Genomic DNA, 72,089 nt, shown 5'->3' on the forward strand with positions numbered 1-72,089 from the left:
AATGTCGACACAGGAAAAAAAGTTGACAAAAGGTCAACACTATAAATATGTCAGCATGAAAATGATCGATGCAAAAAAAGGTTGACTTTTTTTGTGTCTATGTCAACATGGACCATTCAATGCAGTCCACGTGGACGTTAAGTATGGAAAAAGTCACCTGGGTACAAAAAATCGGGAAGAACTTTTGGCAATGTCGACAAAGGGCATGTCGACCTTTTAACCATGCCGACCTTTTGTCTGTCGACCAATAGTGGTCTACTTATTGACTGCTGACCTAAGATACATGGCACATGATGAAACAAGCAGACTGGTACTGACTGAGGATGCATGAGGCGGTATGCCTATAAGTGCGCTGTGTGCCAGCAGCTGGGTGGGGGGTCCTAGGTGGGAGGATGATGAATGCCCACCACCACCATGTCTCCTCCCCCCTCCTCCCTGTGATTCCCAGCCCTCTGACATGTACAATGTGACTGGGGCTGTCTTCTTCCCTCCCCTCCCCTCTCCTGGAGCTGCAGCTGCTGCAGTCATGGCTGCTGATGGGATGGACGAACGCTCCCCTCTCATCTCTCCTCATTCCGGCAATGTCACCCCCACCGCGCCCCCCTACATCCAGGAGAGCAACCTGCGAGGTAAGCCCGGGCTGCGGGCCGGGAGCCGGACCTCCCGTGTCCTTCTCCATGGAGGGGGGTGGTGGCTGTGTCACTGCAGAGCTGCTGCCTGGGATTGCAGCTCCTGCGCTTTGTGTAACTGCGATATAGAAGTATATGATGCCCTGTGACTGGGTCCTGGTGCCCTGGGGTCTGCCAGTTGCTGCATGATGCCCAGTGCATGGTACAGGGGCTGCAGCACAGGGCAGCACGTCTCCTGGTCAGTGCAGTTATTTGTTACACTGCTGCACGTGTCTATTATCCGCTACCTGCCCCCAAACCTGCCTGTCCAGGATTACACCTCCTAACAGGCTTTACCAGGCTTCCCATAAGCACTCACTCACTTATACAATGGTCAGCTTCAACATAATAATTGTTTGCAAAAAAATTAAATCTATCTATCTATCTATCTAGTTATAGTTAATCTTTTGTGGTTAAGGGGTTTTGATGACCAAGTACAACATAAAAGTTACTGTTCTGGTTATATAGGATATTGTACTTTTCTTGACTACATTAATTTCCAAATACTTTTCTTTATTCACCGCTTACGTTTGAAAGCTGCTGTTTGGCGATTATGTATTGGATTATCCACTCATGTCTCCAATGATCTGGATATCAGAAGTTACTGTAATGATCTGTATCCCTATAACAGTTACATGTGCCAGTTGCACCAAGCTTCAAAAAGTGATAAAGAGGAGCGTAAGAACCAACCAGCCAATTGCCCCCTAACTGCCATTTCTTACACATGGTATGCAATGTGGCAGTTGGGAGCTGATCATTTATCACTCTCCACTTTATCACTTTTTGAAGCTGAATGCATCTGAAGCTGTTAGGTCTCTTTCTGAAGTGTCTTTTAATATTGGGAATACTTTTGGAATGGGGCGTGTACTTGTACTTTACGGTTATCCTAATAAACACTGGAATGGAGACCTCTCAACCGGCTTCTTACTGTAATTACTTATAGAAGTTTGGTCTATAGGGCTACAGGCTAGGCTGGTGTTACCATTAGCCAAAACTAGCCTGTTGTCTATGGGGAAACCATTACTCATGATGTCACTCATTCAGTGGTTTTTAATGCCCCCTCAGTGCCCTCGCACAGAGAAATGGCCTGCAGCTTCACACATGAGAGGTGGTTTGCTGGGGGTGTGATGTTCTGCTACCCAGTCATGCAAAACAACAAACACGCATCCACACTCTGAGATAGGCATGGCTATTGGTGGGTTAAGGATCAATGGTTTGTACCCTTTGTTGGTCATGCTTGCAGTGGTGAAGGACCGGCAGCAGGCCAGGGAAGAGGGACTGTTCCCTATAACCTGGTATGGGGTAAGTTGCTGCTATGAAGTCATCGATGGTACAATCAGCTCTCTTCCATTGATGGCAAATCAATGATTGATGGAATCATCGATGGTTGGTGGCCATCCCTATTCTAGAAACAGAAGATGACTTTACTACCACTTTCTATATTAAGGGGTGGGGGTGCAACGCTCAAAGCAATGGCGACCGTTACCACCTACCTGCCTCTGGTACCTGCACTGGCTATTAAGTAATTAATGTGAATCTTTAGAACAGGGATGTGGAACCTTCGGCCCTCCAGCTGTTGTGGAACTACACATCCCAGCATGCCCTGCTACAGTTATAACATGGCCAAATAGCAAAACTGTAACAAGGCATGCTGGGATGGGTATTTCCACAACAGCTGGCATGCTGAATTTTCCCCATCTCTGCTCTAGAATAAGCAGACATAACACTCTTGAAAGAAAGCCATATAGGCAAGTGCACTGGAAACGATTAACCTACAGTATACTTTCTCTGGTTTAAAAGCAGTAATTGCACTGTGACGGATCTACAGCTTAGCCCGTCTGACTGTATTATGCTTTTTCCCGAAGCGGACATCTGTAACACTTAGTGCTTAGTTTCCACTTCCGGAAACAGGTTAAAGAAATAAGATCTAAAGAAGCTTAATTATGTGAAACATGCCTGATTGGATATATATCTCCCCAAAGTGACAGTGGATAAGTGGGGCTGTGTTTTGTAATGGATCCGGTCATCTTCATCCATGTTCTGTTGGGGACGCACTTTTGTGATGCAGCATGTGACTGTGGGACTGTGATAAACAGCCAGTCAATCAGCTCCTGTCTAACATTTTTCAAACACAGTCTGTGACATGGCAGGTAGGAGCTGATTGGCTGACTGTTTATCACTCTCCATTTTATCACTTTTAGGTCGGGATGTATTAATATACATCGCCGCCCTTCGCCTGCCAGCCGCCACGATGCTGCCGCATATGTACTAACATATGCGGCTAGCATCGGGTTGCGGTGACGGAGACCCCCGCGATACCTGTGATGTGGTCTGCGGGGGTCTCCGTCAAATCCTGGCGGCTGGCAGTGTCCCCGTGCATCTCCTCCTCCCCCCTGCAGCCGGATGTCCTCCCGGCTGTGACACCTGCTGGGGGAGGAGGAGATCAGGAGGACGGGAGGGGGGCGTGTGGACGGCGGGCGGCGATAGAAGCCCATAGGCTTCTATAGGATATCGCCACCCTCTGGGTGGCGATACCCTGCCAGGCGAAAACGGGGCGGACGGGTATTGGTAAATAGGAAAATGCAGTAAAACCCCCGTTTTACCGCATTTTCCCTTTAGTACATCCCGCCCTTAAAGCTTAGAGAATCTGGCCCAATATACTGTGTTTGCACTTCAGTTGGCTGAGTTGCACTACCAAATTCTGTATACCGATGCAAATGGAAGCCTAGTGCCAGTAGCCACCAGCAGTCTGGGTTAGATCAATGGAACGGCACAGCGATTTGACCAGAACTGCTCAGAGATACGTATGTTGGCTGCTGTGGAATCCCATCCCGTGCAAGTCTGCGAAGAATGGCTTGCAAAAATGTCGCCAATCGCCAGCCAACTGCAAATCCATTCGCAACTCACTCGCCATCGACTGATTTCTCCAGTGTGTGCAGTCTGTGCGTATCTCTGACCCTTCCACAAGTGTGCCATAGAAACGGGCTGATCCAGGCTGGAGCTGACATCACAGACCCTCCCTGAAAACACCTGGGTATGCCTGCGTATTTTCTGACACTCCCACAAAAATGTCAGGTTAGCACCACCAAACGCCAACTTCCTGTCAAGTTGATTTGATTGCAATTTTTAAAAAAATTGCAGTTTTTTTGTTGCAATTTGTCTTCAAGGTTCGCATACACGGTGCGTTTTCACTGCACGATGTGATACGCGCTCCTGCGGGCATCTCATCGCACAGCACAAAAAGTATGTGCTGCACGAACGAGCACATAAAAGTAAAAAAAAAAAAAAAACATTTTCAAAGCTTAAATAACCGCATGTGAAGTTGAATTGTGAATTTACTGTATATGGCATACGGTCACTCAATGAAGTTCAACCACTGAAGTGCGAAAGGGCTTAAAGCATGGCGAGCACAATAGCACACTAAAGGTCCACTATGCTCAGCATGTATGGACAGCGATGATCGCGTCCATCGCTGAGGGGAAAGCCGCTCAGTGCATACACAATAAGCCCCTGCGCCATCCTCAAAGCCGCTTATCTGCTGGTAATACCAGCAGATGAGCGGCTTTCCCAGCGATGATGCGGCAGTGCGCGGCAGCGCTCATCACCGGGGCATACACAATGGGCGGCTTTGAGCTGAAAGCCGCTCAAACTGGGTGTTTTGAGCGATTTTTTTTTTTTTTTTTTTTTTTAGCTCAAAGTCGCCCAGTGTGTATGGGTCTTAAGACGTTATCCATGTAGACTATGTTGACATTTGGGACAAAAAAAAAGTGAATTGTGTCAACCTTTTGACTGTTGACCCAATGCTTGTGTCGACCTTCCAACCCTGTCGACAGTTGCCATTTAAACCTATTTCAGGTGTTGACCTAAGCCCCTATCGACCTTCAGTGGTTGAGACAATGTATGTCGACTTTCATTGAGTAGACCCTATGACCCATCTTTGTAAATGTACCTCATGGTGTGGTAGCACAACCAATAGGAGCTTTTTCCAGCTGTGTATATTCCCTGCTGAAGGAAGTTCAACTCCCAGTCCCAGCTGTATCCTGAAGGTGGCGTTGGCTATTGGAGGTTAGGCTTTATACTGCTAATGTTTCAGTTCTTCATAAATCGGCACAGACCGCAGTCCCCATTCAGAACAATGGGCCCGATTCAGACCTGGTAGCAGCTGTTTGAATTGGCGGCAGCCGTTGATGCTGTCCCGTTAAAGTGAAATCCCGCCTTGCAATGAATGTCCTCGCTGTGTGAATAGATATGTATGGCTATTGAAACTTTGCAGCGGGCAAATATGTGGACATACAATATTTGTCTTGGCACCACCATGAAATGGCCGCTTACCACCCCCCAAGCCGCCAGCTTCCTGTCAATCAACTTACGAACGGCTAGCGAAGGAAAAACGGTACTTGTTTCCTAGAACGGCCACAATCGTGAGTGATCGTGGCTCTTAATTAAGGGACACGATCCTCACGATGTGGCCGATTTTTAACAATTTTTTCCCTTTGATTGACAGAAATCGGGTCAATCGGTCGGTCGCGACCAATTAAAATCGGCCGCGATGCGACCGACCGATTGACCCGATTTTTCCATAGACTTCAATGTTAAAAAATCTTTTAACATTGAAATCGGGAGGATCTTGTCGGTCTTGTGCCATTATAATGGCACAAGATGAGATGGACTTGATTAAGTCCATCTCACATAGGGAAAAATGATAAAAAAGGTGAAATGGGCCAATATGACCCATTTCACATTTTTTATGTGCCCGCCATGACCCCACGATAGACGTCAACCCGAAGCGTGGCGAGCGCAGCGAGCCCGCGAGGGGCGGCGGTGCGCGTCCTCCGACCTTTTCATTCCCCTACTATCCACTAGGGCGTGGAGTGAGAATAGAATAGTGTGGCGAGCGCAGCGAGCCACCGAGCCCGAAGCGTGGCGAGCGCAGCGAGCCCCGCGAGGGGACGCGTATACCTGTGAAGTTATACGCGTCCCCTCGCGGGGCTCGCTGCGCTCGCCACGCTTCGGGCTCGGTGGCTCGCTGCGCTCGCCACACTATTCTATTCTCACTCCACGCCCTAGTGGATAGTAGGGGAATGAAAAGGTCGGAGGACGCGCACCGCCGCCCCTCGCGGGCTCGCTGCGCTCGCCACGCTTCGGGTTGACGTCTATCGTGGGGTCTAGCCCACTTAGTAACATTTGGGGGGGCAATTGAAAATAATCAAGTGAAAAAAAAAAAAAATCGGGTGAAAAATCGGTCGGTCGGATCGGTCGCATCGCATGCGACCAAATCGCATGCGATGCGATCGATCCGATTTTTTATCTTACGACCACAACGATCTAAATCGTTGTGGCCGTGCTAGGAAACAAGTACCGGAAAAACGTAGCAGGATTTCTTCGCTAGCGGATGTCACGCATGTGCAATTCAGTGCTCAGCCGCTGTGTGAATTCGCACAGCAGAGATCAGGTCTGAATCAGGCCCAATGTTGGCTGAGGTTCTTCTGCATAACCTGACTAAATGCTACGGGTCTCTCTCTAGAGAGGTTCTGTTAAATTATCTCAATGCTAAAATGGGTCCTTTTATCATGTGGAAACAGACACATTTTTGTATTATTTCATTTGGAAAAAATGTCTTTGCGACACCCCCTGAAGATTGTATGTTATACAGTGATATTTTCTCTTCAGCCCGCACCACACTGTGTTTATAGGGTGTAGAGAATGTTCGCCCCGGGGTGATCATAACGCAGTCTGACTTGTCTTTAATAGATTGTCAGTCTGGTACTAGAGCGATGGGTACAATTTGGTAAAGAAAATGCTTTATTAAAGGTTTTAACCCCTTCCTGACAGAGCCAGTTTTTGCGTTCCTGACAGAGCCATTTTTTTCAAATCTGACATGTTTCACTTAAGTGGGGATAACTTTTTTTTGCTTTTACTTATCCCAGTGATTTTGAGATTGTTTTCTCGTGACACATTGTACTTCAAGTTAGTGGTAAATTTGGGTCGATACAGTCTGTGTTTTTTTGTGAAAAATACCAAAATGTCGTGAAAAAATGGAAAATTTTGCAAAATGTCACATTTTCTGCTTGTGAGACAAATAAACATACCACTCAAAATAGTTAATAACTAACAAAGACCATATGTCTACTTCATGTTGCAATCATTATTTCAACCTCCTTTTCATTTTTTTGGACACTAGGAGGCTTCAAATATGAATAGCAAATTCTCAAATTTTCAAGAAAATTTCAAACTCTGATTTTTTTAGGGACCAGGTCAGTTATGATGTGACTTTGAGTGACTTGTATGTGAGACACCCCCATAAATGATGCCATTTCAAAAACTGCACCCCTCACAGTATTCAAAACAGCATTTTGGAAGTTTGTTAACCCTTTAGGTGTTTCACAGGAATTAAAAGAAAGTGTAGGTGAAATTTCAAAATTTCATTTTTTTTGCAGATTTGCAAATTTAATACATTTTTCTAAGGAACACAGTAGATTTTACTAGAGAAATGTGACTAAAAATTGATTCCCCCAATTCTTTGGTTTTCATAAATATCCTATATGTGGCCCTAGTGTGCACGGTGACCAAACCACAGGCTTCATAATAGAAGGAGCACCTACTTGATTTTGGAGCCTCCTTTTTATGAGATTATTTTTTAGGCACAATGTAGGTTTCTAGGCACCATAAGATGCTAAAAGTTAGGTACCCCCCCACAAGTGACCCCATTTTGCAAACTACACCCTTCAGGGAATTCATCTAGGGGTATAGTGTACATTTCAAACCCCCAGGGGTTTCACCAATTGTGGTACAACTGGGCAGTGAAAATGAAAAAAATTAATTTTTCATTTTCACAGCTCAGTTGTATCAAAACTGGTGAAACCCCGGGGGGTTTGAAATGTACACTATACCCCTTGATGAATTCCCTGAAGGGTGTAGTTTGCAAAATGGGGTCACTTGTGGGGGGGTTCCACTGTATGGGTGTTTCGGGGGTCATTCAACCAGAATCTGTGCTGCAAAATCCAAAAATCACTCCTTCCCTTCTGAGTCCTGCCATGCACCCAACTGGTATTTTTTGGTCACACGTGAGGCATTGCCGTACTCGGGAGAAATTGGGGCACAGATTTTGGGGTGCTTTGTCTCCTTCATTCCTTGTGAAAATGAAAAATTTTGAGCCAGATCTGCATTTTTGTGTAAAAAAATGTAATTTTTTACAGAAAAATGCAGTTCTGGCTCAAAATTTTTTATTTTCACAAGGAATGAAGGAGACAAAGCACCCCAAAATCTGTGCCCCAATTTCTCCCGAGTACGGCAATGCCTCACGTGTGACCAAAAAATACCAGTTGGGTGCATGGCAGGACTCAGAAGGGAAGGAGTGATTTTTGGTGGTGGAATGAATGGTGGGTGCTATGTCGCATTAGCAAGACCCCCGAAGCACCAATACAGTGGATCCCCCCCACAAGTGACCCCATTTTAGTCACCAGCTTTGGGAGGGGGGCTGGCGCTGCGGCTGGCGGGGGGGTGGGAGGGGTGCTGGCGCTGCGGCAGCCGGGTGGGTGGGAGGGAGGGGGGCTGCCGGGTGGGAGGGGGGGGGGGGGCTGGCGATCGGTGGTAATCGGTGCGGTATACACACACACACACACACACACACACACACACACACACACACACACACACACACACACACACACACACACATATATGTGTGTGTGTATATATATATATATATATATATATATATATATATATATATATATTTTTTTTTTTTTTTTCAGTGCATATATTTAATTTTTAACTTTTTCTGCAGCTTGATGCTGCTGCTGCTGCTGCGGGGGGGAGGGGGGAGGAGGGCAGCGCTGCGTGCGCTCCAGACGCTCCGGGGGAGCCTAGGGAGCTGCTGCTGCTGCCGGGTGAGTGCCCGGCGGGTTCGAGGGGGGGCTGCACATCGGTGGTGATCGGTGCTGTACTTGACAGCACCGATCACCACCGATCCCTGTGTTACCGAGCGGCTTAGCCGCCGGTAACACAGGAAACGCTGTGAATGGCTGTTCAGATTTGAACAGCCAATCACAGCGATCGCCGACCGGGGGGGGCACCCCTGCCCCCCCTGGGCGGCGAGGGGGGATGTCTGCTGTCAGGGACAGCAGACATCACCTAACTGTCACTGCGTCTCTAGACGCAGTGACAGTTAGAAGTCATGACGTACATGTACGTCAAATGTCGGGAAGTACTTCCCGACCATGACGTACATGTACGTCAAATGTCGGGAAGGGGTTAAGTATGTAGGGCCAGATGCACTAAGCTTCAAAGTGATAAAATGAAGAGTGATAAACAACCAACCAATCAGCTCCTGTCTGACATTTTTCAAACACAGTCTGTGACATGGCAGGTAGGAGCTGATTGGCTGGCTGTTTATCACTCTCCATTTTATCACTTTTGAAGCTTAGTGCATCTGGCCTGTAATCTATCATTGAAAATGTGCATTAGAAAATACAATTGTCCATCTCGCGGCCTGTACTGTATGTGGCCGCTACCTGTAGGTAGGTCATTTCCTGCCAGCAATCCAACTTTCCTTGTTTACCAAGTGAGGCGTTTCCTAGCACTCACCCACAAAATTAGTGTTTCAGACAGTATTACGGGGCTTAAGCCCCGTACACACTACTTGATGCTGGCCGTGGACGATATAGTTCCCGGTAACCATATCAACCACGGTTCGTAGATATTGAGTGTATACATTGAACTATTTCGGTAAATGATATTGTTCATTTACAACACCGGGACCCATTGAACATGTTGGTTCTTTGCTATATATGCAAATTGACCTGCAGACAGGAGGGGTCGTTAATGATGCACTGGAGATATTGAGTGTACACACGAGGAAATAGTAAAAGATATTGCTCACAAAGCCCCTTCTGAGGGATATAATACTCCAGTGTGTATAGGGCTTTAAACTCGCAGCCAGGATAGTTGCCATGTGGGTACTTACACAGATGTGTAATACATATGCCACCGGGTACTACCATTTGGCACACCACAGAATTTGCAATTTAGAGGCGCAAAAGTTTTTCACAAAATACGTTATTTGCAACCCAAACATGGGTAACCTGAATACTGATGCCGGCATTTAAATTGGCTTCTGTTTGCAACTCTGTTACTAATCGGGGTAATAATGCAAAAAAAATGTAATATTATACGCCATGCCTTGCTCCATGTAGTGTCATGCTTAATTTGCAATTTCAGTACTTTTGCCATAAAGGAATTGTTATAAACTAGTCTGCCTAGTACACTGTAAGCTAACTTGGTGTTCAGGTACACTGCAAAGTTGTGGGAAAAGTACATTCATTCGCTACACATGGTGCAGAGGACACATTTGTACATTAATTGGTATACCAATTGTGTGGCACGGACAGCATAATTCCACATGAAGGTAATGTCCAGGATTTAGAACCGCAACCTGTGACCCCACTCTTCTCTGACCCCTTCTCTTTTTTTTTTTTTTTTTTTAACTATAATGGTTAGTGACCTTGCCTTTCATGTATTTTTTTATAAGGCCTTCCTAACAATGTGGCACATGTTCGCTAGTTTTCGTATCTTTCTTTTTTATTTTTGTTTGGGGGGAGGTCAAATGGACCCCCATAGTGCCTTCCATGTACTATAGGTATTTTTCTATTTTTTTTTTTTTGTATTTTTTAGGTTCTGTGACGTCTACGGAATAAAACCATGGCGAAATGATAAGAGATTGTCCTGCAAAAACAAAAAATGTAGGCTCTCAAATCGCCACATCAGTCCCAGATCAAAGCACAAAAAAAAACAAATACATTTTGAATGAGCGCAATAAGTGTGAATGCGCAAATGGTGGAGGAACCAACGTTGGCAGTAAAAGTTCACCGTACAGTGGTGCAAAATAGAAACTCACACATGGAGTGTTGTGCAATATTATTTGGATATTGTATTACATTTTCTGTATCTACTTCTACTGTATATAGGCCATTTGAAAGTTCCTAACAATGACCGTACACTAAACTCCCTTGAGCCACCTGGGAACTTCCTGGGCGTCAGGATCGCGTGCGGGTCCTTTTGCATGAGATATATTGCAAGCTATCCCAGCCAAGCCTGTCCGGCTCAGAAGTAATACAAGAGATTGCTTGTGCAGCTGTTGCGACTCTCAGGTTCTGAGCATCACATTGGACCTGCTGTCATTCACCTGCAATTGATCTCCGCAATTGCAGGAAAAGAGCACAGATTGCTTGTGAATTGCCTAGTTGGGTATTGGGGCCTTAAGATTTGAGTGCTATGCAATCTTTGCTAACTCTGTACTATCTACATACAATTCATGCTATCTACATTAGATTTGCACTATATAGTCATTGCTGCCCTGTCTATCTGGGTTTCGATTTGTGCTGTCAAGGAAGCGCGCATCGGGATCGCAAGGTCAAAAACCTGTGCGATCTGCATGCGATTTTGACTATATAGTCAAAATCTCATGCTGGATTGTACCGTGTATACACAGAAGTCGAATAGCAAGGGGATCTCACCGTGTGTACACACCATTAAACAAATACACCTCTGCGTGTCGAGATTTGAGTACAAACATTTGTACAATATTTTTTTTTAGAGAAAAACTAAAAATATTGTCATAAACGAACAGTGTTTTATTCTTGTGATATTTTACTATTTGACCCCATAGGGCTGTCAATTTAACCTTTTTTATGATAACAGAACAGAGTTAGTAATGCTGCTTTCAGACCGCAAAACTGGCTTTGACCCTGTATTTGGAAACGTTTCCAAAAACAGGTCTGCCAGGTAAAACCCCTTTCACACCGCATCTCTTAAACGGTATATTACCGTTTAAGTGCGTTTTTTTTTTTACACTGGCAGACCCGTTTTTGGAAACTTTCCAAAAACAGGGTCAAAGCCAGTCTTCAGCGCGCGCTGCCCCCGCCCCCCCTCCCCCGGGGGTTAACACCCCCAAATCCCCCCCACCCCAGGGCTAACAACCCCCCCCCTGTGCAGCCGGTACCTCCGTTGCGTGATCCGGCACTGCAGTTGGTCGGGGAAGCACTTATGAAAAAAAGCGTCTTTCAGAAAATGGCTGCCCCATAGGAAAACCAGTTTTAAAAAAACTGTCTTTCGTATGGGGGCAGCCATTTTCCGAAAGTCACTTTTCTTATAAGAAAAGTGACTTTCGGAAAATGGCTGCCCCCATATATAAGAAAAGTGACTTTCGGAAAATGGCTGCCCCCATACGACAGACAGTTTTTTAAAACAGGTTTTCCTATGGGACAGCCATTTTCTGAAAGACGCTTTTTTTTCATAAGTGCTTCCCCGACCATACTTCACTGCCGGGATCCACAACGAAGGTACCGGCTGCACGGCGGGTGTCGACACACGCGCCGCGTGGGGGGGTGTCGACACATGCGCGGGGGCGACACGCGCGGGGGGGGGGCGGCTCCAGTGCTGCGAATATTTAATGAGTGCTCATTAAATATTCGCTGCTCTGAATTTAGGACCCAGCTCATTGGCTGGGTCCTAAATACCGTTTCAGACCCGATTTTGATGCAAAAATACCGGGTCTGAAACAGGTAGGACCCTCCATTTTAACCGTTTTACAAAATCGGCTTTTGTAAAACGGTTAAGGGGTCCTGCACCTTTCAGACCGCACAGATTACCATTTTAAAACGGTAAAAAAAATGGCAATATAACGTTTACAAAGTGCGGTCTGAAAGGGGCATAACCTGCATGTACTAACATGAGTAGAAGGTGCTGTCCTACTTGCTTATGTAAAACATAAATAAACCATATTATGATATATGACAAGGAAACACAGACTTGTTCTTTATTTGTAGCAGGTAGACAGCACACCAGTTTAACAAGTGGGCAATTCTCAGATTACAGCATAGCATGTATTTTACAGTAAGGATACACTTTAAAACACCTAATGTAATCCCCACATTTACCAGCCTATCACCCAGCCACTTTTAGGCATTGGGAGGACCCCATGCTCTGGACAAATATATAAGAGGAAGTAACAGGTGCTGTTAATCAGCAGAGTGATTCACAATACATCTTAAAAGAAAAAAAAACAAGCTTGATCGCTCTTTAAAAACAAACAAACATGGGTCAGAGAGGAGTGGGGTCACAGAGACCCCATGGAGCCACATCACATAATCTCTAAATCAGGGGTCCTCAAACTATTTTGCTCTGGGACCCCATCAGACAATAAAAATAATGGCAGGACCCCAGCAAGTTACTGCAGAAGGTCATCACATCACATGTAGTCAGCAGACAGCACATACATGGCGGCATTGTGGAGGCACAAAATGATGGGAGGAGCCTGAAATAATAGACAATCCAACAGACTTTTCAGACTCCTTGAATCCCTGACTGAGATCAGAAAAGCCTGATGGTCAGCAGCATGGCGTCGCGACCCCATGCTGAGAAGGTCGGGACCCACTTTAGGGTCAGGACCCACAGTTTGAGAACCGCTGCGCGAAATCATTTTTTTCCCCTTTTCTTATAAAAAGTTGAGTAATTTATACAGGCTCAGTGATGTTACGCAGAGAAGCAGACATCCCTTGGTGACTGTCAATCAGAAAGATTGGATAGTGTGCATCCAGCTTAAGTCACCCTCTACCATTAATAAGCAAATAAAAAATATTTGAAAATAGTTGTCCGATAACATAGATTTATCTTAAGCACCCTTTGCACTAGTGCAGTGGTTTTCCAACTGTGGGTCCTGACCCCAAAGTGGGTCCCGACCACCTCAGCATGGGGTCACGACTCCATGTTGCTGGCCATCAGACTAATGTGTTTGTTGAGGGGGGACAGGGGATAACTCATTAATTAACACCCTCTGCTTCCCTCTTCTATCCCCCTACCCCCTTTCCCATCCTCTCATTACCCACTGCCTCCCTGTCACAATAGCAGTCACTTTATTTCACTGAGCACACATTTGTGGTGGCAATTCTGTGGTAACTTGCTGGGGTCCTGTAATAATATTTATTGTCTGACTGGGTCCCAGAGCAAATAGTTTGAGAACCCCTGCACTAGTGGATCATCCAATTCCGAGCTTCCAGAATGAGGGATCAAATGAAAAATGGCCATATCTCATGTCTTTTCCCTCCAACTCCGCTCCGAGGCGCGTTCCCATGCTCCTCAAATTGGTGTCGCAGATCGCCATTGCTGCCATGAATATTTATAGCAGGGCTGGGCATTACCGGCCCTCCAGATGTTAATGAACTACACATCCCAGGATGCTTTGCATTAGTTTTGCTATGTGGCCATGCTGAAACTGATGCAAGGCATGCTGGGATGTGTAGTTCATCAACATCTGGAGGGCCGGTGTTGCCCAGCCCTGATTTATAGGATCCCGAAGCCATGAGAGGGATTGAATACGATAAAGCTGTTGGGGTATAGTGTTTAATACCTCGGGCTAGTGGATGGGTGCCTTTAGGGGTACAGTATATAAGTAATCAATAAATATTTGGTTTATGTTTACATCTGATAGTACTTGCCACATAGTGATTATTTAAAGAAATTAAGCCATGGTTATTAATGAAGTTTCCAGTGCAGAAGTTTCCGAATCTTGCACAACACTTAGAGGAGACAGGGCGGACGGCACATCCTTTCTATATTACTGTACGCTTATAGTTCAGTCTTCTATTTCATATGTGGCCAATAAAGTGGAAGCATCACTGACATGACTTGGCGCCCAGCTGGGGGCTACTGCTCTGCCTGGCTGGCTGTGTCCTGCTGAGAGTGACGGAGGGACAGGCGGAATAACACGTTTATCTTGCTCACATTTCAGTTTCTCACAATGCAGAAACAGGAGCCGGCCTGCTGTATAGGTTACTGCATCTAATGCACTTATGTGGGGCTTACAGCGTTACTTGGTGTTCCTCCCAGCTGTGTCCTTGCCCATTGGGAACATCTAAGAGACATCATTGTTGTGCTTGTATTGTGTATGGTAATACAGTGCCTGTTTAAGGAAGCTTCCATTTTTGATAGGCGCTACAGTAATGTGGGGGTGTCTATGTCGACAGGTGTTGACATTGACACAAAAATCCATGAAAAACATGACCTTTTCCCTGTCGAGCTTTTGATTGTGTCAACATGTTCACCTTGCACCTTGCCGACTGTTGATACTGTTGATCCTTTGATCCACACCTACATTTTGTATTTATTTACAGTTTCTTATATAGTGCAGCGTATTTTACAATTGGAGACAACAGGGATAAAACAAACTGGGTAGTAACAGACGGACATGGAGGTAGGAGGGCCCTGCTCGCAAGCTTACAATCTTTAGGGATAATAGGAGGGATACATGAGGATAGGATTCCATATCATGGCAGTCCCATCAGATTACTAGATGGTCCTGATGGGATGCAATTAGATATGAATGCTACTGGAGGTTGTGTGGGGGTCCTGAATATGATCGGCTTGCCTGAAGAGGTGAGTTTTCAGGGAACGCTTGAAAGTTTGGAGGCTAGAGGAGAGTCTTATTGTGCGTGGAAAGGCATTCCATAAGGTGGGTACTGGCCGACAAAAATCCTGCAAGTGTAAGTGGGAGCGAGTAATGTGTGTGGATGAGAGACGCAGATCTTGTGGATAGGTCGGGTTGGGATATGTTTGATATATGTGAAGAGATATAAGTCAGCATAGTCAGTGATGGCTTTGTATTTAGGAAGAAGTATTTTATATTGAATGCGGTAATATACAGGCAACCAATGGAGGGACTGACAGAGCAGATCAGCAGACGATGAACATCTAGCCAGGAAGATCAGCCTCGCAGCTGCATTCAAAATGGATGGTAGTGGTGAGAGGCCAGTAAGGAGGCTATTGCAATAATCAATGCGTGATATGAGTGCATGGATTAGAGTTTTTGCAGTGTCTTGTATAAGGTAGAGATGGATTTTGGATCTGTTTTTTAGATGTAACATAATTGTAGTGCCTACAGTCGTATACTGGCTGTGTCATTGCCCAGTCCAGGTCCGCAGAAACATCAGTGCCATGTGCACGTAATCTGTGTGAGTAATGCCCCATTGTGGCTCAGTTTCCCCTCTTCCATCACAAGCATAGATGTGACTGTAGACGCATGGGTCTTCAAACTGTGGCCCTCCAGATGTGGTGGAACTACATGTCCCAGCATGCCCCGACAGTTTTGGCATGCTCTTATAGAAAAAAAATGTGGCAATGCATGTTGGAACATGTAGTTTCACAACATCTGGAGGGCCACAGGGCGGGATGTATTAATATACATCGCCGCCCTTCGCTTGGCAGCAGCCGCGATGCTGCCGCATATGTATTAACATATGCGGCCAGCATCGGGTTGCGGTGACTGAGACCCCGCGATACCTGTGATGTGGGCTGCGGGGGTCTCTGTCACCTCCCCGCGGCTGCCAGCGTCCCCCTGCGTCTCCTCCTCCCCCCTAAAGCCGGATGTCCTGCCGGCTGTGACACCAGGGGGAGGAGGAGATCAAAGGAGGGGGGGCGCGTGTACGGCGGGCGGGAAAAGAAGCCCATAGGCTTCTATAGGGTATCCAGAGGGTGGCGATACCCTGCCTTGCGAAAACGGGGCGGACGGGTATTGATACATAGGAAAATGCGGTAAAACGGGGGTTTTTACCGCATTTTCCCTTTAGTACATCTCGCCCACAGTTTGAAGACCCATGCTGTAGAGCAGTGGTAGCCAACCCTAGCCTACGAGAGCTACCAACAGTTCACATTTTCCAGACAACCTAGCCGCTGCACAGCTGCACTCATTAATCACTGACACATTTTAAAAGATACACAGATGAAGCTAATTAGCTCACTTGTGATTCTGTGAGAAGACCTGCAAAACATGCACTGTTGGTAGCTCTCGAGGACTAGGGTTGGCTACCCCAGCTGTAGAGCATACATCTCGGCGTCGCCCATACACCAATAGTACATAACTTGATGGGAGCATGCAGAATTATCCTCCCGGTCTGATCCGTGTGTATTTCATGTAGACAAATCACATTCACCTTTTTAATATTGAAGCTATTAATGAAGCGTATGTGGGTGTTCCAACCCCATGCAGGTCGTCTTTCCTGCCTGGAGTGTAACTCTCTGCTGAGGTGCTTCTAGTACAATGTGGTCTGTAAATCGGTCCTGAGAAACAGACCAAACTGTGCTACAAGCACCAGAGCGATATCCTGGGCAGGAAAATGAACTGCATAGGTTTTGAAAGGTGCAGGGTGCCAAAACACCACCTGGCACTCCACTTGTCTTGACCTGTATGTTGTGCACTATTCCCCTAGCTAGTATTTGTTGGAAGAAAGCTGCTCCATGTTGAATAGAAGATAATACTCCTCTGCATGTTGATCCTGCTATAATGCACCAGTATTGACTTGCCTGTACTTCTGAAGTTTGTAGAAGTACAGTTTATAGGATTTGTAGACTTATCATAATTCTAATCCATTTATGGACTTTCTATTGTTGATTCCTAGGGGTACATTTATACCCCTTTCACACTGCACTTGTTAAACGGTATATTGCCATTTTTTTTTTCCCCATTTCAAAACATTTAAGGCTGCAGTGGGAAAGCGCCAGAGTGGATTTACCGGTTAAAGATAATCGGTATTTCAAAACGAATAAAAAGCAGAGTCCTACACGTTTCAGAGCCTTTTTATGCAGTGAGAATGGCTCTGAAACGGTATTTAGTAAAAACAACAGTTTACAGACCTGTGATAGGCTGTCGCCTGCATTCTGCCTTGAAACGTGTTCAGGGGATTAAACGGGTTGACTGATGTGAATGGTATTTAAAGCAGTAATCTACTGCAATGTGAAGGCTCAGACCCGCTTTAAATACCATTAAAAAATACCGGGTTTTTAAACGTTTTGGCAGTGTGAAAGCGGTATTAATAAAGCTTCTAAAACAGACAATTGGAAGTGATGGCCATAACAACCAATTGGATTCTGTCTATCATTTTATAGAATTCTGTAGTGAAATGATCCCTAAACTCTGAACACCACCTCTGTTATTTTTTAGAATGTAGTTCCAATCTGCAAACTAAACGGTGGAACTTTTTTTACCGGTTGTATTCATCCCTGTGCTAAGTTACTGTTAAGCTCTCACACGAGTACACTTGAAGGTATGGCACAATTTACTACTACTGACCAAAATAGTCCATGTAGAGATTCTTATGTGAAAACTATGATGTGCATTTAATACCGGTAAACATGCTTTGGTGTATGCATGAGACCGTGTGTAGTGATCCCGGTTTCTGATTAGTGGTTGTTTGACCCATAACTACATTTATTGTTTCGCGCAACTAGCTACCTGCTCCTGTGCTGCCGCCTGACACTGCCTGCTAAGTGCCGTGTGCTGAGCGGTGGAGAGAGACCGCTGCAGCAGCAGCCTATCCTCCAGCCACAGCCTGCACCTCCTGCAAATTTATTTATATATCATTTTTATAACAGGGATGTGGCCATGCTCCCTACAGCTGATCACACCCTCCCATTGGCCATGCCCTCTTTTTACCGGGGCCCGGCGGCGCTTTCAGCGCAACTAGCGGTCCGCGCATTGCGTACCCCTGCAATAGACTGTGCCTGAAGCACATTTACAAGAAAGTAAATGTGTTTCAGACAGTCTGTTGCAGGCGTGGGCAAATGTGCAGACTTCTAGTTGCAGTGGGACTACCCATCCCAGCATACCCTGCCACAGCTTTGCTGTTAAGTCATAATAAAGCTGTGGTAGAGCATGGTGGGATGTGTAGTAAAGATCTATAGACGTTTACGCCCCTAATTTACAAAGTCGTTATCAGACATAACATGGTGCATTTAGCAGCGTATTAGAAGTGTTAATTAGTTGTAAAGCTTCACTACAAAATAGCGAGTCCCGTAAATCTGTCTTGTGTTTTCCTTCGTACCAACATTTCTGAATGCTGCAGGCGAGCTGAAAATGAGCTCCTGTAAAGTGAACCCTTCCCAGAAAGTGTTTTAGGTCTTTTCACGGGTTGTTACATTTCCCGGGATACTGGTCCTACCTGCAGCCTCTGGGTTGGGGGTTCGGCCATGCTCACCAATCAACAGTAATCCGTATGGCAGATACTAGGAGAATACAAAGGATCTGGGAACTGTGATTGGCTGCTGTAGATTATTATCTTCCGGCAGCCACCCACTCTGCGTTTTTGACTGGTTACATTATTTGTGACCAGGTCCGATAGCACACAGCCAGACAATGCAACCACTCCAACAATGGCGTAACCATGGCACTGCAGCCAAAGTGGGGAACCGGCATTGTGCGGGGCACATGTGCAGATTCCAGTTGGTCTGGCCATCGATATCTTGAGTTTTGCTGTGTTTCACCATGTGTTTTTAAGCCCAACTCAGTAGTTGGAGATAAGGTGTATATTTTTCACAGAGTTCCTCATGGAACGGGTGCTGGACACGTTCCCGACAGTCGCGTTCCCGACAGTCGCGTTCCCGACAGTCGCGTTCCCGACAGTCGCGTTCCCGACAGTCATTTACCCGACGTCGGGATCCCAATGGTTTGTGATTAGCGCGTTGTCAGTGCTTAGCATTGCTGCGTCGCAGCACTGGGGTAAGGAGTTTACATTTGATCAGAACCATGTGGATTTTGTTTGTTGTCCTCATGTTTTGTACCCTCCAGGTGCTCTGGTTTTCTCTCCCAGTCCACAAACATACTGGCGCCTTAATTGGTTTCTGGCAATAAGTATGTATACGCGTGTGATATCGGGAGTGTAGATATAAGCTCCAACAGGGCAGGGACTGATGTGAGTGATTACATATTCTCTTTAATCTCCGCTATATAAATAATACATTTCACCCGTTGTGTGAGCAGTTTGTCTGCATATGTTTGCTTCTAAGCATTTCTAGCTACTGTGAGTGACGGAAGCTTATTAGTCTCTGTGATCCAGCTTTTTAATGTACAAAGTGAGACTAATGGTTGTGCACCATGTGTGCTTCAGACCCAGCAGCGAGACGTCAAGTCTGTTTATTTCTGTGGGAGAGCTCCGCCAACACTTGTACTGCAGTTGCCACAAAAGTGGCCGCCTCCAACATGGGGGTCGATTTTGAATTCAGTGTGAGTTGAATAGCATCGGCACTCCCGTACCCATACCTCCCAACATGACCCTCTCCAAGAGGGACAAAATGCTCTGTTTCTGGACTTCTCTCTTAATTTATGATTGCCATCACCTGTGTTCAAACACCTTTTTTGTCAATATCCCTGTTTTAAACAGGTGATGGCAATCATAAATTAAGAGAGAAGTCCAGAAACAGAGCATTTTGTCCCTCCTGGAGAGGGTCAGGTTGGGAGGGGTGTGGTACAGGGGTCCGGCAGTCATTAGCCCGACGTCGGGATCCCGACTGGCCGGACCCAGACAGCATGGCGAGCGCATCAATGCCACTTGCGGGCTCGCTGCGCGAGCCACCTATTCTATTCTCCCTCTATGGGGGTCTATGGGGGAAAATAGCAGACGGCCGTCGGGAACCCGGCTATCTGTGTTTTGACAGTCGGGATCACGACGTCGGGTAAATGCCTGTCGGGACCCCGTTCGGCACCCTGTTGGGAGGTATGCGTACCCAATTAATTCTGTGGGCTGCCATGTCGAAGAAACCGGCAGTCACTGACCCAAGTACCTGCCGCCATGCTGTTTTTGGCGCGCTATGGCACAAGACACGATTGCCAACCTAGTTTTGTCAGATTTCTGCTCACATCCCAAGGAGGGCTGCGGCCAGACATTCTCTTCAGGCATAGCCGCACGCTGACCGATTGAGTCAATTAATGTAATTGTTCTAGTAGGTGACCGTTACAGGATCCGGTCGCTAGGTTGACTGTATGAAGGTCCTCCACTAAAGGTCGACAGGGCTTAGGTTGACACATTTGGTTGGAAGGTCAACACAAGCATTAGGTCGACAATGGGAAGGTTGACATGAATTTTTCACTTTTTTTTTCAAAAACAGGCAGTATTTCATACCCTACCATCCACTAGGGCATGGAGGGAGAATATTGTGCCCGAAGCATTGAGAGCAGATGCGGAACACATGTCGACATATGTCGATATATTGTGCAGAAAAAAGTTTTAAAAAATCACGTTGACAGTTTGGCTGTCGACCGAATGCTTGTTTCGACCTCCTGACCCTGTTGACCATAGACTTGTTGACCTAAGCCCTGTTATCCTTTAGTGGTCAACCATTATACTGTGTAGAGCCAATGACCCATACGCACTGTTACAGCCAGACCCTCCAAGGCATGCAACTGCCTCCTGTTTTTCTCTGCCAGGACATATGTTGGTACTTATGTAATATCTGGGCTCCCGTTTTTCTTATGAGACCGCGTCCGCTCGCGGGGCTCGCTGCGCTCGCCACGCTTCGGGCACGGTGGCTCGCTGCGCTCGCCACACTATATATAATCAACTCCATGCATAGTTGGATAGTAGGGGTATGAAAAAATGGGGTGCATTTAACATGGGAGCCCAGATAATACATAAGTACCCATATGTTAATCTGTTGTATGATTATATTATTGCCATCTGTTCCAAAATGTTCTAGTATTGAGTTCTATAAATATTCTATTCCCCCTGTGGAACATCAGAGGTATGACATGGTATGGTTTTCTGCACATGTGCATAGGAAACATTAAAATAGTTTTATTGATTCTTTGGGAACTTACATTATATGACTTCTTGTGGAGCTGGTTTAGATGTATGATACATTTGGCTTGCTCCACGGCCACAGTGTTGTTGTCCGGCACCTACTAGCCTTGGTCCGGCCCTGTAACTATAGTATGACACCTGTGCTCCCAGCTGTAGTTCTTTATCTGGTATTGGGATATGGAATACCATCTGTACTGATAAATTGGGATAAATCCTGTAGGTCAGGGGTGGCCAAACCGGTCCTCGAGATCTACCAACGGTCCACGTTTCCCAGGTCACCTAGCTGGTGCACAGCTGTAGTCATTACTAACTGTCACGTTTTAAAACCTGCTGCATTCATTCCTACTATAGAGCCACAGGTTGCCTGGAAAACATGCACCGTTGGTAGATCTTGAGGACAGGTTTGGCCACCCCTGCTGTAGGTCATAGCATTTCCCCTAATATGTATATTTTAATAGTCATTGGTTGTGTAAGGTTTTTATACCCTGTTGCTTTTGTGTCTCTATAGTGTAATTATTACGGTTCTTTCCGAGATAACCTCTTATTGGCACTCCCTACTTTAATTAATATATAATCCTTCCCAATACTAAGCAGTAAAATTGCTATTAACTCCATTCTCAACATTTAGATACTATTATGCATCTCTAGAACATCTGAAACCATGTTGCAGTTCAATTGTTTGAACCGCTGTGGTTTTTCTGTTTTTTTTTTTTTTTTCTTTAGCATTTTTAGTAAATGAGGTGGATCATCTGATCTATTGGGAGTTACAGACCCAAAATTGGAAAGTGCATCACATTATTTGAGGCTATAGAAACTTTGACATTTTCAATTTAAATCCCGTACACACTAGGTGATATACTGAGCGATATTGCCCATTCCGATATCGTGTATCGTACCCCCCTCCCGTGTGTATTTAATGACCCCCTCGGTCATCTGCGCATGTACATATGAGAAAATGGAAAGTTAACAAGGGCCATACTGCAGAATGCAGCCCCCATGGCCACCAATATCAGGGGCTGCGGGGATCGCATAGGCCTACACTAATATTTTTTTTTTTCAATGCTATCACTCCTTTTGGCCCTTCTGAGTTATATTGTTTAAAATATCTCCCGGTCTGTACGCTACGAAGGTCCCCCAAGTGTAGGAGCACCACCAATATTGAACCGCCCATTGCGTACGCACTTTTTATATTACTAGGGGTCTACTCAGTTAATATATTAATATAGCCTTAAAAATAAGTAATAAAAAGTAGTAATTTAAGACAAATCTTTTTTCAAGAATTTAAATATATCTCAATATGGAGACATTTCTGTGATAAAATAAATGTATGACCCCAGTAGCCAAATATTGCAGTCACCTAGTATTTTCCCCCTCATGCTCGTTGATGTTTACTCTTCATGTCACACAATGCTGAGATGATTTGAAGCCGCCATTGCCGCAGTCCCTGTTCCTGGCTTTCTACCCCGGTTGATGATAATGTCATGTGAGTTTGTGTCAGTTTATTAGACAGACAGTCATGTGATTTACATTCTCTGGGAAGGAGACGGTACAATGGAACTTTGCTTTATTCAAGATCCTAAATGTGTGCCTGTTTTAAATGCCTTCGAAATCTAGAATTTAAATCTGGATTCTACATGAAATCACACTTGCCTACATTTTAAAATTATTTTAAGGGAGATTATAGTTGGTAGTAGAATTTTGCACAGCGCCTCATCTGAGAGGAATCTTGTAAAATGATTTATATCCAAATGTAGATGAGACCCAAAGCCTTTAGTAAGTGCTACTGTACTTGCTAAAGAAAGGTCACTGATACGTGCCAGGATTGTTCATCTGTTGTGTTTTACACGTCGTTCCATATAAATGGCCAGAAGACATGAATGTGGCCATAGAGATCATTGTGTTTTATCACCAATGCTGGGAAATGGAGCTGATGATTCAATGTAAATGTATCTCTCTTGGGGCGGGATGTACTAAAGGGAAAATGCGGTAAAACACCCATTTTACCGCATTTTCCTATGTACTATTACCCGGCCGCACGGATTTCGCAGGGCAGGGTATCGTCACCTTTGGGTGGCTATACCCTATAGAAGCCTATGGGCTTCTTTTTGCCGCCTGCCGCGTCGCCACAACCCCGCCACCTCGCATGAAGTATCCGACCCCCCCCCTTTCCCCCTCCCTTGGGCTTACCTTCGTGCAGGTCCTCCTGGACCCCGGAAGGTAAGCCCTTCCTCTCCCTATCAACGCAGCCGGACGTCCTTCCGGCTGCAGGGGGGAGGAGGAGGCGCTGGGGACAGCCTGCTCAGCTGTCCCCGGTGTGTAGGCATCAGGAGCCGGCAGGGAGGAGACGGAGACCCCCCGCAGACCACAGTACAGGTATCGCGGTGGGGCTCCGTCACCGCACCTTGATGCCAGCCGCATATGTTAGTACATATGCGGCAGCATCGCGGTGGACACCCGGCGAAGTATATTAATATATCCCGCCCTCATTCCTTTTTTTTCCCCCAAATATTGTAACCGCTACATAATATGGGCTAGGTGAAATGAGGGAGATTGCTAGACTAATGAGGGTGAGAGGGAGATTGCTGCTATTTCAGGGAGTCTCATGCAGGCGGGTAGGCAACTATGCATGAAGTATCCCACACCTTCTCTAAGTACTGCAACGTGAAATATCCCAGTGTAGGCACTTCTCTTCCTCAAATCACTGTATGGTGCGCCATGGTCTTTGTAACAAAGCCCGCTGTACACCTGGCGACATGGATTTCTACTGAATATTTGCTAGTCGCTAGTGTGGCAAAAGTACAAAGCACATCCTGGGCACTATCAGCGCAGCTACAATGTGCCAAGCAGATGCTAACCTGGGTACGAGGGCACAGGACTGAGGATCAATACCAATAATATGTGCTATGCATCACGCCACATAGCATTGTGCTTAAGGTGCAATTGGATTGTGCCAACAGTACTATAAGCATATTTGGATGCAGCTATGATGCGAAAAAAAACACACAAATTCAGAAAAAAGGCATCTACGGGTACTAAGACTTGGAGAGAGCTACTGTAGCATGGAGAGAAAGTACAAGCCAATATTCTCCTAACTGCCATTTCAAAGGCTCAATATTCACATCCTGTCTGTTAAATCATTAAATGTCAGCTGCAGTGTGTTTCTGTACTTCTAGTTTTGTTTAAAGAGTCAGGAGACATTCTGAAAAATGTTATATTTAACATAATGCTTTTAAATTAGCGTTTAGCTCTGTCCGTCAGATTCTATTGTAGGGCCACTGTCATGCTGTAGGCAATGGGGTTGTGACACAAGCAGAAAGTCAGGAGGGGTACCTGCTATTTAGGTATGGGGTAAGAAGGCTTCATTTTTAAAACCGCTTTATAGGGCAAAACATCTGGTAAATAGTAGACTACAAGGTTCTTAAACATTCTTGAATCACGGCACTGCAGGGTGTCAGCATTTTTATTTCCCATGGCAACCCTAGAATATGTGTATTGATAAATTTGGAAAAAAATATTAAATGAAGTAAATGGTGCCTACCTGTCATTGTTAAGCTGGCCATACACTTATGCGATGCTAGCCGATTTCACCTGATTCCGACTCAACGGGCCATGGTAAAAAGTGGCGAATCACATGTTTTTGATCTGATCCGATGCGCTGTCCCATGTGCACTGGATCGGAGCTCCCAGATTGCAAATGTTGCACTATAGATATATCCGATCCGGCAAGACTTATACCCCATTCACACCTGCATAATTTCCCGGGTTGGGCCCGGGAATAACCCGCGACTAGCGCAGGTGTGAATGGTTCCTGGGCCAAAATCCCAGCAAAAAATGCTGGTGTTCCCGGGTTTAACCTGGGGACCTGGCCGGTGTGGTAGGGGATACTTACCAGGGTTGCCGGTCCGCGGTGTGCTGTCCAGCCGGGGATCCACACAGGCGGCAGGTTAAAATGACGGGACAGGCGGCGGATGAAGATGACGCAGCTCTCCCGCCTCCACCGCCATCTCGCCGACTGCCCGCCTCCTCCTAACCTCCTGCCGGCCTCCTCCCCAGATCCTTCCCGCCACCTTCACACACCAGAAAATGCAGGGACTTTTCTAGTGTGAAAGGGGCCAACCCGGGAATGGCCCGGCATGATTCCTGGGCCATATTCCTGGGTGGGTCAAGGCATTTTCTGGTGTGAAAGGGGTATTACTGGGATCATATGCGATATATTGCATGCAAAAGGACTGCATGTGATATAAGCTGCCAGGCGGTTCAAGGAGGTCAGAGGAGAAGTCGACAGTCAAAAGGTCAACAGGAATTTTTCCCGGGTGTCGACATAGTCGACATGGGTGCAGTCAAATTGTAATGCATCCTCTCACATAGGTGCCTCGCTGTGCTCGGCACGCTGTAGTGGATGGTAAGGCCTGAAATACAGTCTGTCGGCCCATGTTAGACTGTCAACCTTGCCGTTCCACCTAATGCTTGTGTCGAACTTACAAACCTGTCTACCTTATTTCAGGTGTCGCTCTAAGCCCTGTCAACATTCAGTGATCGACCCAATGCATGTCGACCTAGTGACCCTATCCCCTCCAAATTTTGTCCATTAATGTTCACAAAAAGCAGCAAGGTTTACAGAATCTTGTTAAGTTAGTGCCAGCGGTATCCTTCGCAATCGAATTTGTAGATGTATGTGCTGGAGCAGCGGTGTCAAACTCGTGGCCCTCCAGCTGTTGTGGAACTACATGTCCCAGCATGCCCTGCCACAGTTTTCGCAATCTGTGGCAGGGTATGCTGGGAGGTGTAGTTCCACAACAGCTGGAGGGCAGTGAGTTTGACACCGCTGTGCTGCAGGGATGATCCACAAGCAGTCCCAGTTCCAGACAGATAGGGGCCCCAGGATTGGAGTCCAACCAGTATAAAAGGGCCACATGCGATCTTGCCACCAAGGAAGGTCTCGGGCGGCCCAAGGGGGATCGGCTGTTACTTCTCCCCTCTGAGAAGTCACGGTAATGTATGGGCACCAAGTGGTTGAGTTGTGCAGGTGGCAGTAATCTCAGGGGGCGCACTGCAGGAATATCCGGTATTTGGAAATGAATACTACAATATTCGGTACTTATGTATTATTTGGGTTCCCATGTTAAATGCACCCCATTTTTTCATACCCCTACTATCCAACTACGCATGGAGTTGATTTTATATAGTTTGGCGAGCCACTGTGCCCGAAGCGTGGCGAGCGGACGCGGTCTCATAAGAAAAACGGGAGCCCAGATATTACATAAGTACCCAATATTCTGATTATACGACTATATAGCAAGCAGCCGTAACAGATCTGTGCAGCCGTTTTATCTGCCGCTTCTATCACTAGACTAATGATAGTCTGGCTATTATGTAATTCTTACCGAAACAAGCCCTAATTAGATTTTAAATGTAATACATGAGATTACCAGCTTGCATTTAGGGTTGTTATACATTGTCATTTGGTTTGTTGTTCTGTTCAGTTCATGTTTGTAGCCAATGTTGACTGTCAGTTTTCACAAAATGACTGTTTCTCTGCAGCTGAATTACCGCCTCCATACACAGCGATTGCCAGCCCAGATGCCAGTGGTGTTCCAGTAATAAACTGCCGCGTGTGCCAGTCTCTTATTAATTTAGACGGAAAGCTTCATCAGCATGTAGTGAAGTGCACTGTCTGCAATGAGGCCACGGTAATCACCAAGACTTAATAACCCATATATAATAATGTGATGCTGTAACTCTTTTCTGCAATCCTTTTTTAATATAGTAGGTGATTCATCGCGCTCTACGGGCGCTCTTTGCACCGGCGTAAGGAGCTGCGCCTCCTTAACCTGTGAATGCAGCGTGAGGGTAGGGTGCTATGGGGGGGCAGGGGTGAGGTGCGTGGGGAGAGGCTGGTGGGAGATGGGGGGGGGGGTGTGGGTGTATATGCTGGCGGGAGGGGGGGGGGGGATGAAGCTCCCGCACTCTGCACCTCACCCATGTTTCAGCTGAGAATCGGCCTCCCAGCGCCGACTGGCTGTCCAGCGGCTGTGCTGCCTTCGCACCTGGCAGGATCAGCCACCTCTTACTATACCACCAACGGATAACAGGTATCATTTGTAAATTAATACCGCTATTCCACCAACGCCTGAACTGGATATTTCAGTGGGGTGGTGCAGGCTAGGTTGCATACATATACGGTTCAGGCGTTGGTGGAATGGTATTAATTTACAAATGGTAACTGTTATCCGTTGGTGGTATAGTAAGAGGTGTCTGATCCTGTCAGATGTGCAGACAGCAGGTCTCCAGGCAGTGGCCGGTGTGAGGGTACCGCGAGTCCTGGCGGGTGTGGAGGTAGCAGGCAGCAGCAGACTGTTGAGTGCAGTGGTAGATGTTGTCAGGGCTGGTGCGGAGGTAGCAGGCGGCGGTAATTTGTGGCAGTGAGGGGAGTGGGAGCTTGGTGGTTGCGGCTGGGGGGGGTAGCAGGCATCGGGCGCATGTAGCAGCACTGTGAGGCTGCAGGCTTTGTCATGTGTTCCCTGCGCAACTTCTGCGAGATCGCGGGTCCCGGACAAGGTGATGCCGCTGGCTTAATATATGTGGGTGGCGGTGGTGTTTCATGGCAATATATGTGTAGCGCTGGTTAGTGTGCAGCTGGGAAGGCTCTCTTTGTATATATTTAGCCACATCTGTGTATTATTATGTGTGGGCTGTGTGTATAACAATTGTAAAGTGCAATGGAACCGGATGCACTGTATAAGAACTTACTAATAAATAAATCTCTTACATATTTATCCACATGTGGCAATCATTCTGTGAGTATGTGTATAACGCTGGGAGGGTTCAGACAGTAAACTCCACCCCCGCCCAGTGTTATATACATGCTCACAGAATGATTGACACATGTAGCTTAATATATGAGATTTATTAGTAGTTTCTTATACAGCGCATCCGGTTCCATTGCGCTTTACAGTTGTAAATGGGTATAGTTACAGACCGTCAAAATGGTAGGAGGGCCCTGCTCACAAGCTTACAATCTTGAAGGGCCCCTTACACTTGTGAGATTTGAGCCAATTTGAGTCAATTTATCTGACAAGGGGGCAGATGTATTAAGCTTTAACAAGAGATAAATCCAAGGGTGATGAGGAGAGATAAACGGTGATGAGGAGAGATAAACGTCCAGCCAATCACCTGCAAACTGCCATGTTACAGCCTGTGTTTGAAAAAAGTCAGTAAGGTGCTGATTGGCTGGATGTTTATCTCTCCTTATCACACTTGCATTTATCTCTTGTTGTGGCTTAATACATCTTCCCCAAGATCTGATGTGCCTGTCTGACAAAATCTTATGTGCCTGATGTGTAGGACACAATCTACAATCTTTGCCATTGGAAGATTGGAAGAGATTGAACCTCCTGCACATAGGATAAATCTCGAGTCAATCAGGTCCAATTTGTTGAACAATAAGTTGAACAATTGTAAGGGGGTCTTAACCCTTTGAGTTCCAAGTGATTTTGTCCAAATAGCTGTGAACCTTTTCATTCATAATAATGACCTGGAATGGTTACCTTTTTATAAAGGAAGTATAATCCTTTTTACATAACATTTTTTAACTTGAATTTATATAACAAATGTGAGTGACGCTGCCATTTTTAGCGGAAATCTAGAACATCTCTCATGGATGCTGGCACCCAAAGGGTTAAGTAAACCTTGTAATTTTTTAAATGGCACTGTTTCTTTAAAAAAAAAAAAAATTGTCTGATAATTGTGGCCCTAACCTTTCTATCTTGCACCTTATTTCAGCCAATCAAAACCCCTCCCACGGGGAAGAAGTATGTCCGGTGTCCGTGTAACTGCCTTCTTATCTGCAAGGACACATCACGGCGGATAGGATGCCCACGGCCTAACTGGTATATAATATATTTGGAGTTTGAGAATGATTCTGAAATGTAAATATAATGTATAATGCTTGCACTTTATAAAAAAAAAAAAAAAAAAAAAAAATATATATATATATATATATATATATATTTTGTTGGCTGAGAGTGCTCTCTCAGCCAATTAGGGGCCGCCCTATTCATTTGAAATCTCCTGCCCACCGCCGGCCTCTCTCTGTGTCAATGGTGGGGGTGACTGTGGAGGTGGTGGGGGTACTGCGGAGGTGCTGCGGCAGAAATGGCCATATTGTTGAAAAAAATCCTTACTGTGTGTGGGCACCTTTAGTGTGTAGGTTTCTGTAGTAGTGATGGTCGTGAGTGACTATAAAGCTGGCCTTACATTAGAATGATTTGGAATCTTTAATATTTTAGATTTAGACAATTTCCCGTGAACTCCCCGGCAGCTTCCCAGACACACGAAAGATCTTGTGTGCAATTTCACATAAGATCTATCATTACATCTGCAACACCCAGCATACTTGTCATTATTAGTATATTCAGATCTTACGTGCAGCAGGTAATATCATAGGATCCATCTCACACCCCGCCCATCGGATCGTAATCGTATCAAAACACCTCACATTGGGGTAGATGTATTAAGCCTGGCAAAGAGATAAACTGGAGATAAAGTGGAAGGAGATAACGCATCAGCCAATCAACGTCCAACTGTCATATTTCAAACATAGCTGATTGGCTGGTGCATTATCTCCTTCCACTTTATCTCCAGTTTATCTCTTCACCAGGCTTAATACATCTGCCCCAATGGCCCTTATTCTGATTGAGTCGGGCGGCTGCGTGTGCGGACGGATGACCGATGCTTGGTGTTTGCACATGTGCAGAAGCGCTTCTGCGCGTGTGCGACCGCCTTGCACGTCCGAGCAAGGTGTGAACTCCGTGCAGAAAAAGATCGCTTGGAACCATCTGAGGAGAGGGGCGTGAAGGGCTGTTTGGGATCATTACCATATGCGTACGCCCCGCCTTTCATGAAAACGCTGAGCATACGTATGGTAATGCAGCTGTGAAGCATGTGTGGGGGGCGGACAGCTGACTTAGGCGCTGTCAGCTGCCCGCCCATATCCCTGCGTTCGCACTGAGAAATGTCTGAGTGCTCTGGAGCACTCTGGGCTGTCTGACCGCTCGGTCCATCATTCGATGGTCTGCGACCATTGGAGAATGGGGGAAGTTCCCACAGATGAGGACTTCCACTCGCGGTCCGTACGCTCGGGTGTCTTACCGCATTTGGATGGTGTGAGCGATCCGTACGGTAGGCGGGGCTAAGAACACTCGTTGCCCATCCGAAATACAATCCGTCCGATTCAACCAGAATAAGGCCCAATGTGCACAAAAAACATACACAATGCATCGCACCAGCCGTCGAAATTGTGCATTCGGCACTGAAATCTTTCTAATGTATGATCAGCATAACACTCTCTAATTATAAGCAGCAATGTAACATACTGACCAATTTTGAATAAAGGAGGTTTTTAATCCTCCTTTCCATGTCTACTTTCATTTTATAGAGTACCGGTCACCTAAACACATTAAGTATCTGCCTAGATAAGCAACAAGTACTGTACATTTATTATTTTTATTTATTAAGTTTCTTATATAGCGGATACAAATTCTGCAGCGAATATTTTAACATTTACATCAATCCCTGCCCCAGAGGAGCTTACAATCTATATTCCATACCACATGTACACGCGCACACAGACATTCTAGGGTTAATTTTGTTGGGAGCCAATTAACCTACCAGTATAATTTTTGGATTGTGGGAGGAAACCGGAGCACCCGAGGAAACCCACGCAAATACGTTGAGAAATACAAACTCCACACAGTTAGGGCCATGGTGGGAATCGAACTCATGACCTCAGTGCTGTGAGGCAGTAATGCTAACCATTACACCATCCGTGCTGTCCAAACATGTACTTAAACATAGATAACCCTTTCTGTTAATGCAGATATATAAATGTTCCTACCGTATAGTCAATGTTAGTCTTATGGCAAAGTACAGCAACTTATGTTACTAATAAGTGCGGGCATCACATACTGGCAGAGAAATGCTTCTCTCAGGAGGCTGTGTCTGGGCTTCCCAGCACACATCAAGATTCTTGCCTTCTGTTCCCACTCAGGAGATGTCTGTGGGAAGTAAAAGTAGTATCCCTCCTTCGGAAGAGTCTTCAGTCACATCAGAGTCCATTATTTCCTACCCTTTCACCCTGTACAGTACAAACGTCGTGCTTTAGTCCTATTTATGGCTTATATAAATCATTAGCGAGGGCCTTTTATGTTTCGTTTGTGTGTAAGCTTATTACAATAGGCCGCTGGAAATTCAGCGCTGAAGGCCTACACTTTAAATGAAAGATTTATAGGAGAAGGGGTACTTGCAAATGCACTGTATAAAACTTATTTTACAAATAGCGTGCCCTTTTTTGCCCTCCTGTTGTAGGACAACAGTGGGAACAGTCACAGCCGATACAGTTCAGTAGAATAGCTACTCCTTAAAACTCCTAAATTCTTTATTGACTGCAACAACACCCTCACCATAAAAATCTTTGTTAACCACCACAGCTCACCATAATGGATGTAGTCCTAATGTCAACAGTTATGATGTTGACATTAAACATTAAAATGTGAACATTCTGCATGGATCAGCAGTGGAGGATTAAGCTATTGGAAGGGAGGTTAGTGTTAGGAACTAGGGGGTGTGTTAGGCTGCGGGAGTGGAGGTTAGAGTTGGGCGTTAGGGAGAGGGTTAGGCTGCAGGAGTGGAGCTTAGAGTTGGGCACTAGGATGGGTGTTAGGCTCCGAGAATGAAGATTAAATTTAGGCACTGGGGGTTGGGTTAGACTGCAAGGGGAAGTTAGGGTTATCCATTGGGGAAGGGTTAGGGATAGAGACTAGCGATACTCTATGCTGACTATCAGACTCCGAAGACCCTGCTAGAGTACTAGGTCATTTACCACAAGACTACTAGAAATCTTTTCTAGACCATACATTCATGTCAACATGGTCAATGTCAACAAAATATACCACGTCCCCCAATAATATTAAATTATATATAAAAAAATGTCTACCTACAATGCAGACTGATCTTCTTCTTTGGCCATATACTCAATACAGCTACATGCCCATTTGCCTGCTATTTAAACTGTATTGTTACAATCGTAATCGTAAAGCGCAATGGAATCTGCTGCGCTATATAAGAAACTGGTGAATAACTATTGTCTCACATAAAGGTGAGTGTGCCCCCACTTGGGTAATGGAGTAGGATGTGTTTGTGTACATGTCTGGTGCCCAATCACGGACTTGACTCACAGACTATAAATAGGAACATTATTGCCATCTATCATACCTTCCCTTCAGCGATTCCTAGTCGCAGGAGTCCGTCAAGCAGTAACTATACCTCTTATTGGCATTGTATTGTATTCTGTTGCGCATATTCCCTAGCACAGGGTTGCCGACCCTCCCGGAATTCCCGGGAGTCTCCCGAAAATCGGGTCCCCCTCCCGGCCCCCCGGAAGGGTGGGCAACCCTCCCGGAATCTGGGGGACCCCCCTGAACCCACCGAATCGCGGCATGTAAATGCCGCAATCCGCGGGTCTCAATCGCGTCATTTTAGCCCCGCCCCCTCCATGGATATCAGTAATATCTACTATTTCCCGTAGTGGGGGCGGGGCTTAATGACGTCACCGTCAAGCCCCACCCCCCGATCGGGTAAGGAAAGTCTCCTCTCCGGGCTTCTCCCGAAGAGGAGCATTAAAAAGTCGGCAACCCTGCCCTAGCACAGTGGTTCCCAATCTGTGTGCCAAGGCACCCTGGGGTGCCTCGGGACACTTGCAGGGGTGCCTTGGATTGGTGGTCTAGGACAAATTCATAATAGTTATGGGCAATGCCAGGTGCAAAACCAGTTGATGGCTGCTAATCATGAAATATGTGGGCAAACAAAAGCAAATCTGGTTCCTCACTATATAATTGATCCTAAGGATGACCTATAAACACAATTTACTTGATTTAATTTTTTCTAAATCTATTGACAACAAATTTTTGACCTAGGGGTGCCGTGAAAAATATTCTGATACTCAAGGGTGCTGTGGTTCAAAAAAGTTTGGGACCCACTGCCCTAGCACCTTAACCGTACCTTTAAAACTATACCGCACAAGTCTTCATGGTGTTTCTAGTCACCTGGACCATTAGCCATTTAATTTCTCTTGTAATTTATCAACTGGAACGGGATGTAGAACAGGCGGTAGTTCATGCCCTACCATCCACTAGGGCATGGAGGGAGAATAGAATAGTGTGCTGAGTGTAGCGAGGCACCGTGCCCGAAGCATTGCGAGGGATGCGAGAGGTTGCCGTACACATAGATGGTGTCCAGAACTAGATGTCTAGATCCAGACCCCTAAAAGAATGTTAAAATACATGTCGACCTTCTGCCGGTCAACCTAAGGACCCTGCCGAATTTCAGTCCCTGTCGACCTTCTGCCCGTCTACCTTCCAGTGTCGACTTAAGGAATGTCAACCTTTCTTGGGTTGACTGAATGATCCATACCCACTGGAACACAAAGTTGTATTAGATAAGATTTTTTTTTTTTTAAAGATGTGTCGTTTTCAAAAAAAAAAAAAAGGTATTACACATTTTGGTACTTGTGTACTAGTACGGCGCCCACGATATTAGGTTGCACGACATATAATCGTATCACATGCCATACACCCGATGCACAGCGATGCGATTTTAAATTGTATAAGCCCCCTATACGATGTTTAATTGTATAAGCTCCCTAATAGGGGCTTTCAATGTTAAATGCACCCCCACGCCACCCCCACTATGAACGCCAACCCGAAGTGTGGCTAGCGGCGGCGGTACGCGTCCTAAGACATTTTCATACCACCCTTCGTGCTCGGTGGCTCGCTGCGCTCGCCACACTATATAAAATCACACCTCGCAGGCTTCGGGGTGGGGGTGCCGTTGGGGGTGCTTTTAACATACTAAGGACCCATCACATTTAATTAACTTATAGGGGCCACTTTTAACATGGAAAAACCCATTAGGGTGCTTATACAATTTTAAATCGCATACCATTGTATATGCGATACAATGCCATACAATGTCATACAATGCGATGGTATACAATTTAAAATTGTATAACATCGCCTGCCATCGCGTAACATCGCATCGCATACCAACGCATGCCTTATGGTCTCCGATGCGATGGGCGCTGTGCTAGTACACAAGTACCCACATTTTTCTTATTTACTTGAAGTTATAAAAAATTAATCTGCCATCAATATTTGAGAATTTTTTTTGGGAGGATTATAAAAGACAGAGAAACATAGTTTGACGCTGAGAAGAACCACTTGGCCCATCTGGTCTTCCCCTTTTCAGATAAAGTATCTATCATCCGGGCTGGAATCCCCACAGTGACACCAAAGGAGTACCCCAACATACCAAGCCTGCCAGTGTAAGACACCTGCCTTCATGGGACATCTTTGACCAAGTGGATGTACAATACATTGCTGGAATTTCCCGACTGTTGAGTCCCTTCTCCTGTAATCTGGACCCTGCCCCATCCAAACTTCTTTCAGGGTGTATGGAAATAATCGGCCCTGCATTAATAGTTTAATGCTCTTTGCAGACAGGCGTTTTTCCCTAACCACTAAAGGAAGCAATAGTCAGACCACTTCTTAAAAAATCTAATTTAGACCCTGACTGCATGACCAACTACAGGCCAGTATCAAATCTTCCTTTTCTAGGAAAGGTTATTGAGAAAGTGGTTGCAACTCAACTAGAGACCCACCTGTCAACCCATGACATTTGATCCATTCCAGTCGGGATTCAGAAGAAGACATAGCACAGAAACAGCTCTGGTATGTGTGCTCAATGATCTTCTTAAATACAAGGGATAGAGGAGACTGTTCAATCCTAATCCTTCTGGACCTCTCTGCAGCATTTGACACCGTTGACCATGGGATTCTAATTGACCGCCTGAAGAATTTCTGTGGTCTGGGTGGCACAGTCCTTAGCTGGTTCAAATCATTTCTCGCTGGCAGATCAGAGTTTCATCAGGAGTATACTCTTCACCACCAGTGCCGTTGTCTTGTGGTGTCCCACAGGGTTCTATACTATCTCCCATGCTTTTTGCAATATATATGCTCCCACTGGGTGACATAATCAGACGTCATGGCCTGGTCTACCACTGCTATGCAGATGATACCCAACTGTACCTGTCCTTTGCTCCAGGCACCGATAACACAATAACAACCTTAAATGGCTGGCTAGCTGAGCTCCAGGAGTGGATGAGTGCCAGTTGGCTGAGACTGAACCCAGAGAAAACAGAAGTCCTGACGATAAACCACAAGACAAGGCAACCGCATAGCCAACTGACAGGTCTTACGCTGGGGGGCACAGCACTAAAAAACTCTGATCATGTGCGGAATCTTGGTGTGGTCCTGGATAGTGGCCTGGCACTTAAACATCAGGTGTCAGCCACATTCAAATCCTCATTCTATCATCTAAGGAATATAGCCAGAATCAAGCACTTAATTCCCTCAGAAGACCTGCCTAATCATACAACACCTTGAAAAAGCCTTAGAGCAAAACTCGCCGGTGAATCCAGGCACAGACACCCACCATTTGGATTACAACTTTATTGTCCCCACTCTGACTGGACCAGCTTTCTTGTTTCCCCTTCAGCCTCACCAACATAAGGATACAAACAAGCCAGCCTCTAAACATCAGGACTTCCCTATTCAGGTGCTCCTGTGGCTGGAAAGCGCAGTCTCTCCTTAACATCCTTCAAGTGGCTCCTAACTACTGGGAATACAAAAAAAAAGGAAAACCTCATAGGAACAGACAGTGGACATTACTCCTTCTGGACATTTGGGTGACTCTGGGGCAGATTTATTAAGCTTGGAGAAGAGATAAACTGGAGAAAAAGCGGAGAAAAGGTAAAAGGAGATAAAGCACCAGCCAATCAACTCCCAACTGTCTTTTTCAAACAGAGCTGATTGGCTGTGCTTTATCTCCTTTTACCTTTTCTCTGCTTTATCTCCAGTTTATCTCTTCTCCAAGCTTAATAAATCTGCCCCTATATCTGTGCACATATATGTATGGTACCAGAATACCTTATGGCAACTATCTAAATGCCCTAAATGTGTATGTGTGTGTATGTATGTATATATATATATATATATATTTTTTTTTATTTATCTTAATAATAATTTTTTTATATTATATTGTTACACCTGTTGCATGTGTCCAGACATAGCGTGGTTTTACAACCCCCTTCTTTGTAACCATTTCTGCATTTGGGTCTGACACCCTGAATTAACTGAACTGCAGCTATGCACTTCAGCCCCTCCCTAGCCTCTTTAGGACACCTCGTGCCCTTTCTTCTCTTTATTTTTCCCTCCAGTTTTAGTGCATGTCCTCATGTTCTATTCTCTTCCCTTGGTATATTTGAAAGTCTCTATCGTGTCCCCCCTTTCCCTTCTCTACTCCAAACTTTACATATTTCGATATTTAAAAAAAAATTTTTTTTTATTTTGGCATGTTTAGTTGCCCTTCTTTGTACAGTTTCTAATATGTTTTTTTTTTATCCTTCTGGAGATATGGCCTCCAGAATTGGGCCCATCATTCAGTATTTAAAGAAAAGATCACCCTATCTACACCTTATCTACATCCGGACTGGTTACTCTGTTAAATGTAAAGTCTCGAAAACAGGATTGCAAGTGTAACACCACATTTACCATTCTTTTGATGCACCATGGGCTTAATACAATGACACTAAATGGGTGATGTAAGGACTAAGACCCAACAGCATTAGTTTTGCATGTAGTTAGGTTTGTTAGCGCAAGCAGGATCTTATTTCTAGGCGCATTTTAACGTGTTTTAAGATTTTGAAATTCACTGGGAGTAATGTGGATTTCTTTCTATAGCAGACGTATTATTAATCTGGGACCGGTGATGTTGATTCCTGAAGAACAGCCGGCCCAGCCTGCCCTCCCCGTCCAGCCAGAAGGTACCAGAGTAGTCTGCGGTCACTGTGGGAATACGTTTCTGGTAGGTCATTAAGGCGCATTTACACAGTACACTGAAATAGTAGGGCATTTACTTACACCTTTGACCCTGATGGGGAAAGTGCTACACCTGCAGTAGACACGTTAATGGATTTGTCGCTGTACAGTGAGGGTGATCGGGTGTTCTCCGTTTAATTTATTGGCTATATAGATGATATATTTGTGTTTTTGTGCTGTATATTACATGGTTCTTGCTGTAAATTACAGCAAGCATTCAGTACTGCGGTTTTAAGTAAAACATATAATACAAACCCTTATATAATATGAAGGCTGCGTATTCAACATAAAGATAAGTTCCGAATATAAATGCATGGTTGTTGTTTTTTTTGTGCTGCTCCTTTTTTTTATGTTTTTCTAACGGCATCTTTGAATCGCATCATTAGATCTTCAGATTTGGAACAGTGCATCTTATGGGGCCTACACATGGGGAGATTTCAGGGCATTTTGTAAGCAATCTCACTAGATTGATTAGAAAATGCCCCTACATCGCTCAGTGGCCATTATTCTGGTCCGTTCGTATGGACCTTTAGTTTGCACGGGGACCAATGTTTGGCATATGCGCAGCCGCATTTCTGCGCATGTGCCCTGTGACTATGGTGAACAGACTGTTCGTTGGCTGCACGCACCCAAGACTGAAACCGCTGGGCATTCCCATTGAAATCGCCCAGTGACGTGAGCGCCGGGGGCAGGCAGCTGACATCACCGGATGCCCACGCAAATCTAAGGGCCTTCCACATCATTTCATGGTCAGCGGCAGCCTGAGAATGGATGTTTTGTTAAACATCCATTCGCAGTCCGTGCAAACAACAAACGCAGCATGTGAGGGGGTGTGTGCGTATCGGCATGGATGGACTCACAAGGCTGCAAATTTGCAGCCTTGCGAACCAACCAGAATAACTCCCAGTGTGTAGGGGCCATAGGGATAGCAGTGCGTTGCTATCATTCAGCAATTATGATCCAGCATGATAGAAAAATCTAGTTAGATCGCAGGTCGTGTCAGTGTTCTCACCGGAGGACACTGGCCCTGACAGATCGCTCAGCGCTGACCTATCGATGTGTACTGAGTGATCTTGCTGAGTGATCATGAGTGTTCTACATTGCTCAGATCACTCAGCAACATCTCCCCGTGTGTAGGCCACTTAAAAATAAGAAAATCCTAAGTAATACAGGGAAGATTGGGAACAAATATCTTTTGGTTTTAGAGACTTCCCAGATGTCAGCAGTTTGTTTTGTTCCCAAGATATTTTAAGCTAAAGAAACAAGCTGGGTCCTCAGCGAGAGGCAGGTCCTTAGGTTCATACAGTACGACATGACTGTTGTGTATAGGAGAGGCTAAGACCTCAGCAAGGCACACACAGTAATGCTGCCCCTCTCTGTGTTTCGTCACCTAGTGACTGACCTAGTTTTATTAGCATGGGAACTCCCTACTTCGGAAAGGCCGGTCTGTGGGGCCTTGGCCTGTTGGCAGACAAACATCAGGTCTTGATGTAAATAACACAAAGATGAGATGGAAATGGTTCTCTGCCTGTGTTTGCCATCTTCCAGTGACGTTGAGAGGCAGCTAAATAAATACTATGTCCAACCTCCCCCTTTCTGTCTTACAGTGGATGGAGCTGAGGTTTAACACACTGGCCAAGTGCCCACACTGCAAGAAAATGTAAGTATCTCACACTTTCAGTGCATCAAATATAACAGATCATTGAGCATTATGAAAATGTGTATTTGTTTTGTGATTGTTTGTTTGATGTTGCATGAAAAATAAAGAAAACTGTTAAGCCGCCGAGACACCTGAATAGACCAAAATAAAAAAGTGCTCCTGGTATTTGCAAGCCGGGGCGTAACTAGGGGTGTGCGAGGGCCTTTGCAGCATGGATCATCCTTGGTATTCTCTGGGCAGGCACCCAGCAGTCTGCGTAGTTACTCAAAGCATCACCAGCACTGGTGGCCCTGTCCGCTCTTCACAATGTCATGACCTCATGCGTTTAGGGGACAGGGGCAGCACAGGATGCTCTAGAACAGTGGTTCCCAACCCTGGTCCTCAAGTACCCCCAACAATGCATGTTTTCCAGGTCTCCACACAGCATCACAAGTGACAGAATTAGTTCCACCTGTGGATCTTTTCAAATGTGTCTGAATAATGAGTGCACCTGCCGGGTGACCTGGAAAACGTGCACTGTTAGGGGTACTTGAGGACCAGGGTTGTGAACCACTGCTCTAGAACCTTGTTACCCCGTTGTTTGGTGGTGGTGGAAACCAAAACCTATGCAGTCTCCAAGGTTTGATTGAAGAACATTTCTTTAGTTCAGTAAATACATTTTTTTGTGATTTACCAAAGTACCCTAGCCAGCAAAGCAATCAGGCAAATGTCTCAAAATATATTCCCAGTCGGTTTCATACTTCTTTGTACATTTCAGCTTGAGGGTTAAAAGCGCTCCAAATTTTTTGTGTGTGAATTGTTTTTTTGTTCATTGAGCCAATGTAGGAAAAGCCTGGTCACATTGTAGTCATGTGAACATTGACATCATTAAATGTTCATTTAGACCGTGGTCATATGGCAAGTGTTTTTTTTTCTTCTAATCTTCTTACAAATTAGGTCAAGTTTTGTTAAATCTGTTGCAATGCAGAGGGCTATATTGCAGAGTACTAAACCTACATTTAAGATGAGGATCTTTCACATTTTGTTCCAGCTCCTCCTGTGTTATCTGCTGGATTTCAGAGGAACTATGACACCTCCAATTTAAATGAATCCATCATAGGGGATGCAGTCAAAATCCCGAATGGGTCATAATACCGACAGGGACAAAATCCCGACATTTTAAATCCAGTCAAGGACAAAATCCCGACATTTAAAATCCCGACAGGGTCAAAATACCGACATATAGAATGTACAGGTGAAACAGTGAACATGACTTTCCGTCGCAAGGTCGACATGGGTTTTTTCACTGTTTTTTGACCCGACATGTGCCGACAGGCGGTATTTCATGCCCTACCATCCACTACGGCGTGGTGGGAGAATAAAATAGTGTGCCGAGCGCAGCGAGGCACCGTGCCCGAAGCATTGCGAGCGGCTGCAGTTCACCTCCAACTGTGTCCATGTCGACGGTGGCGACATTTGGGTCAAAAAACAGTGAAAAAACCCATGTCGACCTCGCGACCTGTCAACAGAAAGTCATGTTGACTGTTTCACCTGTACATTCTATATGTCTGTATTTTGACCCAGTCGGGATTTTAAATGTCGGGATTTTGTCCTTGTCGGTATTATGACCCATTTGGGATATTGACCCTGTCGGGATTTTAACCATCGGGATTTCATACCGAATCCCATCATAGATAGCACATTAATGGCCAGATGTATCAAGCTTGGAGAGTGATAAATAACCAGCCAATCAGCTGCTACCTGTCATTTTTTCAAACCCAGCCTGTGAAATGGCAGGTAGGAGCTGATTGGCTAGTTGTTTAGAACTCTCCATTTTATCACTTTTTAAAGCTTGATACATCTGGCCCAATGTTTAATATGGGTCTTCATGTATAACGCGGTAGAGAAGTTGGCCACAGCAACCAATCAGCTTTGAAGTAGAATTTACCAAGTGTATTGTATAAAATAATAGGTATCAGTTTGGTTGCTATGGTTTCACTTCTCTCTTTTCACTGCTTGATACATCAACCCCCACTACTATAACATCCGAGAGTAAAATAACTTCACATTCAAGTCTAGTCATCCATAACAGACAGATGGTCCCATAGTGCTTCCTCATTGCGGATAGTGGGGCAGATGTATTAAGCCTTAACAAGAGATAAATGCAAGGGTGATAAGGAGAGATAAACATCCAGCCAATCACCTGCCAACTGCCATGTTACAGGCTGTGTTTGAAAAAAGTCAGTAAGGAGCTGATTGGCTGGACGTTTATCTCTCTTTATCACACTTGTATGTATCTGTTGTTAAGGCTTAATACATCTGCCCACTGTTCGAAGAATAATAAGATATCTATTATACCTATCATAAGATGTCTAATTTGGAAATGTAGGTATATCGTTTATTTGTCACTATTTAGATCAGTCGCTCCTAATCTATTTTGTTCAAGACCAGAACTAATGACAATGTGGCCGCTTTGCTATCAGTGTTTCTTTGGAAAGTGTACCTCTCTGCTACACCGAATAAAGGCATCCATTGTTTGTGTTAACCCAATATTGAAAGTACTTGCCAAGTTTTGGGGTTCACAACAAGAAAAATAAAACTGATACCTCAGCGCTATTCACAACAAATTCAGCCCAGGGTGACACAGGAGAGCCTTCACCCAAAAAGCTCAAATACCATATAGCACAACAGGAAAGTAGTGACACCCACTGGCGAAAAGATTGTATAACATGCATCAACTTACACAATATAAATGCTGGACATTTGGATCTTTTTATACAGCATATAGTATTTGAGTAGTTGGAATATCTCTCTGAAAAGAGGTCAAACAAAAAAATACATAGTGCAAAATGTTATGGGATGTTATTTATTTTTTTGCATTTCACTCAAAGGATAGAAGTTAATGCGCATATCAATTGTAGGAATCCTCCTTTCAATAGTGCGATCTCCTCCTTGTATCCTAAATGGGGCTCGACAAAGGCAAATATGGTGCAAATAATGTTTTGCAAATAGAATAAAATACAATTTATTTGGCAAACTCCCCACCTCCACCACCACCACCACCACCACCACCGATCGGATCCTGTTGGACTGAGAACCGGGGACTACTCCTTGGACTACAGGGAACAGTATCTACTCTGTGGCAACTGTGTCCTTTACCCACATGGGTTACATGCTCTTAAATTCTTATAATATGTGAGTTTGTCAAATAAATTGTATTTTATTCTATTTGCAAAACGTCCCATAACATCATATAACATCTTGCAATGTTGCACTATGTATTTTTTTGTTTGCGCTCATTTAGTTATTTATTTATTTATTAACAGTTTCTTATATAGCGCACGCAGCGCTTTACAGAGAATATTTGAACATTCTCATCGGTCCCTGCCCCAATGGAGCTTACAATCTATATTCCATACCACATGTACACGCACACACAGACATTCTAGGCTTAATTTTTGTTGGGAGCCAATTAGCCTACCAGTTTATTTTTGGATTGTGGGAGGAAACCAGGGTACCCGGAGGAAACTCATGTAAGTACGGGGAGAATATACAAACTCCGTACTGCTCAGAGAGATATTCCAACTACTCAAATACTATATGCTGTATATAAAGATCCAAATGTCCAGCATTTATATTGTGTAAGTTGATGAATGTTTTGCTATAAATTTTGGGGTTCAGCACCCCAATACTTAATGCGCCAACATCCCTGCTGGCTCTCTTTGGGTTCTGCTGCTGTCAGACTTTCCCCTGCATCTTCTCCAGCATCCAGGCCAACAATGTCCTGCATTAGATACGGTCAGTGCCTGCATTTTGGGAAAGTCACCAGATCAAATCTTCACCAATAGAATCACTCCTTACTAGCATCCAATGGGAGACCACGGGAGACCTTATTTTAATGCTTCTTGGTCACTGCTTCTACAAGTGTCAGTTTGGCTCAGCGGAGCCTGTGTCAGTTAACTTTAGTACTCATCCACTATTTCCAGTCTGGGTGGTGGTAGTTAGGTTTATTTCTCCCAGCCCGGCCACTTGTATGCCTTACCAGTCCCAACCTGGTCAACTCTACGCATTATGGAGATACCTGTGTGCTCATTACTGGTCCTATCTCGCTCGCTCTTATATGTTTTCTCTGCTCCATTCTTGGTTTTAGGCACGTATTGCTGGTCTCATTCCGAATCCTGCCATGCATTACTGGTTCCAGTCCGATTAGCTAATAATTAGATTCTATTACACGGACCATCAAAGGTTTGATTTGGTCCAGAACACACTGATCTGTGGTACCCCTGAAATAACCCTCTAATACCCCAGGGTGCCACGGCAGCCAGTTTGGGAACCAACAACATTGAGGACTGTTGCCAGCATTACAGCTGTGCCACGTCTACTGTTTGTTCAGTGGAAGGCAGCTAAACCTGAGTTGGCCACACTTATTGGTGGGCAACTCTGAAGGTATCCACATCGGGAGAACTTCCTGATCACATCGTCCCATGGACCATCATTGGCACCCTGACTACATACTGAGAAGATGAAACTGGCATGGAACACTTCTCATGTCATGTCTTAGGGTGGCCATGAAGCTCAAGAAAGGAGGTGTGTACAGTACAGGTATAGAGCTGGTGGAACCATACAAACTGAATAGGAGTCAGTGGGCTATATAAGTGGTGCACCGCATCAATCCACATTGGCCCTTTCTGTCTTTTATCGTCCATGATAAAGTAGGCTGCTGATAAATCTTGAGATGGAAGAAACTTTATACTGTAGAGTTTTCTCCTAGGTCATGATATCTGCAATGTCGCTTAAACAATAATGACTTATCATTTGGAGAAACTGCTGTGTTCTTGATTAGCATGTTGCCTGGCAGCAGCTGCAATGGACAAGAAATATACATGAAGCAAACCTAGTATCCCCAATACTCAGACCATATACTGAATGTGGGCTGCAGTTATGGGCACCTCACAGGTAGAAAGACATGGGAGAACTTGGGAGCGTAGTGATGAGAGTAATCTGGATCCTTCCCAAGTCTAGATCTCCTCTTGCCTCTCTTCCCTTGACCATCTTATACTCCCAGTTCCTCTTCTCGTTATCCTTCCCGTTAGAATGTCACCTCTCCCGTACAGAGTTTGACACTATCCATACTGTCTGAGCCCCAGGTCTGTCTTTGGTCTCCTTGTTTCATTTAACAACTCTGATGTTTACACTAGGTATAGGCTTGTTGAGTTCCAAATTGCCCCCCCCCCATCTTTTCCTGTTGGTTCTGCAACAGGATGCGATGTGTTCTAACCCCGCCGATGAGTTGTCACATTACGCTACTACCATGCCTTTATCTTGTACAGCTCTGCGATTGCTTTGTAGAACCCTAAAAAATAAAAGATTATAATAAAAGGAATGGGAGCCTTCAATAAAAACTACTGCAGAACATTGGAAAAAAACAAGGTTTAGTTACTTTGGGTGGGGGTAAAGGTGTATTAGATGTGAGCTATTATATATAAAATGTATCTAACGTTCTCTTTTATTCATGTGACACCCTGCACAAGGGTTACACAGAATACAAAACATTATTATTATTATTATTATTATTATTATTATTATTGTGGTTGATGTGTTAGGCACCACCGTGCTCTGCAGTGCTAATGACTCTATTACCACTTTTACACCAGAATACCGGGTAGGACCCGGGAAATCGAACACGGGAAATTGCCAGGGCATGCCCTGCCTCAGACCCCATTTACACTGCAATTCAATCCGGGTTATTCCCGGGTAAGGCCCTTTCACACTGAAAACGGATCAGCCCTGTCTTTCCTTGCTGGTGTCATTAAAAATGGACCTTTGGGCTGTTTGAGATGAGGTCACAAGAAAGGGAAAAAGGAGGGGGTGGGTTCTGCTCCCAGCAAAGATGGCAGACGGAGTAGCTGTGTTGCAGTTGCAGACATGATGGTACAGATCAGGTTTGGGGTCAGCCAAAGTGGAACACACTGCGTGACAGCCAGTGTGTGCTGCAGCAGATGAGGCTGTAAACACAGTGTGGAGTGTGCTTGCAGCACAGTGTGGTAACGCTGCTGCTGCGCTGCTACATGCGCCCTGTGCGGGTCTCCAGCAGATGACATCATCTGCCAGAGCCGCAGAAGCACCAATCAGCTCTTCGCGCCCCTCTACCCACCAAATAACCCGGATAATGACCATTTACACCACCCTGAGCCCCGGATAAGCCCCGTGTCCGACCCTGAACATTTGCTGGGTCAGATTCCCGGGGAACAGTACCCGTGTTATTTTTTTTCAGCCCATTTACACCATGCCCTGCCCCGGACTGGAGCGGCAATATCCCGGGTCCATCCTCTGGTGTAAAAGGGGTATATGTTGCCAGTAGAACTGTTTTCCCAGAGCTCCACCAACTCTGTACAGAACTGAGGAAAGGGAAAGAAAAAGGATTTGCACCACACCAGGACAAATCCTTTTTCTTTCCTTTTCCTTGAATCCTACATATTTGTCAGTGGTAGCACACCCCTACAACAACACTCTTCCGTATATGGTTTGTTAACCAAGAGATAAGGGGGCCTCATAAGTACATACCATACAATCAAAAAACACCAATCTTGTGCGATTACATCAAACCCATGCGTCTGTACAGAACTGACAGCCGTTTTGTGCTTAAATTGTGGGAGCAGGATGATTCATTGCAAGCTAACCTATACTTTTCAAACTTTCAGTGACACCGTTATAATAGAGCTGCTCGCATGCCAGGAGATGTGTGGGCATGGCACCTACAGTCTCTGCTCCTACCACCTAGCTCTGTGGGTTCTCTGTCACGCTAAGTGGCTGCTCCTCAGTGACAAACTGGGTCCTGGATTTTTAACTACTTATGAGCACCCCAGATAATACCAGAGTTGTATATGCTTTCTGTATATTTCATAAAAGCAGTCAGAGTGTAAAGATTTATTTAATAAAAAAATAAAACCTTTCAGGAAACTTACATGCAGTAAAACAGGTCGGAACAACCTGTGGCACTCCAGCTGGTGTGACACTAGGGATGGCCTTCGACTATTAGAAATCATCGATGGTTTATGGCCGATGTCGAATAGTTTTGCCATCGATGGGGGAGAAATAGGTAGATTGACCAGCGCTCAGAAACTTAAAATAAATGACACTATTACCCCAGGAGTGGGGTGTGTGTGAAATTGTGTGCAAAGTTGGGATGAAATGATGTCTCTCTACACAATGATGAATCAAGTACTGATTTATTTAAAGATAAAAATTATACACTGTGCACTGTTCTTGTGCCGGGTGATGTTCCCAGCCGGGAGACGTGCTGCCCGGTCACAAAGAGACGGTCTGTGGTGGTCAAGCCTGGAACAGCACAGTGTGTGGTGGGAAGGGGTGCAGGGTGCCTGGGTCGGTCCGATCACTCAGTGTTTGGGCAATACACAGATGTGATCTGGACGGGGCGGGTGGTGACCTTACACGTACCTGATACCCTGGAATAGGCCTTGCGTCCTCACGGTCCCTCACTGTCTTCAGTCTGGGGACTTCACTGGCGTCTGACTGGAAGTCTGTATGTTGTTGATGTATCTTCAACATACAGACCCTCAAAGTCTCCTCCGCCACACAGGAGTTGAGCGCACATCGCTCCGTCAGCCCCCACTCTCGGTAACAATGCCCAGCTGAACCCGGAAGTGACGTGCGGCTGGTGTTGTAGCGGTGTGGATTGACAGCCGCCGTCTCTCCCTTCCAGGCAGACGCCGGTGAAGTCCCCAGACTGAAGACAGCGAGGGACCGTGAGGAGGCAAGGCCTATTCCAGGGTATCAGGTACATGTAAGGTCACCACCCGCCCCATTCAGATCACTTCTGTGCATTGCCCAAACACAGAGTCATCAGACCAACCCAGGCACCCTGCACCCCCCCCCAACCACACACTGTGCTTGGTCCAGACCTAACCACCACAGACTGTATCTTTGTGACCGGCAGCACGTCTCCCGGCTGGGAACATCATCCAGCACAAGAACAGTGCACAGTGTATATTTTTTATCTTTAAATAAATCAGTACTTGATTCATCATTGTGTAGAGAGACATCATTTCATCCCAACTTTTTCCCACAATTTCACACACACCCCACTCCTGGGGTAATACTGTCATTTATTTTAAGTGTCTGAGCGCTGGTCAATCTACCTATTTCTTATCTATTCCTGAGTTGGGACAAACTCGACCTAGCAGCCAGCAACCTGGGCAGAGCGCCATTATCACCTTTTTACTGTCATCAATGGGGGAGAACCAGTGGTTTCCCACCATCGATGTAAAGTTTAAACAAATAGTTTAGTTTTTCCTTTTTCCCTACAGTGCTGGGACAGGGAGCATAGCTCCGCCCACGACACCCGAGAAGCCCTGCTCCCGCATTTTGATTGGCCCACAGGCCGCGCAATCAGAGAAAATGGATAACCATCGATATGCAAAAACATCGATGGTTATCCATAGAATGGTTATACACGATCGATGGGCAGTTGCACTTTTTGCCAACGATGGCCATCCCTATGTGAAACTATACATCCCAGCATGCACTGCCACAGTTTTAGCACACTCGAATAGCAAAACTGTGACAAGGCATGCTGGGACTAGTAGTTTCACAACAGCTGGAGAGCCACAGGTTAGCCAGACGTGCAGTAAAATATAACACCAGCCTGTGTGTATTTTTAAAGCAAAAATTATTTTTAAAGGCAAAATCAACTTATCAACAAAATATGGGCGGACTCCTCGGAATTCCCGCACAGCCTGCGTCTCACAGTCCATTACATGAGCCCCCAAGTAGGCTGCGTTCTGGGATTGGATGGTGTAATGGTTAGCATTAATGCCTCACAGCACTGAGGTCATGGGTTCGATACCCACCATGGCCCAAACTGTGCGGAGTTTGTATATTCTCCCCGTGCTTGAGTGGGTTTACTCCGGTTTCCTGCCACAATCCAAAAATATACTGGTAATTCAATTGGCTTCCAACAAAATTAACCCTAGAATGTCTGTGTGTGTGTATATGTGGTAGGGAATATAGATTGTAAGCTCCACTGGGGCAGGGACTGATGTGAATGTTCAACTATTCTCTGTAAAGCGCTGCGTAATATGTGTGCGCTATATAAGAAACTGTTAATAAATTAATAATAATAAATATACAAATGCTCATATAGTGGTTAGTAGTCCCTCTTACTGTTGATTTGGTCATACCTGCCCCGTCTCCACTGATCATGGATTCAAAGTCATCCTTCTGTCTGTCTAAACTGTACAAATCGATGAAAACAATTATACCTTTGTAATGCTAATAGCTGCTTTTGGAAGTTGTTTTTGGGATTTGTTCTTTCAGATCTTCTAAAGAAAGACCAGGGGGGAAATGTACAAAACATTTTCCACAATTTGGCATCTTTAAGCTGGAAATGTATAAAGGTTATTTTATACTGCTGTGTTTTGCTCTTGATATCATTTGCGATCTTCAATATTGGGTTTAAACATTCTGAGGTTATGTCATTTCCCCCTTGACTTGCCACATAGGGGCTGATGGGGTGCACTGTATGTCATTAAGCAACTGTCAAGTGATAAAATGGAGAGCGATAAACAGCCAGCCAATCGGCTCCTACCTGCCATGTCCCAGACTGTGTTTGAAAAATGTCAGGTGGGAGCTGATTGGCTGGCTGTTTATCACTCTCCATTGTATCCAAGCTTAGTGCATCTGACCCTTTAATTTTTTTTCCTTCTCTCAATCTTTCAGATCATCTGTAGGAAGTGCCCTCCCGCGTAGACGTTGCTGTGCCTACATCACTATGGGGATGATATGCATTTTTATTGGGGTTGGCTTAACTGTAAGTAATTGTGTTTTTTTTACTTTCTATGACAGCACTGGCCAAGAGGTGGACGCGACTATATTACCAAAAACATGTGATGACTTTTGGTGTCTCTGAAACCCAGCTCCCAGTAGCGCAGTGAGCTGGTGACATCATGTTGTCACCCGTGCTCTGGGGGAGCTTAGAAACGGCTGTAGATTCAGTAGTTGTGGAGATGCCAGAATATGGACAGGTTATGACCTCTCCATTGAGGGCTCTGCAAGACCATGCTACCTACTGCGCGTAACCACCATGCCGACTCCCTGCTGCTGCTCTAGAACGCACTGCCGGGAGATGGAATCTAGTGACTTTTTGAAGAAATACATTCAGGGCACACGCTGTGAAAATTCATGAAGCAGAGGATCACTGAGCGATCCAGCTCTCCCAGTACCCATATGTTGGCAGGGACAGACACATGCACCCATTGTCGCAAGCAGTGGGCTCCCTATCATGTTTATTGGGGTCGCGATTTTCCGGAAACCTAAAGGTGCCCATACACTTATCCGATTTCGCCCGATTCCGACGGATCAGGCTGAGAAATTGGCCCAAATCGTATGTGTTTGACACCCCATCCGACCCGGTGCACTGTCCTGTGCGCATCGGGTCGGACCCTACAGATCTGTCACATCGGACTCGTAAGCTGCACATCACGGGTGCTTTTTAGCACCCATGATGTGTTGGTCCAATCCGTAGGTGTGTGCCAGCGGTAAAGCTGCGTGCTGCATGGCCGTTACTGGAGAGCAAGCGCAGGTTGGGTTCCCCTGTTATCCCTTCTGTGCAGGTGTTTGTGGCTGGTTTGTGAGTCCAGTGATGAGTTGAGCCTGGATCACTTATTAAGCTACTAGCAGGAAATGATGAGCGAGTACAGGCAGCTGATACAGGCTCTGTCAGGTGTTGTATAAACGGGCAACGGTGTATAGGTTGACAGTCTATAGGTCAAGGATGGCTCTCCAGCTGTTGTTAAACTACGCATCCCAGCATGCCCTGCTACAGTCTTGCTATTTGGCCATGCTAAAACTGTTTCAGGGCATGCTGGGATGCGTAGTTCAACAACAGCTGAAGGGCCTAAGGTTCCCCACCCTTGACATGTAGGTTAACCCAAAATGGTGGACATTCAAAAGGTCGACCTGACACAAAAATGCTCAATGCAAGTTTTTGGGGGCAAATATATTTTTTGTGACCATCCTCAATAGAAACGTGTACCCTTGCAGGCTCAATTGATCATTTTTAAATCCTATGTAAACCTTTGCTATAAGAAAAGATTATTACAAATACAGTTCATGTATCTTTCTGTTATTCCCCCAGGTTGGCACGCAAGACTTCGCCAGACGCTTCCATGCCACCTACGTTTCCTGGGCGGTGGCCTACCTCTTAGGCTTCGTGTGTCTTATTCGGGCCTGTTACTGGGGAGCTATAAAAGTCAGCTATCCAGAGCACACCTTTGCATAGTTAGCTACTGTAATATCATAGCGTGTGATATATGGCAAATGATCCTGAATACTAGCTCCTTTTTTTTTTTTTAACCACTATATGGCTGGATTTACCTCAGAATTTTACACTGGAGGATTATTCAGCCCTAAACAGTTTAAAGGGAATGTCCATTCCAGGTTTTTAATTGATAAAAACAAATCCCACAATCCTCCTGCACGGACTCTAGCAGGAAAACTAGGGGGCTCCACATGCACCTCCGCTGCAGAAACAGCCTGCTGCAGTGTATACAGTAGTTCCAGGTTGAGTGGTTTTGTGATGGCTGCAAGGGGTGCTGCGTGGTCAAGCTTAAATCTTCTAGGAGTGGACATCCCCTTTAATCATCAGCCAACTGTTTGCTTTCCGGCTGCAAGAACTTTAAGATGCGGTATACTCTGCCAGCAGATCCTAGTATCACAGGCAGGTCATACTGGCACTCCTAGATCAGAATTTGGTGTTCATTCTAGCACCCTGCATCTTTTAAAAACCACCCCATGCAGTACCTCTTACCTGCCCGGGATCTCGCTCTCTGCTGTCGTGCTTCTAGCACAGTGTGTTCTGTATTTAAGCACGGATATTCAGAGCAGACCTGTGCTAGAACCACCACAGAAGAGAGGAACAGCATGGGTTTTGAAAGGTGCAGGGTGCTAAAATGACCACTAGGATCGCTATCCGTATTCATTAGGGGTGGGGTGGCAATATTACGAGACATTTGTACATGAGCTGAATACCATTGCACTACATAATATGCAACTTAGATTTGTTTGTGCTGCTAGATTTGGAAGTTATGGATATCTAAGCTATGTTTACATGTCCAGACATCTTTCCATTGTACCGTTAAACATTTCCAGTGTGTTGTATTTTAAATGTATTGTGTTTTTTTCCCCTCTTTTACCTTTCTTTTGTGCCATTCTGTGAGTATTGTGCGACTGTACAAGGTGAATATGTTTATCACCCTGCAGCTTCACATTTCATTGTCCTGCCCCAGCAAAATCCACCATAGAGTTGTGGGCCAACCCCCCCGCGTCTCTGAACCCCCACCCACCCCCCCAGTCCCTCCCTTCTCCCCCTCATCTCTGCTCCGGCGCTGTACGCCGGAGCTCCTGTGCTCTGCCGCTGCCCCAGCCGCCAATCATTATAGGTGTTCGGCCCGGGAGGACTCGGACGTCCAAAATCACCAGGGGGATTGACGGGAGGGAAGAGCAGAGCGGTCACTGGGGTGGGGGGTGCCCGGACAGGTGATGCACCAGTGGTGCACACCTGGACAACACTGGCGCATACCTTAATTTTAGTGGTATGCCCGGGACAGCCCGGGCATACCACTCAAGTGGTTAAAGGTGCATTACAATCTACTCCACACGTGTTTGCTGTAGCCAGAAACCAGTCAGCAAGCTTACAGAGCAATGTGAATAGAAGAAATATGCTTTCTAATGATCTATTTGACAATTAACAAAAAAAAAATTCTTATGTTCTTTAATTGGTTACTATCAGGTTTTTTTTTCTCCTGTTGGGCAGGGGGTGTTTTAGATTTGATGTACCCCTTTTTATCTATTTTGAAGAGTTGCCCTAGTATAGTGTTTGAGGAGTTCACACTTTTGCAAAGACTTAGGGCCAGATGTATCAAGCTTCAAAAAGTGATGAAATGGAGAGTGATTAACAACCAGCCAATCAGCTACTACTTGTCATTTTTCAAACCCAGCCTGTAACATGGCAGGTAGGAGCTGATTGGCTGGTTGTTTATCACTCTCCATTTTATCACTTGATACATCTGGTCCTAAAGGCCCCCAGGCACTTTCAGATTGGCCCGATCGGGACGGTCAAAATTGCAGGTGCTTGAAATCCCATCCGATGCACGGTCCCTTGTGAAACCGGTGGTGGGGAACGGCTCACATACGATACATCACATGCCAAAAGGACCGCATGCGATCCTGCGGGCGGCTTAAGGGAGATCAGATGGCCATACACAGTTGCGAGAAGTCGCATTAGTGTATGGCCACCTTAACACTAGTCAGTACCTCTCCTCTTAAAATTCTAAAACCGTACGTAAGACCGCCAAACCATTTGTATGAAATAGAAAATTACTATTTTTGTCTACTTTAATGTTTATTTTGTCTTGTAAAGTATTTTGGGAGGTTGATATGAGACATTTCTTGTCTTTTAGAAGAGGCGGGAGTATTGTCTTTGTCCAAATAGTTACTCTCCATAATGCTTTCTAGATCATTTTTTGTTTTGTTGTTTCAGCCAATAAGTAGTCATTCCAATTTTAGCCTTTACTTATATACTCTTAAACTCCCCAAAGATAACCTGGGGGCTGATTCCTTTAGTTACAACTACACCGGAAAACCTGGCTTTGTTTTTTTGCGTGCTCTCCATAGACTAAATGTACAAAACCACACTGTGACTGATATGAATCTTCCCTTTTAAAGTCCACCCATAAACAAATGAGACAACCTCTTTGGATCTGATTTTCTAATCCTAGTTATGCAGGGGGGAGAGGTATTAAACCTTGGGGAGAGGCATCAGCCAAACAGCTGCCACTGTGTAGGCTGTTTGTAAAATGAAAGGTTCTGACTTGTTCTTTATCTCTCTCCAATATTCAACGCCTCTCCCCCATTGTTTCTAAGGCACCAAAGACAAAACCCAGACCACTGAGATACTCATTTCTAGGGAATTGATACCCTAGATTTTGATGAATACTGGTTTGGTATTTACATGATATTCTTCTACATTAATTATTGAAAGGATTTTTAAATTGCTGATTTATTTTCTTTTTAGTAAATCGCACCTCTGTAAAAACAGTGTACATTGAATGTACCTTTTCCGTATAGCAATAACCATTTACTGATCATGCATTTTCCATATCTTACCTAAGACGAATAGTATCCATTGCAAGATGTGTAATTAGTAAGTGTACATTTCTGGAGAATCTTTTCCCTACAACCCTTACAATAGTCAGGTATATAGTTGTACATCTGTACTTCCCTTGTGCTGGGGAGGCGGGGCAATTTGCGTTGTACGTGCGTTGAACTTCCATAGGATCATTTGAATCCAGTGGCCGGTAAGCTTGCTTTGTTTAACCAATCTGCTTACTTGAGCGGTCCCAGTATTTGATGTTTACTCAAGGATCTTAATTGTTTTCTACCAATGTGAAAAAGCCATTGTTTCCAATGTATAGAATGTATCAATCGCAATTTGTATGATTTCCTAAAAAATTTGCTGGAAGTGTCTTTTATCTTATTTTTTTTTTCTGTACCGGCACAAATCTTCCGAGATGGGTCTTACTTACCTAGAGGGTAATATATAGTCTATCCTTTATCTACAGACAGTGGGGTCAGCCACGCGGTGCCAGAATTGATACGCTGCAATCTGGTAAATTATTGGTTCGGGTGACACAATTGGGGGCCTACACTGTGTATAGGCAATGGGAAGACTGAGTTTTTATTCTGGCCAACAGCAACTAAACATACGCAGTATTGCCTGTGACTTTTTTCTTGAACCTTCGAAGACCAAGGTGTAACATTGTAAACCGCCTATTTTACATTGTATAATGCATAGAAGTGGAGTCACATTATGTTCTGTACAAGAACCTTAGCGCTACGGCAAAGTTTACTGTGTGTGATCGTCTTACTCCGTATAGCCAAAATGTGGTCTGGTTAGCAGAAGACAGATGACGTAACAGGAGGCCAGAGCACAATAATTGTAATTCCTAATTTCTCTTACCTGTTTGTATGTTATATATACATTACTGTTAGCTTCTTTACAATTCTCTTGTATCTTTTAAAAATACTAATAAAGGTTATTATACAAAAAAAAAGTTTTATATATTTTTTGTCTACTGAAATTATTTGCACCCTTTCATGGTTATTAGGTTGATTAAACAGCTTTTCTTTATTCTGTTTACTACAATGGGGTTTTTCCACTATCCGATAATGATGTATCGCTTTGTACATAGGGGGTTATCGCGCCCCTATGTACCCCAGAGCGCCCCAGAGCCCTGCGATCAGATATACGCGCGCCCCCCCCCCCCCCCCCCCCCCAGCCAGAGTGAATTCCCGCCCCATGCTAGCCTGCAAATTGCTTACCATTGCTCACCTTCTAATGATTTTTCCACTGGTATGCAGTCATTGCGTAGCCCAGGACCTGGACTTAGTCAGCCCAGGACTTAGTCAGCCCAGGACTTAGTCAGCCCAGGACTTAGTCAGCCCAGGACTTAGTCAGCCCAGGACTTAGTCAGCCCAGGACTTAGTCAGCCCAGGACTTGTATAGGGTGCGGATTATTAGAGAGGGGTTTATTTACTAAGATTGTTGCTCTCTTCAGTTTGAATGCCACTTATTTAACACCTTCTACAAGATAATAAAATTGAATTGGTTGCCCGTAGCGACATATCTTCAGTAGGACTCCCCATCTTAGTAAATAATCCCCACATTGTTTAGATAGTCAATAGGTTTTCCCGCAATGGTCGACATTCAATAGGTCAATGTGTGTCTATCTTTTTCATGTTGACATTTTGACCCTGACAAACAACCGGAACCAATTGTATAATATGTCCTTTCATTTTAACCCTAGGAATTCCCTCCACATAAAGGTCCTTATTCTGGTTCACTCGCAAAGGCAAATTCCTTCTCAAATGGACAAAACCATGTGCACTGCAGGGCGGGCCGATGTAACTTGTGCAGAGAGATTAAGATTTGGGTGATTTTTCTCTCTGTGCAGGGTAAATACTGACTGCTTCATTTTTACACTGCAATATAGATCTCATGGGTGGGGGTGCCAGGCTGATAGTATTTAAATTGTTAAAAAAATAAATAATAAAATTTGTATTGGGTTTGGCTGTGGTACAATAAAACCCCCACATGCATGTATGTAAATAACATTTTACTTTCATGGTGTGTGTGTGTGTGTGTTTTTATTGTAGTATTGGTTCGGCTGTGGAGCTACAAGTCCCGTTGTGCTATTTAATGCCCTGTGTGAGGATACGGGTTCCTTAATCATTCAGACACAGGGCAGATGAAACCAAAATAACGGTTTATTTTCCACAGCACACATAAATAGATAATAAACAGGAACAAGAGGCAAATGTAGCATAGAAAGGATATCCAGATAGCAGTCCAAACCGGCAGTCCTTGTAGCGTCACAGTTCCAAACCAATTCTACAGAGCAAAACTATCGTTTAACCACACAGCAGCGATGGCAGATTAGTCCTCCGAATTCCACAGGGATCCCCACCGCAACCCTATCACATATACCACACAGCCGTGATAGTGCAGGAAACCTATATAAGTCCACACAGCACCGGACGCTCCACACCGGAGTGTAGTAGGGCCCACTCAGGGCAGATGATGCGTTCCACAAGATACCTAGGCAGAGTATTACCTCTTAGCCCAGGACAGTGACCAACATGAGGAGCTGGCATGTGAAAGTGATTATTAAGACCTTCTGAATTCCCACGGTGCTTGAAACATCAGTGGGGTTTGCCCAGCTTCCTGATTGGTGGGTTCAAGCATCAGGTCTATCCCTCCTTCATTCTACAGCTGTCAATGTCCTGCTGTGTCAGGCTCCACAATGCCTGTAAGAGTTCAGGAAGGCACAAAAGTGCAAATAGAAGGAACAATGACAGGGTAATTGGATCATCCCCTATGGAGATTGCCTTTTGGTAAAATTATTGTAGTTTCTCCTGGGATCCTTCCTGCGTGACCATATAAGGGTAGCACCATATGATGTACAGGGTGATACTACAGTTGGAGTCCTGGGAATGTACCCACACATACATGGGGGATAGTGACATAAGCATGATGGACATAGGGTACAGACGGAGTAAAAAGTACATTAATCACTACACATAATAAAATACCATAATTACAGTTTTACTCTGTCTGATAGCCTGACACCCTGCATGCAGGTACTTGTGGTTCATTAAAGGGTAGCTGGGAGGTATGTCACTTGAGAAAACTAAAGAGCCACTTGAAATGCTATGTGCAAACTTTGCTAACTGGAACTTGCTAGGTTGCAAGACCGTACTTGCTCCATTCCTCAGTTTGGTACTGACGGTGGCAACAAAAAAAACATCCTAAGGTGTTGGGCTGTGTCCACCCCTCTGTTTCTACCCTCGGTTAAGTTAACATTGCTCAATCTTCTTCATCTGGACAGGCGTTCCATGATCCCACATATTGAACAGGGTGTGAAGAAGTTTATACGTAAATGGGGGATATATATGGAATCGCTGGACTGGGAATCTCCACAACGTATTTATTCTTTGTTCATGGTTTTTGGGGGCTCTCTCTTTGTTGGTAGATATGAAGTCTCTGTTCCCCAGGGAAAGCTTAGACAAACCCTGGGGAGAATCCGAGCTGTAAGGGGGAAGAAAGCCCAGAGATCCTTGCCACCAAAGAAGCCTTTTGGCTCCAGGGGTGGGGATAAGATCCATCCAATGGAGGACCTGCAAACCCTTATCCCCTCAGTAGGCCTTTTGGCTCTCAGGGGTTGGGGAGTAACAGGGTCCTTCTCCTTTCGAAGAAGATCCAGAGTCCTACACCCAGGGCTATTTTTCTGCAGGCTCCAGCAGGAACTGTGGCCCTTATTCTAGTTCACTCTTTCTGACAAAATATTTCTTAGATGGACAAAACCATGTGCACTGCAGGTGAGGCAGGTGTTACTTGTGCAGAGATAATTAGATTTGGGTGGGGTTTTACACCTGCCTCACCTGCAGTGCACATGGTTTTGTCCATCTAAGAAATATTTTGTCAGAAAGTGAACTAGAATAAGGGCCACAGTTCCTGCTAGAGCCTGCAGAAAAATAGCCCTGCCTACACCCCAGCACGTTTTCTAACAATAGGCAATGGTGAGCTGCCTGCAAAAATAAGCAAAGGAAAATCAGGTCAAGTCGATGGAGTATGAAGTTATTAACAACTGGTGCAGCCCTCGTATACTATTAAAGTAAATTGACTGCTAACTCTGTAATAACCTTTGTACCAGGTTCAAAAGTAGGTTTCCTCGCATGGTAGTTTTCACACCATTGACGCAAAGGGGCGTGGCTGTGATTTTGGCCAGTGATAGGCCCCATTAAGTGAATGTATGCAGCCCAGTGTTTAACTACATGCTGAATTATGTGTCACTATTTTTCTGCTTAGATATCACTTTATATCATACACTTTTAGGATCAGGGTAGCCCTTTACTTGGCAATTGTGATGCAGGCGTCATGTTTTTATACATACATGTAGCTGATGCATATAACCCCCTGAAAATGTCCATTACATGCCTTTCCCTTTGCTGCCACTCCCTGTTAGGCCCCCATATATTATGGCAACTTCTCCCCTCGGAGAAGTCACACGCAAGCCCCCTTTGAGCCGCCCAGGACCTTTCCAGATGCCAGGATCGCATGCGATATATGGTACAGTATGTGGTTCTTTTGCCTGGCTTGGCTGCGATCCGGCAGATTGTGCACGGGACTGTGGATAGCTTTGGACCTGCTGTCAAATACGATTTGGACGCTTTTTATGCGATTGATTGCAGCAATCGCATACAAAGTGGCCAAATGACATCCTAGTGCAGTGGTAGCCAACTCCAGTCCTCGAGAGCTACCAACAGTTCACATTTTCCAGACAGCCTAGCTGCTGCACAGGTGCACTCATTACTCTCCAACACATTTCAAAAGATCCACAGGTGGAGCTAATTACTTTACTTGTGATTCTGGGAGGAGATCTGGAAAACATTAACTGTTGGTAGCTCTCAAGGACTCAAGTTGGCTACCCCAGTCCTAGTGTATGGCCAGTTTTACCTCCTCCATGCTGTATGTCAATTGTCATACCACTTTCAGGGCAGTATTCAATGTAAAATATCGCCGTGTGCAGCGAATCCTGTTTAGGATTCGCTGCACACTCGCTGTGTTCCGGAGGGCTGGCTGCCACTCGCTCTCCCTGTATTCAATGTCGGAGGGGCGAGTTGCCCCTCGCGGCGAATCTTAACCCCTGCAGCGGACGCTCGTCCGCTGCAGGGAGCCGTGGGAGGGTGGCAGGCAGGGAGATGGAAGTCTCCCTGCCTGCCCCTGAACGTATGTGGGGGGGAGGTGGGCTCCCCGGGACCCGGGCAGCACAAGCTGCCCCCCCCCCAGAGCCAGCAGGGGACCGGGTATATTCACTGCTCCCGATCATGCATATGTAATGATCGGGTGCAGAGAATATATGAATATCTAATGAGCGGCTCAGCTCCCGGCCCCCTGCTGGCTGCTCTGTGTAAAAATAAAAAATAAAAATAATATTTTTTTTTAAATTAAAATATATATTCATGCGCTATAAGCACATGAAAAAAAATAACATGCCCCTTCACAGAATAAAATTCCTGATTTTTTGACACCAAAATTAAAACAAAAAAACTTTTATTTTAATAGTTCACATTCCACTTCTCCATTAAAAGATGGAGAATTGCTACACAGAGAGACACGGTGAAAATCACTCAGAAAGACGGCGAGAAGTGCACGTTGAATAGGGTTGCTCGCTTTTTGAGAGCAAAAATCTCCGTCCAACGCGAGAAAAGCAAACTCGCCATAAAACACGGCAAATTTCTCTCATTGAATACTGCCCTCAGACAGAAAAATCCCTAAAACCCGGGTTTTTTCCCAGATACATAAACTGAGTTAGGGCACGGCTCAAAGCTCTTTGCCCCTTTAACACAGCACACTTAACCTGGGAATTTCCCGGGTCGATCCCTTAACACAGAGGTTTCATTATCCCGGCAATATACTGTGTGTGTCAGAAAAGGAAAGGTTTTTTTGGGGGCACACAGAGATGAAGTCAGAGGCGTACCTAGATAATCGTGGGTTCCATAGCAAAAGTTTGTAAGGGCCTCCTATTTAGCAACTGATGGTGATAAATGTATGTAAAACATACACTTAGACAGCAAAGATGGGCCCCCTTCAGCTCTGGGCCCCATAGCAGCTGCACCCCTTGCACCTATGGTAGTTATGCCTTTGGATGAAGTCATGAAAAGTGGGTTGTGACTGCTCACTGCATTGCATGATGCCAGAGCCAATGCTATGCCTGCTCAGCCAATCAGCCAGTGGCCCCTGCCAGGTCACCCAATCAGCGCTGTTTTTCACAACCTGAGGCAAAAACCCTGGGTTGCACCCTTTCAGACAGCCGGCAACCCAGGTTTTTTAATTAAGACATGGGAGAAACTCTGGTAAATTCCAGGATTGAAGCCCCGCCATTTTAGACTCGGGTTGACCCTTTGAGATAGCGACCTGCCTGGAGCCAGAAAATTCCAGGGTCTATTTGTCTGAAATTATGTCCTCTGTCGCCTGTACATGCATGATGATGGAGGGCATCGTTATCGACCCAGGTGAGCGCACATCGTTAACGATATAGCGCGTGCACACTAGATGATATGTACAATAATATCGTTATTGTGCATATCGTTAATGATTATCGTACATACCCTCCAACATGACCCATTCCATTAGGTACAAAATTCTCTGTTCGTGGACATCCCTGTCAGTGGAAGTTATAGAGGTGGGGCTCCAGCACTGTCCAAAATTCATAGGGGGGGGTCACATCAACTGTCAGTGAGTCTAGGACAGGACTGGGCAACACTGGCCCTCCAGATGTTAATGAACTACACATCCCAGGATGCTTTGCATTAGTTTTGCTATGTAGCCATGCTGAAACTGATGCAAGGCATGCTGGGATGTGTAGTTCATCAACATTTGGAGGGCCGGTGTTGCCCAGCCCTGGTCTAGGACAATGATGTTTGGGGTGGCAGTAGGTGTGGCTCCCCTTTTTGAATATTGGACTGTGCTGCAGGCTCACATCTGCAACTGCCACTGGTGAGGAAGTCCAGGAACAGAGCATTTTGTACCTAATGGAATAGGTCATGTTGGACGGTATGTTATTGTCTAGTGCAGTGGTGGGCAACAGGCGGCCCGCGAGCCGCTTAGGTCTGGCCCGCCGCTCTGACATATATTAGTATGACAAGAGGCCCGACTATAGCCGCTTGTCATTGACATACCATATTTTTGCATATTGTTTATTTAGTTAATGGCGCTGCCGCCTTCAATGTCCGTCTGTGCATGCCGCGCACAGCATTACTGGGAGCGTGGGAGGGGACGTGATGACGCGGCAGCCACTTCCCACGCTCCCAGAAATGCTGTGCGCGGCAGGCACAAACGGGCATTAGCGGCAACTGTAGCAGAGTGTCACCGCGTCCCCTCCCAGGCTCCAAGAAATTCTGTGTGCGGCAGGCGGTAGCATCATTAAAGTTTCTCCGCGCCAGCATCAGATCAAAGTACCCACCATTGGGCTTCTTGCAATACCCATAATGCAGTGCAAACCGCCCATTTCAGAAGCCAGGTAATCTCTGTTTTACAATGAAGATGAGATCCCCCCAGATTTTACAAACATAGCATGTCACTACCCACCACAAACGGCGTCAGACTGTCAATCAATGATAGTCTGATGCCAACATACCTCCCATACCACAGAACCCATGCTCGTAGGTACCTGAAAATGGTACTTTGTAACAATGAGCAAACGTATAACTGCACTTGAATGACCCCAGTTGTAATTAGGAAATAGTTTATACCGCATCCCCTCCCAGGCTCCCTGAATCTGTGCAGGGCGGGCGAAGTAGGATTTTTGGCACGCAAATCTATGATCTATGTATTGTATATACAAGATATTATGTGTGCGGCTCTGGAATATTTTCTGATTTTGTTATGTGGCCCCCCAGCCAAAATAGTTGCCCACCCCTGGTCTAGTGTGTACGCACCTATAGTCTAACATGGGGGATGACTGCGGTGATCACAGTGAATTGATGCCCGGTCTTTGGGTACAGCACCATTGTGGATCTGCGATGCTGGCACAGGGCATGGTATTGCCTCTGGAGGCACTGACATATTTCCACATTGATGCTGAATACAGAGACACTGTGCAAATAGCATCCAAGTCACAATCACATACCTGCCAACATTCGGAGACACTGGGGCGGGACAGAAGGCGCACGGCAAATTTTTGGGGGCATGGCCTATCGGAAAGGGGGCATGGCCTATACTCGTGGTGCTGCTGCGAGGCCATGCCCCCGTTTTTCACCGCGGTGGGGGCATGACCATCAGCTCTGGGAGCTGCTGGCCAGCCCCACGCCCCTCTGCCTGCAAGAATAGACGCTGTGCGCATGCGCACAAAGTCTATTCACAGACGACGGGGGGACGCGGGAATGTCCCAAAATACCGGGATGTTCCCGCGATAAGCGGGGCAGTTGGGAGGTATGCAATGATGCCATCTGCTGTAATAATAGTCCTTTTTTTGTAAGTTCTGTCCTCCCTCGAAAAGTGTCCTCTTTTATGTTCTCCTTTTTGATATTGCACTTAACATTGCAGACCTCTCTGATCGCGCTGTGCTGTTCCTTTCTCTGGCTCATAGCCAGCGGCGTAACTATAGCACCGCAGCCCCTGCCACCGCGAGGGGGCGCTGTGCATGTGGGGGCGCCAGGGACTGCGGTGCTATAGTTACACGCAGACTTACCTATCTCGCTGGTCCCGGCGGCTCCGTTCTTCTGCTGATGACCACCACAAAATGGCCGCCCCCATATAGCATACAGTTCTCTGAAACTGTCTGCTGTATGGGGGCGGCCATTTTGTGGTGGTCCTCAGCAGAAGGACGGAGCCGCCGGGACCAGCGCGATAGGTAAGGCTGCGGGGGATTGTGGGGGGTTTGCATGGGCGGTGTTGCGGCGGGTGAGGCCCCCCCCCCTAATGGCGGGGGGGGAGGCGCCCAAAACTTAGCTACGCACCTGCTCATAGCTTCTGCCCATGCACAGAAGCACTGTATGCGGCCATAATATAATAGCCACGTGGGTGCTGCTGCACACACCTGCCCGCAGAAGTAGCAGCACCCTGCGGCTCTGAGTCCAGACTCCAGCTAGCTATGCCCAGCCCAGGCCCTGTCTCGAAGGAGGAGGAGGAGGTAAGAGACAGTGGACATATTGGAGTTGGGGGCAGCAGAGACTGGGGAAAGTTTCAATAGGGGACGTACAAAATGTTGTTGGCTTCTATTTTTCACTGACTAGGTTTGTAGGCCATGTCCCCTTGCCAACAGACCACATACCCATATTTCAGCCTCACGTTGATGTCCCTCCTGCCATGGATTAGAAGTTGGGAGGTATGGGTTGCATGGGGCCCAAAGCATATGCTTGCTCTTGGCCTACGAGTCGCCAGTTCTGCCACTGCCCACCCTGCTAGTCTATTAAGGTTTGCTCCTTGTTTCTTTTATTTATGATATTTTTTTTCCCTCAATTTATGTGTGTCCTCCTTTTCAAAAGTTGGTCACCTTAGTAATAAGCCCCACTCCCCACTTAACGTGTATTCATTTATATTCAAAAGGCAATATTATATTATTATTTTATTCAAATCCCTTTTCTTTCCAGTGGTCATGTGGACCTGTCACCTGACCGCATGCCCGCTGCAGCTTCCACACTACACACGCGGGCAGGCCTCGCCCACGTGACGGCGCACTACTTTAACAGCCGGGATTGACAGCGCGGTGCTGCGGCTGCTCGGAGGAGGACGGTTGGAGATGGCGTTGAGGAAACATCTCGTCCCGGCTAGGCCGCATCACAGCAGCGGGGCGGAGTGTGTGCCGTCGGAAAGAGGTGAGATGACAGCGGGTAAGAGACCCCAGTTACCCTGTGATCGGCCCCTCAACGTATCGCCCACCACCACATACCGGCCATCGTTATTGCCCGAGGCCGCTGTCATGTTTGTGCAATGACCAGGCCATTAGTGCTTCCAGCCATTTTACAACTCATTCGGGAGATGCGGTAATGTGCATGGGGTTGTGTTCCCGTATAGTGTGTTGATGGGGGGTGTTGTGTAATACTCTTGTGCGGGTGCAGTGTGTTGGGGGTTCTGTAATACTCCTGTGCAGTGTGGGGGGAGGGAGTGCTGTGTAATACTCCTGTGCAGTTGGGAGAGGGTGCTGTGTAATACTCCTGTGCAGTTGGGAGAGGGTGCTGTGTAATACTCCAGTGCAGTTGGGAGGGAGTGCGGTGTAATACTCCTGTGCAGTGTGTGGGGGGAGGGGAGTGCGGTGTAATACTCCTGTGCAGTGTGTGGGGGGAGGGGAGTGCGGTGTAATACTCCTGTGCAGTGTGTGGGGGGGGGGGGGGGAGTGCGGTGTAATACTCCTGTGCAGTGTGTGGGGGGGAGGGGAGTGCGGTGTAATACTCCTGTGCAGTGTGTGTGTGTGGGGGGGAGTGCGGTGTAATACTCCTGTGCAGTGTGTGTGGGGGGGGGGGGAGTGCGGTGTAATACTCCTGTGCAGTGTGTGTGTGGGGGGGGAGTGCGGTGTAATACTTCTGTGCAGTGCGTGTGTGTGGGGGGGGGGAGGTGCGGTGTAATACTTCTGTGCAGTGCGTGTGTGTGGGGGGGGGAGTGCGGTGTAATACTTCTGTGCAGTGTGTGTGGGGGGGGGAGTGCGGTGTAATACTTCTGTGCAGTGTGTGTGGGGGGGGAGTGCGGTGTAATACTTCTGTGCAGTGTGTGTGTGGGGGGGGGAGTGCGGTGTATTACTTCTGTGCAGTGTGTGGGGGGGAGGGGAGTGCGGTGTAATACTTCTGTGCAGTGTGTGTGTGTGGGGGGGGGGGGGGAGTGCGGTGTAATACTTCTGTGCAGTGTGTGTGGGGGGGGGGAGTGCGGCGTAATACTTCTGTGCAGTGTGTGTGTGTGGGGGGGAGTGCGGTGTAATACTTCTGTGCAGTGTGTGTGTGGGGGGGAGTGCGGTGTAATACTTCTGTGCAGTGTGTGTGTGGGGGGGGAGTGCGGTGTAATACTTCTGTGCAGTGTGTGGGGGGGAGTGCTGTGTAACACTTCTGTGCAGTGGGGGGGGAGTGCTGTGTAACACTCCTGTGCAGTGTGTGGGGGGGGGGGGAGTGCTGTGTAATACTCCTGTGCAGTGTGTGGGGGGAGGGAGTGCTGTGTAATACTTCTGTGCAGTGGGGGGTGTTGTGTAATACTCCTGTGCAGTGGGGGGAGGGGGTGCTGTGTAATACTCCTGTGCAGTGGGGGGGGTGCTGTGTAATACTCCTGTGCAGGTGTAGTGTTGGGGGGGTTAATACTCCTGTGCAGGTTTTTCCCTTGGCGTGTGTGTGTGTGTGTGTGTAATACTCCTGTGCGGGTTTTTCCCTTGGCGTGTGTGTGGGGTTTCTTTAATTCCTGTGTGCATGATAGTGCAGTGTATGATTTGAAGGGGAGGGGGTGGTGGTTTATAATCCTGTTTGTGTGCATGACCTCAGTCTCATTGTGTTCCTGGGGAAGAGTGATCATAGTGGTACATTCTCTGTATTTCTAGACTGTAATCCAGATAAATATCATCCTCTCACATAACAAGTGTCTATATTCTGTATGTCTGCACCCAGTATACATAGACCCTTCCTATAGTTGCCTGAGAGTCTATTTGGATGTTACAGGTACATCTCTTGCTTTTCTACGTAGTTATTTTTGTTTTCTTGCACTTAGTTGTGGAACTTTATACGCTTTATAGATGTATTTTTTTTTAAATACTCTTACACAGAGAAATATGCAGGGGGCTCTGGGAATTACTGCCCCCATACCCTCCCAAGAGCAATATATTGAGGTTTGGCTGGGTCTTGTAGTTCACAACAGCTGGAGTTTTGCATGTTGTTTAAGCCTTAAAATGATCAAACAAATCGGAACGTGTGCTATTGTGTTAAGTCTAGTTTTACAGATGTAACCTTTTTTGCAACTTTTTTACCTTAAAATGCAACACTATGCAAATATATTCCAGTTTTTCTGGAAAACACTTGTATCCTTTTGTATAAAGAGACATCTGCAGTCACAAAAATATAGTATAGGTATGCCATGTATCATTTCAATCTGCAGAAGCCCTGTTTGCAAATAAAAAGCATTTTAATGGAAAAAGTTGTGCAAAATGACACCCTGCGGCTCTCACACGTTGTAGAAGTTGTTCAATTTCAAATACTTCATTTTAATTTTGTTCAGAACCCTTTGTAATCTGCTGTTCGGTGCATTATCTGTGAACTAGAGTATGATCTGACACCCCTTCCCCTCCTCCTCCCGTTCATACTGCAAAGCAAATCACCAGTCAAGCATTTCTTCCTAGGAATTTGCTTTTCAACACTGGACCATTTTCCTGTGTGACAGGGTCAACATTCAACCTTGCTTTATTCAGGTGTAGCGGAATTAACTTGAAAGTTTATTCTCTAGGTCACAGTTAATACAATGAACAGCCAATTACACAGCAGAAACATTAAAAAGTGAAATGTCTTTGTTATTAATATTTGAATCAGGATTCTTTGTTGCTACAGCTATTATAAATTGGAGTCCTACGCCACCATTTCTGGGTCCTATTACATATTATGGGAGGGTGAGGGCAGTTAGCAGCTAGGGCACTGATGTGGGCAACTAGCACATAAGGGGTAAGGGCAAGCAGCCGTTTGGGTAGAGCGGAGGATAGAGGCTGGAAGAAGTTGGGGTAGAATGGACAAAGGGCATGAAGCGTTGGGGGTAGGTATGGGGTAAGTGTATACAGCAGTTGGGGAAAGGATAAGGTTATTAAAAGGAAGTGCTCTGGGTAGGGAACATCTGGCACAACACTAAAAGCAAGTAGGGGGATAGGGACTGGCAAGGGAGGGGACAATGATCGGTAGCGGCTTCACTGCTAACGAGTGGGTAAGGTTCAGGCAGTACTCAGGGGTTGTAAGGGTAGATAGTGGGCAGCACTGGGAGAGGTCAACACCAGGCATTGTTGAGGGTATTGAGTTGATTAGGATACGCAGCTTAAATTAGTGGTGGTAGTCGTAGAAGACCTCTTGCCACACTACACTGTTTGTTAGACCCTGTGGCACTTCCACCTCTCCACCCACAACACTGAGCCTTAACACTATTGTCGGCTGCACCACCACTGCATCAAACTCCAACCTGCTACCAGATTACAAGGAGTTGATATGAAACCTCAGGAAGTGCAGCCTTCATCTTCCCAGCTTCTCCTCATGTTAGGTCTGTCTTTTATCTTCATATGCTGGATATTAGAGTTTCTTGGTATATTCATTGGCCAAGAAATATTTGCCCACCAATCAGTTTGAATCTAGGGCGCGGAACCCCAAAAAAGCCAGCATAAGCTAGTTACCAGAGGGCAGCACAGAGGTGACAACTAAGCTAAAAGTGTATTTAATAAGAAAGAAGCAGAAGCTAGAGGTTAAAAGGTGAAGTGCTAGAAAGCATATTATTAGTGGAAAATAAATAGTACTAAATAAATGTTAGGCAGAATAATATAACAGATACTAGTCAGTCACGGTGGTAGTGCTGTTCTGATGAGCATTGGGGAGTTAAGGGGTGTACACACGGAGCAAATTTGTGCTATTTTCTAAGCAATCTGACTAGATTGCTTAAGGTGCCCATACACTAGTAAGATTTATCTTCAGATCTGGCTGGTTGGAACAAAAACATGGTTATGGATGAGTGACAGTTTGTCAGTTTTCCAGCATTTCCAAGCAAATGGTCAACTGTCATTTGCTCTCATCCATAGCCATGTTTTTGTTCCAACCAGACAGATCTGAAGATAAATCTGCGTGTGTATGGCCACCTTTAGAAAGTAAGCACAGATCTCTCCGTGTGTATGCTCTGAGAGATTAAATATCTCTTGCTAACTAAGTCAGTGTATGCAGTCAAAATCTAGTTAGATTGCTTTAGCAAGTGACTGCAAATCTCTCTGTGTGTACAGAATGAGAGATGCTGATCGCAATCTACCCGGTCTTTTTTTGCTTAAGCAAAATTGCTTAGCAAAATAGCTTAGCACAAATCTCTGTGTGTGTATGTGCTCTCCACGGGAGATCTTGACACCAGCAAAATTGCTTAGCACAGATCTCTACATGTGTATGCCCCTTTACTGAGAGATATCTTGTCTAAAGGGGCATACACACGTAGAGATCTGTGCTTAGCAATTTTGACTGCATGCACTGAGTTAGTTAGCAAGAGATATTTAATCTCTGGAGCATACACACGGAGAGATCTGTGCTTACTTTCTAAGCAATCTAGTCAGATAATTTGCTCCAGTGTGTATGCCCCTTAACTAATGAACTGCTCCTCTATAAGATCTCCTGCACAAGGCAGATGTTCTCCTTCCATTCCTCTTAAGTGCTGGAAGGTGAATGAATCTTAGTGGACATATCCATGTGTGCGAAGTTCAAAACGTATATGCAGTTTTCTTTTGTTCATTGCGATTACTGGTTCCTGTATAAATCTGGCAAGTGTTTGAATTTCAAACTGTGGGTAAAAGCTAATTTTTTTTTTTTTTTTTGCCACAAAACAAATGACCCGTGGGGTAAATGCTAAACAATATCGTTAAGTGATGTCATCGGACCTTGCAGTCACTGATGCTGTAGTTAGATTTGACTGCATGTTGAGATGATCTGCTGGAGCACGCATCATTAGCGATAGAAGGGTATTTAAATAGTATGTTTTGGCTGGGGTTTTTTTTAGCCGATGCCAGAATATTCTGTACTGAAAACTTGGAAATGGGAGACTATATGCTATATTTGTGGGGATTTAGTTCTGTCCAATGCAAGGGTGCACGCATATTACAGTAGCTTGTTTTAATAGCACTTGTGATGCTGTTGGTTACATCTGCCCAGGTATACAGGCAATCCACTGACTGACTCCTAACACCAGAGCCTCGACCGGGGTTATTACCACTCTACACTGGGCCGGGGCTTGGTGTAAATTGGGTTAAAAAAAGAACCCGGGTCCTGTTCCCCGGTTGTCCAACCCAGCAAATGCTTAGTGTTGGACACAGGGCATCCCTGGAGGGGCTGTGTAAATGGGTAACCCGGGTCATCTAACCTGGGTACCCATTTCCACTAATAGGGCAGCCCATACCTCAGGGCCGCAGCTGCAGGAACGACTGACAATGATGTAAATGTGTATACACCATTTATTTGTGCAGAACGCTTACCAAATAGCTGGATGTCCAGCTGATAAATCATTTTTGTGTGTGTGCGTGCGCCCAGCTGAATTTAAAATGAAAGAGTATGGATAACACTAATATAAAACTACTGATATAGATGAATAGAAGTACCCCTTTTTGTAAAGTAAAGGGTGCCTGTCAAAACAAAACAATTGTTGCTTCAATCAGGCACCTGTTACTCCTAAAGGCAACGGGTATACCCATGCAATGAAACTAAACCCAACTAAAGTCCTGCACGCGACAGGACACTTTATTTTTCCTTGGCACCTCAAGAGGCTACAGTCAGACATCTCTGCTCTCAAATAGAAACTCTCTCATTAAGGGGTATAGTCAATGCTGGGGGCGAGCTGTGTCAGTGAGCAAGGCTGCCTGCTCACTGTCACAGCTCGGTCTGTCAGTATTCAGCCGACGCCGGAATCGGCGTATGCGGTTAAATGCAGCGGGCTCGCTGCATTAACCACGAGCCTCGCTGTTTGGGGGACTCCTCGCTGTCACAGGACAGATTTCTCCAGAACATAGGCTAGGGTGAGCAGCCGGCGAGGGGGTTAAACAGCGAGGATCGCTGGTTTTCTGTAATCCCCGCCAGCCTTTGCCGGCCACATTGAATACGGGCCTAAGTTTCTGACTACTGTTGTCTGTACATTGAGTTCATCTAATGTGTTGGGTTAGGATATCTGTGGTGTATATGGGATGAGTTTTTTTTGTTGGATTTAAAACTTCACAGAGGAAATGGGGGTTAGTGGAGAGCATAGGGAGCAAGTATAAGGGGGGAATGCTGCGCCTAGTAGCAGAGTTTAATGCCTGGTAAACTTCTATCTCTCCCTGCTGTATATATATTATAATTCTCTTTATGGATTGCTTGAGTGACTAACTTTGCTATTTCAGTAGGTTGTCACTTACTACTGAATGAAATGGAAGTAAAAAAATTCATACGAAAAAATCTCCAACCAGCGAGACCTGTTCGCCGCTGTGTATCTGGTAACGGTGGGTTTCCGTGTCTACTAAGCTGTTTATAAGAGCCAAGAGCTGCTGTCTAGGTTCCAATTCAACCCTGTTTAATTATATGTCCAGCAAATTAAGCTACAGCAGCGTTTTTTTTTTTATTTTTCGTTTTGCCCCTGTCTGTTAACACATCAATAAACTTGACCATGTAATATTGCATTATTTTAGTTGTGTCCTCACACACCATTGCAGCAGTACCTATCAGTTTGCTAGTTCCTGTGACCCTGTATAGAATCAGACATCTCTCTTTTTTTTAATTAGAAAAGTTGTCTTGGTTACAAAGAGATGTGTGGGTTCCGATTACTATTATCAAATCGGGATCGTATTGGCTATCCAAAACATGTGACAGATGATGGCCAATACGATCCAGATTTAAGAACCAAGTAAAACCGAAAGCACACCTCTCTAGTTGCAGTGCGATTGAGTCTCTGGCTCTGTATACAAAGTGCCATGATGCAGCGACCACAGTGTCTCCTCTTGCATCCATCCATGGTACTCTCCATTACCTCTTGTTTTTAGTGCCTTGGAGGAAGGTGCGATCGTTAGGCCAAGCTTTCAGTTTTTAGGTTTCCTTCCTGACTGCAGAAGAAGGGCTCTTATGCAGTCAGTCTCTTCGCAGTCTATTCACTTTTGGATTAATTATTATGGTCCCTGCGCATCATCCGGGTCTAGGATTTTATTCCAAGCTTTTTCTTGTGGACAAGCCAGATGGGTCTTTCCATCCGATGATCACCCTCAAGTGGTTCACTCCTCCTCTCTACCTGGAAAATTTCAAAATGGAGTCAGTTATCGGCTCCATGGAGAAAGGATTTCTACCTGCATAGTCCTATATGGGAAGGACATCATCATCATCTTTTGGCTGTAGGCCATTGGCATTTTCAATTTCAAGCCCTTTCAGTCTTTCTACACCCAGGGTCTTCAAAAAGGTCATGGCCCACACAGTCTCTGCTCAGACGTTTGGCTGTAAGCGTTATAGCTTATCTGGACTATCTGTTGGCAAGGTCTCCTTTTTACTATTGCAACAATGTCTTCAATTGATTATAGACTTGCTCTCGACCAGTGGTAACCCAACCCTGGTAATTAGGTACCCCTGAAGGTGCCCATACACAGTGCGATGATCGCACCCGTAATGGGCTGGATCGCGACGCATGCGATCCGCGGGCAGTACAAAAAGTACTGTGCGATGCCCGCAGGAGCGTGCATCGCATTGCATGGTGTATGGGGGCCTTAAGGCTTATGTTTTCCAGGTCACCTGTGGATTTTTAAAAGTGACAGTTGGTTATATACAGTGCTCTGGCTGGGTTAATTGGAAAACGTAAGCTGCTAGGCAGGGCTCGACAAATTTTTTTTCAAATCTAGGAGCCAGGATGAAAATGTAGTAGCCAGATATACAAATAGGGACATTGCGCACCCAAAAAATGTACACATGCCATAATGTCCATTACATTACATTTATACACGCCATAATGCCAATTACATATACCACATGCCGTAATGCCCATTACATATTTACACCAAAGTGATCTAGCTACCAATAGGTTTTTGCCATAAACATTGGGGTTGTACCCAAATCCCACCAGACTCTGCAAGACACTAAACGCTACTAGTACGATATGGGCACTTATCATCCAATTCCGACAGATCGCGCAGAGAACTGTGATGAAAAAATGTAACATTGCATGTGTTTCAGCTCTGATTCCGATCCGATGTGCTCATCTGAGCCGGAGATCACAAGGGTTGCCCTATAGATTTATCGGATCCACAGCACTTGCTGGGATCACATGTGATGTATTGTATTGCAGAAGGACCACATATGATATATCGCAGGTGATCCTGCTGCCCTACGAAGCTGCTGGTCATTTCAAGGGGATTATATGTGACTTTGCCCATCAGAGAAGTCGCATCAGTGTATGGGGAACTTTAAGTGTCTCATTTTCATCAGTAACAATAGGTGTGGGCTCCTCCCTCTGTCAGTATAGGTGCATATTACTCACTGATGTTCCTTTTGTACCCAGGCAGAATCACCTACACCAGAGACTTCCTGATTCAGCTGTCAAATGTATCTGTGTCCAAACAGAAACCAAAATACTTACCGGACCACCCTGTTGTCCAATTACATATACCACATGCCGTAATGCCCATTACATATTTACACCAAACATAATGCTCATTACACAATATGCCACACACTGTAATGCCTATAATACCACATGCCGTAATTACATATTGTGCCGCTTTATAGCAGGGGTTAACATGCTCTGCCAGCAGCAAATTCTTGTTGCTATGATGCCACGGTAGGAGCCCCCTGGCCTCGCCGTCCCCAGGGCAGACCTGCAGTAAGCTGTAGTTAAGGCCAGAGGTGTGTTATTGGAGTGGTCGGGTCTCTTCCTCCAGCCCCCGGGGCTTTAGCTGAGCAGCTGCTGGCCACCAGGGGAAAGAAGTCTCCCTGCTCCAACAGCGGCTGGGGGTTAGTGGTGGCAGCAGCCGGGTACATGGTGGCTTTGCAGTGGGAAGAGGAGCTGGGGTAGCCAGGCAGCTGTGGCTGTGTGCGCTGGAGGCCGAGATGCTACTTGCTGGGGCTGTGTTCGGGGTTGGCTGCCTGCTGTGTGCTGAGCTGCCATGACCAGATTCTGCTTCCGCCCCCCAAAAAATTCTGGACCAGGGTTGGGAACCATTGCTTTAGACGTTTTTTTTTTTAATCACAATTTTATTGCTGATTTGTGTCATAGATACAACCAGAAAAAATTAATAAAACAGTTATTACAACAGAGACGTCACACGTAGTTAATTTCAATGCATCAGCATTGGGCTAGTAAAGATGACCGTGTACTCGTGGTGTGCGTATTATAGCGCAAAGCTGG

The 72,089-nt window shown here is 45.6% G+C and overlaps 2 protein-coding genes across 7 annotated transcripts in view; both read left to right on the top strand.

The window, feature by feature from the left end:
- The first annotated feature begins 455 nt into the window (after positions 1-455).
- PIP4P2 (phosphatidylinositol-4,5-bisphosphate 4-phosphatase 2) lies at positions 456-51,253 on the top strand. The gene is made up of 7 exons (XM_083187078.1): positions 456-629; positions 26,831-26,979; positions 29,072-29,178; positions 37,144-37,267; positions 38,889-38,941; positions 48,659-48,749; positions 50,076-51,253. The coding sequence occupies exons 1-7, from the start codon at positions 458-460 to the stop codon at positions 50,217-50,219; spliced, it is 840 nt and encodes a 279-aa protein (XP_083043204.1). The 5' UTR covers positions 456-457; the 3' UTR covers positions 50,220-51,253.
- An 11,463-nt stretch (positions 51,254-62,716) lies between these two features.
- Positions 62,717-72,089, top strand: part of C5H8orf88 (chromosome 5 C8orf88 homolog) — a 16,000-nt gene continuing 6,627 nt past the window's right edge. The window contains exons 1-2 of one of the 6 annotated variants that reach the window (XM_083187082.1): positions 62,717-62,875; positions 69,112-69,210. In XM_083187082.1, coding sequence (XP_083043208.1) covers positions 62,800-62,875; positions 69,112-69,210 — 175 coding nt within the window. In that variant the 5' untranslated portion in view covers positions 62,717-62,799. Of the gene's footprint in view, positions 62,891-69,111; positions 69,211-72,089 lie in introns of all 6 variants that reach the window. The other 5 variants (XM_083187080.1, XM_083187081.1, XM_083187083.1 and 2 more) reach the window with 5 other exon arrangements.

The sequence above is a fragment of the Crinia signifera genome, chromosome 5, assembly GCF_055691185.1.
Source record: "Crinia signifera chromosome 5, ASM5569118v1, whole genome shotgun sequence".
Taxonomy (NCBI): domain Eukaryota; kingdom Metazoa; phylum Chordata; class Amphibia; order Anura; family Myobatrachidae; genus Crinia; species Crinia signifera.

Bases quoted from the DNA above. Each gene is read 5' to 3' on its own strand.
- PIP4P2 (XM_083187078.1), top strand. From the start codon at position 458: ATGTACAATGTGACTGGGGCTGTCTTCTTCCCTCCCCTCCCCTCTCCT. The intron at 29,179-37,143 runs GTATATAATATA...TTCTTTCTATAG, and splicing joins GGATGCCCACGGCCTAACTG to CAGACGTATTATTAATCTGG. The intron at 48,750-50,075 runs GTAAGTAATTGT...TTATTCCCCCAG, and splicing joins TTATTGGGGTTGGCTTAACT to GTTGGCACGCAAGACTTCGC.